Source organism: Myzus persicae, unplaced genomic scaffold (assembly GCF_001856785.1).
Source record: "Myzus persicae strain clone G006 unplaced genomic scaffold, MPER_G0061.0, whole genome shotgun sequence".
Classification (NCBI taxonomy): Eukaryota; Metazoa; Arthropoda; class Insecta; order Hemiptera; family Aphididae; genus Myzus; species Myzus persicae.
In genome coordinates, this window is record NW_019102415.1 from 299,154 (window position 1) to 366,444 (window position 67,291).

General features: G+C 27.7%; 7 protein-coding genes across 15 annotated transcripts in view; 4 read left to right on the forward strand and 3 right to left on the reverse strand.

The window, feature by feature from the left end:
• Positions 1-860, reverse strand: part of LOC111032110 (guanine nucleotide-binding protein G(i) subunit alpha) — a 6,163-nt gene extending 5,303 nt beyond the window's left edge. Inside the window, exon 1 of the mRNA XM_022312321.1 lies at positions 601-860. Coding sequence (XP_022168013.1) covers positions 601-718 — 118 coding nt within the window. The 5' untranslated portion in view covers positions 719-860. The remainder of the gene's footprint in view (positions 1-600) is intronic.
• Positions 861-1,225: 365 nt separating this feature from the next.
• LOC111032109 (protein maelstrom) lies at positions 1,226-10,947 on the forward strand. 4 transcript variants are annotated; one of them, XM_022312316.1, is made up of 9 exons: positions 1,226-1,789; positions 3,416-3,543; positions 3,822-3,996; positions 5,786-5,932; positions 6,866-6,996; positions 7,690-7,831; positions 8,886-9,055; positions 9,575-9,727; positions 9,806-10,947. In XM_022312316.1, the coding sequence occupies exons 1-9, from the start codon at positions 1,669-1,671 to the stop codon at positions 9,866-9,868; spliced, it is 1,230 nt and encodes a 409-aa protein (XP_022168008.1). In that variant the 5' UTR covers positions 1,226-1,668; the 3' UTR covers positions 9,869-10,947. The 4 variants fall into 4 exon arrangements, with proteins under 4 accessions (XP_022168008.1, XP_022168011.1, XP_022168012.1 ...); XM_022312319.1 differs by having other exon boundaries at positions 1,684-2,164; XM_022312320.1 differs by lacking the exon at positions 1,226-1,789 and adding an exon at positions 2,258-2,275.
• Positions 10,948-27,803: 16,856 nt separating this feature from the next.
• LOC111032120 lies at positions 27,804-34,044 on the forward strand. 5 transcript variants are annotated; one of them, XM_022312347.1, is made up of 7 exons: positions 28,847-29,022; positions 29,135-29,241; positions 31,361-31,487; positions 32,279-32,426; positions 32,639-32,702; positions 32,766-32,914; positions 33,607-33,987. In XM_022312347.1, the coding sequence occupies exons 3-7, from the start codon at positions 31,364-31,366 to the stop codon at positions 33,734-33,736; spliced, it is 615 nt and encodes a 204-aa protein (XP_022168039.1). In that variant the 5' UTR covers positions 28,847-29,022; positions 29,135-29,241; positions 31,361-31,363; the 3' UTR covers positions 33,737-33,987. The 5 variants fall into 5 exon arrangements, with proteins under 5 accessions (XP_022168035.1, XP_022168039.1, XP_022168036.1 ...); XM_022312344.1 differs by having other exon boundaries at positions 29,156-29,241; XM_022312345.1 differs by having other exon boundaries at positions 28,847-29,018; positions 29,156-29,241.
• Positions 34,045-41,841: 7,797 nt separating this feature from the next.
• Positions 41,842-47,373, reverse strand: LOC111032123 (NADH dehydrogenase (ubiquinone) complex I, assembly factor 6). 2 transcript variants are annotated; one of them, XM_022312351.1, is made up of 6 exons: positions 47,172-47,282; positions 44,742-44,808; positions 44,448-44,670; positions 44,225-44,384; positions 42,761-42,996; positions 41,842-42,696 (listed from the first exon to the last, which is right to left on the reverse strand). In XM_022312351.1, exons 2-6 carry the CDS (start codon positions 44,771-44,773, stop codon positions 42,517-42,519), a joined length of 831 nt encoding a protein of 276 aa, XP_022168043.1. In that variant the 5' UTR covers positions 44,774-44,808; positions 47,172-47,282; the 3' UTR covers positions 41,842-42,516. The 2 variants fall into 2 exon arrangements, with proteins under 2 accessions (XP_022168043.1, XP_022168042.1); XM_022312350.1 differs by lacking the exon at positions 44,742-44,808 and having other exon boundaries at positions 47,172-47,373.
• Positions 47,374-47,721: 348 nt separating this feature from the next.
• On the forward strand, positions 47,722-56,309 carry LOC111032113 (ataxin-2). Its single transcript, XM_022312326.1, has 8 exons — positions 47,722-48,473; positions 51,457-51,559; positions 51,632-51,957; positions 53,342-53,470; positions 53,536-54,145; positions 54,225-54,426; positions 55,183-55,640; positions 56,231-56,309. The coding sequence occupies exons 1-8, from the start codon at positions 47,922-47,924 to the stop codon at positions 56,284-56,286; spliced, it is 2,436 nt and encodes an 811-aa protein (XP_022168018.1). The 5' UTR covers positions 47,722-47,921; the 3' UTR covers positions 56,287-56,309.
• Positions 56,310-59,524: 3,215 nt separating this feature from the next.
• On the forward strand, positions 59,525-60,617 carry LOC111032127 (activating transcription factor 7-interacting protein 2-like). The gene has a single exon (XM_022312354.1). The coding sequence runs from the start codon at positions 59,900-59,902 to the stop codon at positions 60,539-60,541; it is 642 nt and encodes a 213-aa protein (XP_022168046.1). The 5' UTR covers positions 59,525-59,899; the 3' UTR covers positions 60,542-60,617.
• A 5,190-nt stretch (positions 60,618-65,807) lies between these two features.
• LOC111032107 (piggyBac transposable element-derived protein 3-like) overlaps positions 65,808-67,291 on the reverse strand; it is a 6,071-nt gene continuing 4,587 nt past the window's right edge. Inside the window, exons 4-6 of the mRNA XM_022312315.1 lie at positions 66,330-66,582; positions 66,060-66,260; positions 65,808-65,854 (exon numbers count right to left, since the gene is read on the reverse strand). Of these exons, the coding sequence (XP_022168007.1) occupies positions 65,808-65,854; positions 66,060-66,260; positions 66,330-66,582 (501 nt within the window). The remainder of the gene's footprint in view (positions 65,855-66,059; positions 66,261-66,329; positions 66,583-67,291) is intronic.

The window sequence follows — 67,291 nt, forward strand, 5'->3', positions numbered from 1 at the left end:
TTATCCCTGAAATTATTTAGCGTAGGTTGAAGTTAATAAATACAAATTTGAATAAAGGCAGTTGGCCATATCTTTCATAATATAGGTACCTCCTATATTCATTCAGACAACTTGTAACAAGCAAGACTCTTACTTGCAGTTTATTTTATTGTGTTAAGTACTTGAAACTTGAAAACAGCTAGCAGGTACTACGATTAGGTAGATACACATTTAAATTATACAAAAATTACTACCGATATTCCACAATACCGATGTTCACACAGCAGTGGATTTGTACAACAATCATCAAAATAATAATAAGTTGAAGTGTTCAAAAATCTATCTTATGTCTTTAATAATTTTATTTTGTAAAATATAAACCTTTAAATTTTAATTGGGTAATACAACAAAAATATAATTTTTCACCCCCCCCCCCCTCCCATCCAAAATAATTGTTATAATCCATAATATGATTAAGTAACTGTAGTAGCTGAATGAATTGATATTATGACAAATGTACAAAACCATTATACGATTACTACACGTCTACCGTGGAATATTTGGGTTAAACAAAAATATGTAGGTACCCATGGGTAGAGACAACGGCCGATTTCGACTCACCTAACAATAACAGTTTCACTTCTCTCGCCGCTTTCTCGCCATCGGCTCGGAGCGACTTGTCGATTTTCTTCGATCGCTCCACCGCCTCCTTCTCGCCCGAACTTATCGTGCACCCCATCGTAGACGAAAAACGGACGTAGCAAAAACAATGATTTCAAAAACCGCACCAGGAAAAAACAAAAAGTGCGCCGGACGGCAACGTAAAGCGGTTCGAAACTGGAAAATATACCGACCGTCGAATCCCGGATTCGCGAAGACGATGAACGGTTAAAATAAAAAGAACACAAACCAACGGTGACGGCGTGTGGGGAAGAAAAAAACAAAATATGCGAAAACGATATTATGCACTCCGTGATTACTGATTACGGTTTGTAACAGTCGCCGTGATGTAAACAGTCGTTATCGCAGTGCGTTTTCGGCCGATGCGTCACGGATCACGGTTGGGCCGACGCGAATGACGCCGTATTTCCCCGATTTTTTTTTATCTGCCGCTTAAATAGTTCAATTTATTTACTATTCGAATGTTATCCATTCGCACCGCGGTACCGGCGTATTGTCTCGGTCGAATCCGCGAAATATTCTGTGTTATTATTTTACTCCCTCCCTCCCCCCCCCCAAACATCCCAGCCACAGAGAATTGCGCTGTTCGTCCGAGACATGTTCGTTTTCCACGACAAATCCGTCTCCACTCTAGTTTTAAAAGTATCGGCATTGGTCAGCGCGGGGTATTGTTATTATTTTTTTTTGTCTTAGTCGTCGTCGACATTTCTCTCGTGTGACCGTGAAGTATTGAATACTTCGTAATTATTCATTGCCGTTCGGACGTCCGCTCAACGCTCAGACAGTCAGACCAAAATACCAAAACAAAAAAAAACATCATCCAAAATTCCAAGCGATTAACGAACTGTTATGTTCCGCCGTTTCGGTAAATCTGGCAACGTCGCCCGAGCGGTTTGCCCTTGCCCCTCCTACCGCCACGGCAACGTCGTTACCGAAACCGTAAACGTAACGGCGACGCTTACTGTCAAGTCGTAACGCCGAGCATCGCTGCCCCTCGTTACGAAAACGATGGATGGTTTGTCGAATGCGCGGGTGCGCTTTATCAGTCGTGTGGTGGATTGCCATCTCTCTTACACCGGCAATCCTCTTGTAGTTGACTGTGACGGCACTGACAACCACGACAGAATAGGTGAAAATCTGTTGATACAGCATTACAGCTCAAGTGATAGGAATTTTAAACCTCCGTTCCTGAATGGAAATCACCCGTTGATAGTCACTTATTTGTATCGTTGAATGATAATCGTGAGGTGGATTTTAAAAAATCCACTCCGCTTGTTACAAAATGTACCAACTATATCGTACTCATTCCCGATAAACACGAATAAATGTGACATTCATGCGAATTGTTAATTTTTTTGTCACTACACCTAAACTTTATTTGGTTCTTGTTTTTACTTGTTTATATGTTTATTTTTTTTATTTTCTGACTTATACTTGTTTTTTAACTTTTATTGTTTTTGCATAAGCACTACTCATATTTTTATATTATTGGAATTGATTTAAGGTAAAGTATTCAAATTGTGTAGTAAATATTTTATACTATTTAATCATAGAAACATTAATATTTCAATGCATGATGTAGGTACTGATAGTACGGAATTATAGGAAATCCGGGGTACGTACTTTTAATCTGGTATTATATAATAGATGCAAACAAAAACTTATATATCTGCTGTAGTTGAACTTCAGTTTTACTAAAATTTAGGTATTTCATTGTTATGTTGAATTTTTTTAAATGTGTGGACATTCGTACCTTTGTAGTAATTATTATCAGAGTTTTTTTTAACATTTAATATTTTCAAGTTTCCCACTTACATGGCGTCTTGTGAAAGGAGTTTTCATGCCTAGGTGCTTAAGCACCAAGAAATATTGATACCATCGCTCTGTTACAAATTGAAAAATTTATTTTGTCAACCGCCGAGTTCAATAACAGTGTCAGTATGTTACACTCTTGACCTAAGATATTAGTCTCTAATCAGATATTAAAAAGTGAAAGTACACACGAGCAAAGCAATCATCTAAATATAACTTGATTTGTCTATGGAATTACACTAATGCATACTGACCTACATAAGTACAACATTACAATTAAATTTAAACTCTTAAAAAAATTAATTTTATTTCTACGATTAAAGCACAGATATTAATGCACACTACTGAAATCTTAAAATGTGTAATAACAAAGAAAATATATGTTTATTTTTAATTACGCCAATTTACTATATTAATAAATAGGATGTCGGCTTAATATTTGTTTTTTCTTTCAGACTGTTTTTTTTCTATGATTTTTGAGTAATTCTGTAATTTTGAAGTAAAATCACCTATTACAACAATTAAAGAGATTATGATTTTTAAGAGTCTTAGTGTTCCAAACCTTCACCAAAAAAGGAACCCATTTAGTCAGTCCCTTTATTAAGGCACAAACAAGTCATGCGTTGCTTTAGGGCTGCATACAGTTTTAAAGAAATTGTAGGTGGCAGAATTATATAAATATTGATGAAGAAGAGTGACGTTAAAAATGATTGCTTTAGGGCGGAAAATATTATAACTATGGGCCTGCCTTTGGATTACTCCCACCTTAGACCCCTGTCTATATTATTATTTATTTTACAAGGATCATTAAATTTTAATTGTAATTGATATTACGTTATGTTAGGTAGGTTATGCACTTCATCACAGCTTCAGGTTTGCTTTAATTAGTTTATAATTAATTTTATCACTAGACATTGCAGCATACTAATTTTTTTCTTTTTAGAGGTAAATATGGCCAAGAAATCAGCATTTTTAGTTTTCTTAAATTGTCATAGGATTGACGAAATTAAGAAAGGAAATAAAAATCCATGCTTTAAAGAATTGTCTACTAAATTAACACCTGTATGGAATGTAAGTCATCTTTAAATTGACCCTATTATGCAAACCAGGAGTGTTCAAGCTTTTTATATATAAATCTATTATATATTTATATTTTATTTATTCACTCTATTAAAAAAAAATCATACATTTTTAATATACCTTATGGCTTACCACTTTAATAATAGTATCAAATTGCTTTAGTTATAAATTATGATTTACTATTTAATTAAAGTTTTGCTACTCCTAGTATGGTATGGCTCAGGTAATGGTTTTTATTAAAGCTAGTTTTGACAATTATTGTTTTTTAGGCTATGAATGATAATGACAAAAAAATGTACAAAGATCTTGCTCATGAATATAATTCTAGTCTAGTTGAAAACCAGCCGATAAAACAAATTAGTGATGTGCAGAATTATAGCAATGATTTTTGGAACATGCAGAAATATTTAACTAAGATGTTTGAATGTATACCTAACCATACAGGTAAGAACTATCATATTAATTTATATTTGTAGCTGAGTCCTATAAATTATATGTATATAGTAACAGTCTGTTCACCAAAAACACAATTTCTCAGTCAGATCACATTGAATCTAACTTTTTTTATGTACCGTAAATGATACTTAAAAACACAGCTATAGAAACATTTTATATGGTTAAGTCTAGAAACAAATGTAATTGTTTTTTAATTTGAGATGGTTCTCATTCGTTCAATTTTGGTTCCAATTATCAAGTTACTGAAGCGAAATGACTGAAAAATACAAAAATAGGTTACTTATCATAATTAGATGTTGTGATTTTAAAAACTTGTACTGGGTATGCGCTTACTGAGAAGGTTGATCATTTTAAATGTTACTAAAAATGCGAAATTGGTACCATCACTTTAAGCTTGTCAAAAAAGCCACAGTTAAATAAAAAGTAATCCAAACTAGAAGTTGAATGTTGTTTAAATCAGTAAACACTAGACATACAGCTTATAAATTATAATTAAGACTACCATTTATATGCATTAACAATATATTTAAATATACAACAAATTTACCAATTATTTCCAAACAATCATTATGTGAAAGAGAGGAATCTTATAATTTTAAAATGAGATGGAAGTTGCAGGGAAGTTGCTCTTAAAGATAATGATAATAATTAATTTAGTTTAAATTAGGAGCATAATATGAGTATTTGACACAGCATTTAACTTGTTACTTTCGTTGAAATATACCATAAAATCAGGCATGGATAAATTGAGGGAAAGGGGGGCACATAGAGCTCCTACTCCCCCCTCCAAAAAAAAAAATTCAATTATTATGCTATTAGTACCTTTATGTAAAAGAGCGATAAAAATTACTTATATTAAGTTGGTCCACCTATTTTTGCATTTTTAAGTCTTAATAATTCAAAAGTCTTAGTAATTCAAATTTTGTTCATAAGTCCCACCAACTTTGAATTATAAAGTGTGAACTGTTGTATGAAAATTGGAAATTTAGCTAATAAAAGTTCATCAGATGTCAACAGCAACACTCTTAGTTATTGCAGTGAGTGAATCCTATTCTTTTGTCAAGATTCAAAAATTTTAATTAATAAATAAATTTAAATTTATTACACTCTGATAGTCTGATGAATATATTGATTTTGCAATAATATTTTTGTGTGTGTACAATTAGTAGTCTATTAATACTTGGATTTTTAACCTCTGAATCTTTTCTGGTTGTAATGTAAATCTTGTTAGTGCATTTCAGAGGCATTATTTAAAATTCTTAGTAGTTTTCAAATGTGGAATTTTTATAGAAAATCATTTTTGTTTTTTTGTTCTGTTAATGGCTTATTATTGTTTGTACCCGGCTCATACAATTGATATGTAAAAATAAAAATCTAATAAAACATAAGATGAATATTCATTTGTTTTAGTATACAAATAGTGTATTTTTTAATATTTATTATATTTATGCTATGTTGCTAAAAAAATTGATTAAGTTAACAGTTCATAAAAACTACATAGACTTTTCAAAGACTAATAAATAGTGTTTGTAGTCATAAAATGGTTTTTTAAATATAACTTATGCATTTTTTGAAATAGCTTATCAAGGTTAAAGGAGAATGAGAAATAAAATGAACTGATTTATTATGGTGTGTATTACACTATAAATAGTATTCATTATATTTATGTGAATAGATATATATAATTAAGTTTCTTTCATATTTTCTACAATATATTGTATTTTATTATATGAACATAAGTTTAAGAATTATTAGTAAAATAATTTTAATTTTTCAGAATTATTAGATAAAAAGTTTTTTTTATTGCACATAAATTGTCATACTCTCGATGAAGAACAGTATTATTTTCCTGCTGAAATAGCAGCATTAGAATTTAGTTTAAAAAATGGTTTATCTCGCACATATCATCAAGTTATTGGTATTTGTAAGTATTTAAAATATTATAGTATTGTTCAGATAGGTCCTCTAGCATAGGATGTTACAACTAAATATTTCAGTATATGTGAGTATCAAAATGTTTCATTATACGTTTATTTAACAAATGTTTCAAATATATTAATTTTTTGTATTTTACATGTCATCTGTGTTATGGCTGTATGTAAATAATATGTAAATGATGGAAGTGACCATTGAGAATCATATGAAAATATTCCAAAATTATTGTGACATCCTTGAAATGTATGTCTTTATTTTAATTTTTTTTTTTTCCAAAGAACATACTACAAACAATTAGAATTGGTACATATTGTTTTTAAATATAATACAATTGTAAAAATTCACCTAATGATCAACAGATTTTAAAAAAAATCTTATTACCATAAAGTTATAAATAATGTTAATTTGTTTTTCTGTTTAAATTATTCTACTTGGCAACCCCCATACTAAATAGAAATGTCTATTTTACCATCTTTTTTCATTTTCGAGTAATACAATGCCAAATGCAATAACTTACAATCATAGAAATCATCAATTCTTTTCACATCAAATATTACTAAAAATAAACACTTACAGTTTTTTTTCTTAGTTGATAGTGTCTTTCCGGAGCTTCAACCTTCCACAATTATTCAATTATATGCCAGCTAACTATTAAAATGTCCAAGTTATTTGAAATGACATTGAATGGTTAAATAAATGAGAACCATTTTTATGAATTTATTAGGTATGTTTTCATAATATGATGCAGAGTAGTCACTTCCCTCTGGAACACGTTTTTTTGTTTTATTCTATTATTAAATTTAAACACCACAAAAACTAAGTTTTGCTTAAACATTTTTATAGTCAAATATTATTATTGTGTACTCTTATGTACAATCTATACTAGAGGGCCTATAAATTAGTAAAATTAAATTTTTTATAGCTAAAATTTACCCAAGAGGTTTTGCTGGAGGCATGAGAGAATTTTCTGACAAATTTCATCAAATTTCATGTTTCAATGAACATCCTGATGATTATCAAAAAATATTATTGGAATTTTCAACATTTTTAAAGGTAATATCAGTGCTTTAATTAGGGGTTTGAATGCTCAGTTATACGAGATCCCATACTATTATTATTTATTTTATTAACCCCAACTATTGTTTTTTACCAAAACAAGGGTGCCCAACCAACTTAGGCCTACAATTTTTTTTATTGAAATGTGGATTTAAATTGTAAATGATATTACCTTAAGTATTTACATTTTTTAACATAAAAAATATTGCCTTTTCTGTGGCTTTGACTGCCTAATACCTTGCTATTTTTAGTATGACTTGTTTATAAAATCAAGCTCGCTTTTTCCTAGTGAAATAGTGCAAAGATATGTACAATAAACTGTTGTGCAAGTTTGTTACATTGCTATCAAGAAAAAAATTATATTATAATATTTAAAAAATATCTCTTTTAAATGATTGGATGTACTAAAAGTAATTGAGAACATTTCGAAAAATTGGGTGAATTTAAATCCGCAGTCACATTGTTCACATATTATATTTTGAATACAATATTATCAAGTCTGTATATAACTAAACTGAAAATATGTAGTATTCAAAATTTACGAAGGGGTCTGTGTTAAATAATTTTGCACTTAGAACGCAGTTATTAAATCGTTCAATTGAGCTCCTCTAATTCATTTTTCCCAATTCAAGCACTGGATAATACAATATTTTTAAGTTTATTTGTCAACTTTTAATTGTATTATTTTAGGATGGAGTAATCAATCAGGCAGATTTACAAGAGGGCACATTGGACTTACCATATTTGTTCACTACAGAGACAGAAGTTGGTACAAATATAATGAATACTAAAAATAGCTTGGAAAGACTTTACTGTATGGCTTTTCCAAAAGGTAAATCAAGTGAATATAACACAATAAACAATAAACAAAAATGTAGTACCCTTCTTAAAACTATGCCACCACTCTGCACACAGTTTAGTCCGCTGCACAAACATTTGTTGTATACCTCTTACAATAGTTTAACATCTAATTTACATAATGGTAAGAACATTATCTGTGTTTGTTTGTGGGTTTTTGGTAATATTCAGTTTTGTCTGTGAGTCATGAGTGTTTTTAATTTACTCTGTATTAAATATGAGAAAAACTTGCTAAAAAAATAAGTTTCTTATAAAAATACTCATACAAACACAGGTAATGTCCCTACCATCAAGTTTCATTATACATAATATGTCGATTCACTCTGATTTTTAAATTAAGAGTTTAAAGAGCTGAACATAATCTGCTGAGCGTAAGTTTAGTGTGTTACACCCTAGTACAATGGAGACAACCAATATCTCTGTAGCATCCTCTTCATACAAGTGTTAAACCTGCAATAAATTAATTTGTTGTTAAAATTATTGATCTTAAGCGTAAATAAATAAATTCAGTTTGTTGAAATGGAGATATTTTTTAATTATTTTAAAATAATGTCCATAGTTGAAAATAATACTTAACCTTTTCACTGCTACACTAGTTATGCTCTGCGACCTGTGTATGATACGTATTTTCTTGGTTTTAAATTTTAAGATCTATATAATTTAATTATTTAATTTTAAAATAATGTGATCCTGGATTTCCAAAAAATGTATGGTTTCCAGCAAATGATAATATTATAAAAATATAAAATGCATGTAATAGATAATATTAATTGAAACATTGAATGGTGTAAATGTTTTGGGCGTAATAGTACGCCTGGGGCAGTGAAAAGGTCAAAAAATACATTAATGTAGTTAAGGTAGAATAAATTGGTATACATAACACTAGTTCATTTAATTGTATATTAAAGGTTTAATATATAAATAATGATTTGCTACAAATGTTTTACACATTAAAACAAATTATGTTTTACTTTTTTTTTATAACCTACCTACTTTTAAACTATTGACATGTTTATAATTTTTTATAGTTGGTGCTGAACGTGCTAAGTCAATATTCAAAATAGGAAGTACCGAGAAATTATTGTTTGAAATCCAAAGAAAATTTAATCTTCACTTGGATCCACAAAATTTAAGATCCGGAAACTCAGTTTATGACATTTTAGAATTGGATATGTATGGATGTGGTCTTGGTTGTCAGGTAATTTTAATTTGAGTAGGTACAATATGGGTTCTACAATATCTGAATAAGTAAGTGTGTTTTGGATTTAAACAGTATATTAATAAATATACATCTTTTAATGTGGTGCGGTATCCTAAAATAGTATCTTTCATTAAAAACCATGTACACACGGTCTGCAAAAACTTGGTACTCCATATAACTCAGTTACCTACATTAATCAGTGTCCTGTATATATTTTAAAATTCTATCTGCAGGAGATTGATGATCCAATAGTCTAGTTTCATGTCCCGAAACAGAATTCAAAAATATGTGTAGGGTACTGTAAATAATATTAAATTATTCAGGGTACCCTGTTTTTGTGGACACACTGTTTAATATGTTTTGGTTAATATACATTTCATTATTTATTATACATTGCAAATATTATTTAATGTCTTATCATTGAATTCATATTAAACACATCAGTGACCTGAATATACATACATTCAAAATCTACCATAGACCAGAGCGAATTCTCCAATTTTTTTTTATTTGTAGTACCACGAGATGAGAGATATTGCATATAGATGTTCCAAAGCTCGTATTTTGCAATGGATGTCAAATATTTGCAAGTACATAAGTTCAAATGTGTATTTAAGACTTATACCTGGCAAACACGTAGCAATTGAATTACAAAATGGTTCAAAATTGGTATTTATATAGTGCTTATTGTTTTTACTGTATTACCATATATTTACTATCCAATGTATTTTGTATTGTTTGTTTAAGATGCTTGAAAATTCGCTCTTACCTCTATCAACAACAGATTTAATACTGACTAACTATACATGATTATTTTCATTGATGATATATTGTACGACTCAAAAAAATCATTTACTCTTACACAAACACAACTAGTATTATAATTAGTACATACAGATGCCATATTTGATTTTATACACATACATTTTCAACCAAAGTTATATTTTAATATATCAAATAAATATATTTATTCACATAAATAATGTATTGACAATTCATAATATAGTTACCATTTACTATACGACCTTAAATGTATTAATATTTCAAGAATTAATAAAAAAACATGACATTTTATTTACAGCTATGCGTACTAAAAATGTGTCACCCTTATAATAAGTTAACAACTTATAATACTCACCCCAAAATACTCTAAATATTAATTTAATAAACATACCTAAATACATGTGAATTTTTATTTTTTAGACTATTTTATCTCGCCTTAAGTTATTTAGCTTACGTTTTAAAAATTTCACAATAATTTTTATGAATTATGAACCATTATTAATAAAAAAAAATTGTTTTTGAAGACTAAGTAAAATATTATAATTAACAACATTTTTTATAATACTTTCATTTAGAATAATAGGCATTCAAAACACATGTTATGATAAATATTTTTGTGAGTTAACGTCTTTCTTTAAAAATTTAGTAGGGCCCCTAGTACCTTTTGGTTGATTTGTAAAAAATACACACTGGACAAATGAAAAGTAATATATAATTATTGCCGACTCAAGTTTTTGATTATTGTTTTTGTTACCCTTTGATCAAGACAGGCGTTGGCTACACCGCGGAGCTCATCATGTTAAATTTAGTATTATCAAAAAATGTTTTCTATGCAATGCACATATTACATACTACTTTTGGATTAATTTTACGAATTAATCATGACTATAATTCATAATGAATGAAAATAGGTATACCATACACATAAAAACAATTTACAATAGAGTCTTTATATGCTACTCCGGACAATCTATATTTCGTACTTAAGTACTCATGTATAATGTATATATTTAGGAATATCTATGATTAAGGTATTATCTTAATAATAACAATAATAATTTGTAATGTAAAATTGTGAATCAATACATTTTGAATTTGTACAACTACTTTAGGTGTTTTTTGTTTATATTTATTACTAAGTTAAAAAAAAACGTCTTTCCATTTAATCCGGAGAGTCCAGTCCCATCTAGTCCGAATTAACAAGACTACTGTATATACAAAAATATAAACATTATTATTTATTGTACAATTATTTTTTGAGTTAATAATTTTCCAGTTTTTCTTTTGATACGTATTATGCATTTTAATTAGCATTACATAATTTGCCGCTCTAAGGAGCTGCTTACACTGCCTAACGAGAAATACGCCTGTGATTATCATAAAGCATATGATATTATATTAATATGAGGATGTGCCAGTAAACAGGAATGTCAATAGACCAAACAAAATACTATGAAAAAATTAGCAAAATTTTTTAAATGGAATATAAGTAGACCAAAAAAGAGTGGTCACATTAATAATTACTAATTAGTTTTATTAAACCATAACAATACTTAATATACCTTAATAATCCTAGTTTGAACAACTGTGACTTGTATTATTCTATGATACAATAGCTCCATGAGGCTACATGTGATATGGAAATGAAAATATAATACATGTTTACTGTACGTCACATGCTAATATTATGTTAGTAGACAATAAATTTAATTTTCAACTTTTATAAACAAATAATCACTGTTATTGAAATGTTTATAAACGATGGTTCATTTATAGATATTGATTTATCAATATTATAACAACAAGTAGTTTAAGAGTTACAGCTTCAAGTATAGATGGATCTACGGCATGTGATACATTACATTAATACACATTTGTTGAATTTCAATTTTTGGTTGGTAAAACTGCAATTGTTCAGAATAAGTCTCTCAAATATTGATTACATGTATTTTTACCAATTGTTACTTTACATTATTAGTGAAGTCTTCATTTATACTTTTTAAACTATTACTTCATACTTATTCATCATTATTATTAAACTATATTCAATGTTATGTTGTTGACATGCGTCTAATAGTGGTTGTAATTATTTTAACTAAAAAATATTTCCTCTTCTCAGAACCTACGCTGTGTTGATAATAAGAATTAAGTAGATTAACAATCAACAAATAATACTTATGGTATTTCATTTAAGTTATTGAAGAATTTAAAATACGATTGATATTATGAGTTAATACTACTATTATGATAAAATTCTACTATTATAATCAAAGTAAAATTATAACTAGTGTTATGTTAGTGTATTTATTACTAGACATAAAATATTTTATAAATATAATATATTAGAAAACTCAACAATAAATTGTTAGGTATAATTAATATTTACATATACAATAATATATAATTTATTGTATGTAGCCATTAGCCGTATAGGGGAATAATAAACCATAATATGTTATAAACTTATAGTATTGGTTAGTTAACACGTGTTGAATACTTAAAACATTTTAACTTTTGTGTATTGTATATACCGTCTTATGGAAAGAACTTATGAGTTAAAAAAATACAAACCAGGTGAATTTGGTTATAGCTTCCCCTCTATATTATACAATAATTATTACAAAAAAAGGCTGGGCATACTAATATATAACTCTAGGTCCACTTATGACCTTAAGCATTTTATTTATAACAATTAATAAATAAAGAAATGTTAAGAATAAATAATTGAATCAGTCGCTTGATTTAAATTAAATTAAAAGTTATAATAATGGTGATCATAAAAAAAAAATAATTATTATTAGTAAAAACCCCTTAAGGCTGGGATTTCTATGCATTTGTATGTTCTTTTCTTGAGTTCAAATTGATTGGTTGTCAGGTATGTCCATAATTTAGTTTATTCTCAATTAAATAGAACAACTTTTTTTGTATATTTTAAACATAATGCATGTAATTGGGTAAGTTAATTTTTAAAAATCTTATGAATTTTAAATGGCATTTATTTAATAAACGTCTATAATTTTTAAGTTGTTTGTATGAGTGTCATACATTTACTATCTAATCTTGGACAGACGACCAATAGGATTACCTGTACATCATTTTGGTTTTTCATTAGTATGACAAGTTTTACTCAATACAAATACATTCATTGTTCCAAACGCTGGTCATTGGTTTGTTAAAATATGAAAGAACACTTTATTACAGCAATAGTCAATGTAATAATAACTTTATTACTCTTCATAATAAATACTAATATTATAAAAATTATAATTTTTAGCAACTACTAAATAGAATATTAAATGTTATGTAGAAATAGTTTTTGCATATTTGGATAAATAAAATGTATATTTTTCAATTTTGTATTGCATTTAAATCCTAGCCTTATAAAAACTAACATGTTTTTACAAAATTTTAACCTTTTAATCTTTAGATAATATTTAGTATTAATCTATTTTTATTTATATCATCAAATATATGAAATTATCAAGTAATACTATAGGCTGATAAGTGATTGACCGTCTTTGCTCAAAATCGTTTTTCGTATAAATACAATGTTTTTATATCATTGAACTCAAATTTAACACCATCCATTACAGTGACCCATTTATAATCAACTGTGTAGTAGAGTGTCACCCACTTACCCGCTTTTTTCATTGAGTAAATAGTAAATATTAAAATTAAACTGACAGCCATTCAAACTGTTCCTTAAAAACTATTGCTTAGCAGTGAAAAATCCCCAAAATCATTGTCTCCGACTAATCTAAAATTACGACGACACTTAAGTATTCAGTAAAATATACATGTATAATTATTAGGTATCTTGATTAAAAAGTAACTATAACAAGTACCTATATCAATTTAAAACGTCATCACTGAGTAGACGATAAGGATACAAAAATGTATCTAAGGGATTTAAGCCCCCCCCCCCCCCGAAGTACTTTTAGCTAGTATGGCTTATATACTAAGATCTTCGAACTCGTTTAATATCAATTCAAAATGAATAAAGAATAATAGCTCACAATCCACAGTAAAATGCTGTAAGTACGTTGCACACACATATTAATATAATATAACAGTGCCAAGGATATCATCTCAATAGATATAACTTCATGAGACAAAACATTGTGTAATTTTTACTTGTTTAGTATTACCTAAGTAAAAAGTGATTATTTTTGTTGTAAATTGCCTATACCAAACCCCTTAAAAACGATTGTGTATCGTCCCCTTGGTAAATCATCAACTGAATTAAACTCTGTGATCAACAAATCAATTAGGTAGGTATTGATGATATAAAATTATTTTATTATACTTTAATTTAAATTTATATAGTTGAAGATAATCAAATTGTTGAATTGTTCACATCATTTAAGTAATGAGCTAAGTACTCATGTTAACCAAAATGCAAGCATTGCACCTGTAGATCCTATATTGTAAAGAACCTAATTTGATAATTTGGTATTCAGAATTTTAATTTACACATTATTCGTTTTACGTTTATCGTTATTAAATAGTTATTTAAAAAGTAAATAAAAAAAAATTAGTCATACATACCTATTATATATGATTGATCCTTTATAGTTTATACACTAATATAGGTATATCTTTAATGATTTACCTAATTCGCAAAATATGCATAATTATATTGATTATTTAAAAAGAAAAAATAGTTTTTCTAATGAACGATTGTAAAATTTTGAGTTATGATAAATATTGAAGAAGTTAAAGAAATTAAATTATTAACTATAATTGAATAGGTTAAGTACATTTGACGGACAAAAAAAACCAAATATTAATATTCTTATTTTGTGTGCGTGTTTTTCGTTCTTTTACATACCATTCACACGACACACCAATAATCTCTTACTATAAGCACACATTTACAAAACATGCACACAGAAAGAAAATTACAGATCTTCATTGAACTCTTTAAAAACGGTCAATATTGAATCCCATTCATAATTTTAGGAGTATTATAAGTAAAATATAAAATTCGTATGAACGCTGTTGTTTGAATAAATGAAATATAAGCACGATAGAGAATTTTAGTTAACGTCAAAATTTAGATAGCATCTAAAGCCGCGAATATAAAATATGTCTAAAGATATTTTCTATTATACCGTACCTATTCAATGTATAAAAACAATATTGGATAGACTATGTTTGAGCCAAAATGCCGTATTTACACAATTCGATTGCTCTCGATAAATAACGAATACTTTTTTCCACCCAGTAACATTATGAATCAATGAATTTTGAAACAGCTCAATAAAGCTTCTCCCCACACTTATTTCAGACTTCAAACTAACAATATAAAAATATATTAATTATAAGCCGGGTGTATGTAATTGTCCTCGGATTTATTAATATTTACTAAACTTTAGAAAACCAAATTTAAGAAGCTAATGAAAAAAAATATGATAATTTGAGTATCAACATTATCCGAAAACAAAACTTTACCAGAATCCATAAAAATATAGTTGTTAACATTTGAAAAATAAAGTTAATTTTACTATTAGTACAAATGCGTGTTCAAAAATTTTGAAATTGTCAAAAAAATTTTACTGTTGAAAATAAAGAAACACTTCTTTTTTGTTTTTTTTCGAAATCCGATATTATCGAACTATAACTATGCTAAAAAAACAGTGTAAAATGACATAAGAACACCCGGTATATTATTCTGGTATGGTTAACAATTAGGCTCCATTGTTCTATTGTGTCATTATTCTAGTAAAATTAAAAATTTGATACTTGGTCATAACAGTTTCACAGCTTTAATTATTACCTATTTTATCATTATAATTGTAATATTCTTTTTGTTATTTTTCATAATATTAATACAAACTATTTTGTAAAGTTAATTATTGATGTCTATGGGTCTTAATTTGTTAATGGCCTGGTGTTTTTTATCCCTGCTTTATGTTTTGTTTGTTTATTATTGCTCTAGCAAACTAGTTGGATTTTTTATTCAAGTTATGATATTATGACCTGATGTAGAGTTTTATAATTTAAAAATGCTCATATATATAATGTTCTTGACTTTATGTTTGATAATAATTTATAGGTTCTAAATCTAATCACACAATATAGGTTGGTTATGATTAAAGACCGGATTCCCTCGCAATTGCATATTTGTATGATATGTTCTGATCCTATAAAAACTAGCTACAAATCCAAATCAAGAAATGAAGATTAACTTAAAGAAAGATTTATTTTGCACAAAATTGCAAGTTTCCGGTTTTTTTCATAAAAATGCACTAATTAGTTCTCTTGTACTCATAGGCGTGCGCACGGTGATGGTGGCGGGTGAGCATGGGCATCCCCCGACATTTCGTAATATTATTGGGGTCCTAAAACTTAAGTTCCACAACACAGTATTTTAATTTATTTTATTTTAATGAAATTAAGTTTTTTGAGAGAACCCAAAAATATTGCAAACACCCCCCCCCCCCCAAAAAAAAAAAAAAAATTCAGGTCTACACACTTCTGTGTTTGTACTCCATAATCTATTATTAACAGATATAATTTCGTAATTTATGTTACCATATTATATTGAAAAAAACTTGATACCTAGGTACCTACATGATAATAAGTTTTAATCAAATATGTAAAGCAGTTTAAATTTTATATATTATTTAATACTTAGGTAATAGTTAATGCCTAAAAATAAATAATAATATTATACAAAATAAATAGCTATGAAAATAAAATTTGAAGTACCTATAATGAAAAATTTGCCATATAATTATTAATTACTAATATAGAAATTTTTTGCTAGATTTTGCACATTTCACCATTTTAATTGCACATTTTTTAGGTGTTAGCTGCACAAAAATCCGATCTTTAGTTATGACTTATGATGCACGCAAATTGTTTATGTCGTGGGTGAATCAGAGAGAGAGAAAACAATTAAAACGTTAACATCCTTTTAACACATATTAGTAGGTATTAACAAATAGTAGGAAGATTAAAAATTAAATTTAAAAAACTAGAAAAACTATTTTTTTAATTTTAATATTTTGATTAGCGGAAGAAAAAATATTTTCGTGTAGTCCCGAGTATTCCAATCTATTTAATACATTTTTATAAATTATAAAATTATTATAAAATAAAAATATTATTATAAAATTATATAAAATGATGTCAGAGTTATTCGTCTATTGTTTAAGGAGAGGGGCGCGCTAACATAGAAATGAGAGTCCAAAAATATATTTTGTGAGCAGCTAGTGAACACCTACATTAGAAATTCAAGTCTGCGCACGCCAATATAAAGATGCAAATATATGCGACACGCGCAGTTCAATAATCGTGTACACCTATAGGCATTATGTATACATAATACAATAAACAGGGTGTTTCACCAAGTATTGTGCACCCACCATTTTTGCCTTCAACTAATGATAAATTTATTCAAATTCGGTTTTTTTAAATTTATAAGTATTCTTAAGGACCATATTTTCAAATATTTTCATAGTTATACAATATATTATAAAGAGCACTGTATAACGAATAACGATAACTACTTATTTTTTCCAAATGAGAATCACATTTTATTTTTAAATCGTTGAGCAGATACCTTTTTTGAAAATAGAAAATGTTGGTACATCTATAAAGACTAAAATCGAAATTGAAATTCAAACAAGTAGTTTTTGAGTCATCGAATTATTTACCGTTGTGATGTCTTGTGTAACTCTGTGTTTAACTTCTTGTCTACGTCGATCTATGATAGTTTGAAAATTATAGTAAATATTAATTTAATGTAAACCTATCAGCATTTTATATTTTGTGTGTTTAATTAATACTAGATTCAATATTACGTATTCTTTATATTTTTATAAAACCACTTTAATAACTATTATAATATTATCCTTAGTAGTTATAGTCGTAGTTTTACGCATTTATACATTATTACAACTCTGAAAATACTTATATGAATTTTGATTTAGATATTATACCAACCTTTTGCAAAGTAATCACCCGCTTAACAATTTACAGGGAAAAAGAGTTTTACCGTCCCATGACATTCCTAAAAAATAGTACCCCAACAAAATCTGAATAATTGAATATTTGATCACTGGTCATTAATTGTTTACTTGATAATTTAAAAAATCATAATTTGAACAAATGCATTGTTAATTGGAAACATCGGGAAGAGCATGATTGGCGAATCGCTCTGTATATATAGTCAACGCTGCTATTAAACCTATATATATATATTATTATTTGTATGGCAGTTGTATAATATTATACTCGTATATATATACATACAATATATGTATACTGCATAGTCGTAGCCCGTAGGTATGTGTATGTAAGTATCAACAAGTAAACTGCGTAGTTACCTGTGTATATTAGGGAGGAGCGAACTCACGAGAGTAAAATTGACAGACGCAATAATATTGATTTATAGTAAGTATAGCGTTTTCGTAGAACTGTATAGGTTTATCTTACCTATACCACTCCCCTAACGACGAACACTGCTTAGCGACACATCTTGTCACAATATATATTATAATAAATTACTTAACCTATTGTTGATCTTAATTCGGAATTTAAAATATGTGAGATATATAAATTTAGCTTTAGTCACAGTATATCTGCAGCTGTTCGAAATACGAAATTGTATTTTTCATATTTTTGCTTATTATTGTAGAAGCTGTGGAAATTCATATATTTATATATTATAAATAGGTATTACGTATTATATACCTACCTTAGATAACTATTTTTTACTAATAATATATAGCTTTTTTTATTATTAAAAAATAATAATTACGATCTATACATTCGTTTTTGTACGATATGTAACTTTTTGAAAAGTTTAAAATAACGGGAAATTACAGGGAGGGAAGGTACATATTTAGCTGTATAGTACCACCCAACTATATAAAGTTAATATAGTTGGTTCTTCTTATTATGATGCTTATATTTTATCTATATTTTTTTCATAACATGTATTTTAAAAATGATGTTATACATACTATTATTTATAGGGGTACATTTCAGGTCATAATTATAATTTATTGTGAATTTATATTTTGCCGAGTTTACTTAGCATAACTTTGATAAGGGTATAGCATTTTTAGTGCACATTTCATGTGCAATTAGTACATTAAACGTTCACAGCCCGGTAAATAAAATACAATACGTATATATCTATGGGTGAAGGATGAAGGTACTTTTTTTTCCATCCCAGTCAAAATTCGTCGAAAATCCCACAGCGGTGTGACGTCTATACTCTATACATAAAAACTCACCCCGGGCCACGGTCTCCACACGAATAATGAAAGGTAGGTACTTCAATTTTATACACATACATATTTATGTGTGTGTATATATATGTATATAGTGCATCGTCGGAAGGTACACATTGTATAATAATACAACATCGTACAACGTCAAACGATGGATAGCGCGGGCGAGCGTGACTGCAGTGTAGGAGTGGTGTTGGCCTGGCGAGGGTGGTTCGCCTGAGTAAACCTTGTGTGGCGAAGGTTTTTCGGCACGCCGCCGTATTGTAATATTTTACACGATAATGATGTTGCCACGCGCGAGCTGTGAACTATATTAAATAAAATATACGATATACCCATGCAATGTGGCGGTGCTCGGCGAACAGCATTTGCAGCTCGACAACTGTATAAAACTATTATGCCACTTTTAAATTCCTATGCAGCTCGATCAGTATCATGGAAAATCACTGAAACTTGAAAATTATTTTGAGTTAGGAATTCATAACAAGTTTTCTATTTAAATATGAGATTTTAAAATATACTACAAAATTCCTCATCTTATCAACAAAAATCTAAACAAACACCACACACTGAGTAGACGATAAGGATGCAAAAGTGTATTAATAACAATACACCGGATTTTAAATTTGTAAAGGAAACCTTGAAGCAAGTCATGAACACTTTTATTTGTAATAATAAAAGAAAAAATGAATTAGAGTAAAAGTAATTATTTCGTTATTTATTAATTTTTACAATACAAATTTATAATCAATAGGAGGGTAAAGTTTCATTGGGTTACTTTTTAAGAAAATGTAAGGAGGGGCTTCAGGCATACAGAAAAAATTTGCTGTAGTGCTGGGCGTACACATTTTATGACGTCAATAACAAATATAATTCGTAAATAATATAATGAAAATAAGTATAATGCTCATATTATTATGCATTTATGGCCAATGTTGATTCTGAGAAAATTAACATGGGATATTATAAATATAATATATTATGTACAAATGTACAATTATAGGTAGGTTCTATAATTATAAATTTATAACTAAGCAATTACACTTATTAACTACTAACTGATTGATCGCACACGAGTGAAATAACCAATTTCTAGATAATAATAAAACCAAAAGCAGCTTCTGCTGCTACTAAGAAAAACAAACGCGATAAGATTGTGATATACCCACATACTATGTATGATATTTTTCAAGTTTAATGAGGTTTAGATCCTATTGTAGAATCAGTATGACAAGTATGTTCATCTTTTATACTTTTTCCTATTTTTTGTATTGTGGTATAATACTATAATTATAAAAGTTATCGATTAAAAATTAAAATCGTAAGAACAAGATAATTAAATTGACCTTATTAGCATGTCACCGACCGGTCATAATAATACAGGATAATTCCAGATGATGTTATCCATCAAATTGCCTTAAAAATAGAAAATTCGACTTTGTGTTGTAGTTATAAAATAAAATTGGAAATATCTATTGCTGTAAATAAATTTTAAAATAAAATAGTAATGTTTTAACGGCAGTATAATTTAAGATAATTTGGATGATGCCGGGGGACAGCTATAACCCTCGAGTTATAGCTTGTTCTGGGTAAATGCATACCAGGACCGTTCCGAGGGGGGGGGGGCAACTGGACCATTTTTCCCCAAGCCTCATTTAAGGACAATTTCTAGGGTTCCCTTAAAAAATTTCAGATAGACTCGTGTGTTAGTCAGATGATAATACTAGTGATTAATTTATTTTTAATTTATTAATTTGAGTGACAATGATTACTCGGCATAAATGGGCTTGCTAAAATCTTTTTTCCTTATCAAATGTCAATAAAACAATTTTAATGTGCAGGTTCTGTAGTTTGTAATATAATATTATTACCTGCATAAACAGGTTTTTAGTTATTATAATTTATTATTATTTATTTTTTTTTTTTTTTAATTGATCCTGAGCCCGGCAACTGAGGCCATTAGCTATTAGTAGGTACTGTAGGTTTTTTTGTATTGATGGTTTGTAGGTTTTTGGAACGGTAGGGGGAACACGTGTGTGTTTGTTTTGGCAGAATTTCGAATGGGGCACCCGTAGGTTTCTGCCATGCCCCGGGGGTGGGGGATGGCAGCACTTGTTCTCCGGTCACCGCGAATTGTCCGGAGAAAAATGCCGCCCGGTGGCCGAGGATCGAACCGCGACCGGCTGCGTCGCAGCGGAAGAGTCAGACCACTCGGTCACCTCGTCCCCCAATTTATTATTATCACAAAGCTGGAATGCGAATTCTTAAGATTATTCATGATAAATATATACAAATTTCTTCTTAAAAATTATTTATTCCAATTATCGAAGAGGCATAGCCAAGTCGGACAGTGACTATAGTTGTCATTTATTAGTGTTATTAACTTATTATTTTAATTCTAATTACTAAAAACTATTACTTAGATACCAATAACACGAGTTTGAATGATCTTGGTTGGTAAAATTTGCTAACATTTTGTAAATCTCCTTGACTTTTTTATCACATCGTGTTATGATGGTTTAGTGGCCCCAATAAATTAATTTACCTCTAGTCCAGGAAAACTTTAGAACAGCTATTTCTTCTCCCCACCCGCCCCCTCCTCACAATCAGAACAAAATCCTAAATACGACACTGATTCAACACTAAATACATTTTTAAGTCTTAAGAGGACGCCACACCCGTATGTATTGTCTCCGTCTTACAAATGTACAACATAGCAAATACTGTTTTGCGCGGGACAACTTTTATCTTTCGGTCTTTGTAGTAGTGGCTCCAAAACTTCTGAACATAAAGAGTAGAAAATTATCTATGCAACAGAGTGCCTATATTTTAGATAACATAAATACAATAAAAGTTATTTACTTCTAAACATTTTGTGTTCTTGTTTTTTTTCATTTGCAAGACATGATTGGATAGTGCAATAAAAAAAGCACAGATAAAGTTCTTCTTTACGTGTCGTGAAAATTTGGTAATTCTACAACAAATATGGTGCGAGAAAAGTTGTTCCGCGTAAAACAGTTTTTGCTATGTTGTACATTTGTAAGACGGAGACAACACATGCGGGCGTGACGTCCTCTTAATACATTACTATTTATAATTTTGTCCATTATAAGTAGTACCTATATTGTACATAATTCATAAATACCTATTACCTACCTGTACAAAAAATAAGACTAGAGACTAACTGGGAGATGTTGTTTATAGGCTATTTTTTCTTATCTTAAAGTAAATGTTTACATTTACATTGCCTATAAGCTGTAAGAGTGTTAGTTAACAATGCAAGTTGACAATTGTTAATAATAAATTCAAAAGAAAACAAAGCTTACATAAAGAAAAATGAATACATCAACTTTTTCAATCCTATATTAAGATCAATCATAATAATAATATTGACATTTCCAAACGTAACAATAACTATAGGTATACTAACTCGCTAACTATACTTAACTAACGATAGTACCTCCTATTATAAATAAACTTCACAGTATTCACAGATTTTAAAATATTGGTATAAACTATTAATGGTGTACACTTGTGCCAATATCCATAAATCATATAGGTACAACCAAGTTATACAAAAAGTCAAAAACCATATGGATAAATATAACGTATAATTAGGTATAAGTATACTGTATACATTTAAACTTACTAACTTAACTAGTGCCTACAACGTATAAAATAATTATAATTTATAAGTTATAACATCATAATTATATTATAACATTATGGTGGTATAGCTAGGTTACAATCTACATTATTTATATTATAAATGGGAATGTAAATTTTAGAGATCAAATTTTCGTCTGTTAAAATAATATGAAATGTATAATGTCAGAGCTAAACTGACGGCTATAATATATACTCTAGTAATAATTAATTAAGTAATAATGCAACTTCAAACACTGTACAAAATATTGTACGAAACCGAGTTTGTTGTGACGAGAGGGCGTCGCCTACCAGAGAATGGAAAAAGATTAAAGGAAACATACAGAGTGATTATTTAATAGTTAACAACTATTTCATCTCGAAAAAACCTTAACATTTTTGTTAACATAATTTTAATTTATTACAAATAAAAAAGATATTTTCACTATTTTTTATCTTTACAAGTGTACTTTTTGAATGACTGCATAATATTATAAATTTTTTATTCTAAAATATTTTTTTGACAACTTCGTTGTATACAAATCGTGTTTTTAATGTATGGTTAATTATACATAACTGCTCTTTCTCGGCACATATTATTATTGCGCAAGCAACGATAATATTATGTTAGACGATTTTATTATGACACTTGTACGCCATTATATTGTACGTCGTACGACACACAGACACAGGAATGTGCATTATTTTAATTAAATTATAGTGGATTAATAGTAAAAAATTCATCTTTATAGTGGTACCTATCTACTATAGGATTATTACCTACCTAAATTAGTAAAATATAAATAAACTATTTCAAATTACGGCTGTAGAAAGTATTTAATATATTCGTATCTGAGATACTCGAGAGTCAAAACCAATAATTGATTTTGTATTTTAAAAACGAAAGTATTTTCCTTTGAGTGTTTGAGTCAATACCGTTGGTATATTAATACCTACAAGGTCACACAGGGCATAGGTTTCAGGTACACGTTACTCTCGGTTCAGTGGCGTACTGGCGTACCCAAAGGTGGAGGAGATACAAGTCTGGAATTCTAATTAATCAATACTTATAAACATCTTCAATTAAACACCGTTGTTACCTACTAACTAAATATTACATTTTGCACCATGTATTATTATATGAACTTAATAATTGAAGAACAAAATATGCTGTAACGGCAATATTGAAATGTGTAATCTTTATATGCAACTTATACGTACTTTGTACCTATCTATACTAATTAGTAATTATAATTCTGGATACAAGTGTAACTATACACATATAGTATAAATAGTATTAATAAAAAATATTAGCATGCACAATGCTCGTATTTAAAATGCTGCTTGTCTCATTGAAAATGTATCTACACGTTATTTAGGTAACAACTTTGATTTCAGATAATATTAATATTATTATTAAACTATATTTATTAAAATATGTATGTTCATGATTCATACTATTGTTATTTTAGATTCTTAATGGAGCTATATTTATTGTATTGATTGTGTAATTATATGTGTTTTTGTTTGTATTTGGTGCCAACACTACCAACTAACTTGACTTCTTTTGAACTATTTTCAGCCATAAGACATTTTGGATTGTCTATGAATCATTTTTCACTTGATCAAAAGTATTAAAATGTAATGCATGGTTCTTCATAAGTTGTTATTAGTGTAATTGAAAAAAAAGTTGAATGTAAATCCACAATAATTGTTGATGAGCGTCTTAAGTTAAAATTTTGACGAAATTCACCAAAATCGTGAACATTTTCAAATTACTTTATACCCAGTTGGAAATTAATAAAAAATTTCTTTTCATGTCTAATAGTATTTGAAAATATAATCAGGATTCCTCACACGTTTTTCTACCTGTAATAAAAGTTCAGCGGAAGCCACATTCACTTTTTTTAAGAGTTTTAAGTTTTTACAACATTGGATAGACATTATAAAGATTTCTCATCGAATGAGTTTCTTATTTGGTTGTAATTCAAAAACCTTCCAACGTTTCCTCCAAATGTTTATTTTATAATTTTTTATATGTATATTATATAATTATATATTCAAAATATTTTGACTCTTTTTGAGATATTTATAAAAATTTAAAATTTGAAATTTTTTCTATAAATATCAATAAAAAATTGTCTTTAATTATTTATATATGAGATGTATTGCCGTGATAATATTCGTCTAAAATAAATTCAACCTATCATATTATTAATAGTAAAATAAATTACTTTAACAGTATTATAAATAAGTAGGAGTGTAGGACGTAGGTATATTATAAAACATACTTATTACTTATACATATAATAAGATAAACTGCAGTCTGACCGTCTTCGTAAAGAATCATTTTCTGTAGGTAAACAATGATTAATCGTTGAATTCAAACTTAACACATAGGTACATTACGGTGACTCGATGATGAAGTGACAGTGTGACACATACTGTATAACAGGTCAGTTACCCACTATTTCTCGTTTTAGTTTTACCCATATCTTAATAATATAATTAATCATTTAATTTCCAAGCTACATTTTTTACTAATGTTTAAGTTCGGTCACCGGTGTTGATAGTTTGATACCTATACAACAATTAGCATTGGTTCCCAATCAGCATTATGCCATGGATCGTCAGCTAAAACATAAACTGGATCGGGGACCCCGTTTTTTTATATGCTTATATAATAAACTATGTACAATATACCTAGTTGTTATAATATATAATTTGCATGAAATGAATGGCACATATAATAGTAATATGTGTTTATGGAATTTCCCTGGTTTCTGTGAAATGTTTACGTTTCAATTTGTTTGAATATGAGAATTAAAAAAAAATTCTAAAATCGTGTACCTACTTGTGTGTCATGAACGAGTGCCCGTTTAATCATGCAGTTAAGCACAACTTCCTAACATTAACCCGCAGACCACCTATTGAGAACCACTACTCAATAGAGAATAACAATAATATTATAAATTTATAATACAGACTAAAATTGTGTTTGAACTTTGTAAGCACAGCCAAATAAAAAACCCATGTTTGTGCCATAGAGTAAAAATTGTTATGTTAACAATTATTATTATTTGATGTATCCATTAACCTACTAACCCAAACATTTTAAAAAGCAACCATGACTTTTTTTTAAGAATTAGGTACTAAATGAATGAAAAAAATTAAATTTCGGTGGGCTAATTTTTATAAAGTCCTTTTGAGATAGACAACTCTATGTAAATTGTGTACATTTGTGAGGTTTAAAATGGTTTTTTTTGTGGCATAGCACCCCAGTACGGAAGACATTTTTAATAAAAAGGTGCCAGATAATGATTTAAGCCAAAATCCTAAAATGCACTTCTGGAAAAAAAGTGTTTTATTCTTTAAAACTGATGTCTACATTTTAATGAGCAAATGAAATAAAAAATTAAAAAATGAATGTACCATAGTTGTTAAAGCATTGTAAAAACAATGAAACTTCTATTGACTTTCCCGAATATTATCTGTAACTTGTGACTGTCTTCGAGTGTGTTGTAATGTAATAGCATATAATAAATAATAGTATTATGTCACATGTGTACACTGCATGCCTCACCAGGTCCACACAGTGTAAACTATAGTAACTAAACAAAAACAGAAAAATAACAAAGTTTTAATGTTTTTAAAATCCATTTAACCTGACCCACTGGCCAACTGCACGCTGCAGTGATGGGAAAGTTGAGTTTTCGTTTTGTTTTTGCATACCGTCGTGTGTAGTGGACGAACTCTGTATATATGTAATATGTAGTATGTATTAGTATTTAGTATGTATTATACAAGTGCTACAAGTCAACACTACAAATATCATTAGGTAATTATTTTTAAAAACGCAAACGCCGTTTGGTTTTAATTATGACGTCAATGTGTTGATATTATGTTTTTTCGGCACAGCCAAGGGTGAATATAATTATGTTATTATAATGTATAATACTATTATCCATAAGTAATTTGTGAAAACCGCTAAGGGGAGCTTAGTCCCCCTCACAAACGTTTTTCTAGCTCCCATAAAAATAATAGGAGGGATAGTTTCAATATTTTAGATTTACGTATTTTGTCCATAGAAAATAGTAGTAAGATAAGTAAGTAGATTTATAATACAAATAATATGACTGAATATTTAATTACCTAGTTAAATAACTATTTTGACTGAGACGAAAATTCTCCATTTTCCACGAACAGCTAATGAGAATACGTATTACAATTTACGACCTCTCGCTTTAGCATACATTAATACGTAATAATGTCTAAAAGACTAAAAATAAATAAAATAAATACGTAGAAAGTTCCAGCGCTAATCACCGTAGTGGTTGCGGATCTGACTACCTGTCGCGGTGTGTTTAAATGTATGGGGTTCTCGCTATCCAATGAATAAATTGTTTTTACCGAAACATAAATGCCTATGAAGTTTCAAATACAAAATAAAATCAAAATTCTTGTGATTTTTAAAAAGTTTCAAAAAATTGATCGATATAAAAAAAAGAAAAAAGATACAATAAAGCATTTTTTTTATATCTTTTAATAATCATGCAGTAAAGTTATAGTTATACCCCCCCCCCCCCCCAATAAATAATATATGCGTGGTACCTAAATAATATTATACTACATCATTACCTATGTAATATTATAATGATGTTATATTTTGTGTTGAGAGCGCTCGCGGTCCGTACAGCGCAGTACGCGCAACCGAAACGGCGGAGGGTGCTGTGCGCTCGAATATACCGAGAATCAACAAATATAATATTATTTCCAGATAAGTCCGCCCGCCACCGCCGCCGTGGCCGGCGACGAGTAGGTACGGTGAACAAATACGGCGTATTGATTATATTATTTCGCGAACTCGTCGCGTCGTCGCCGCGCGTTCTCCTGCGAGATCGCGAGCGTCCCTCCCGCCCGCCCGCCCGGCAAGGCCCACGCGCCCGTCCCCGCGGTACACCGCCTCCGCGGGCGGTTACGCGGGAAATGAGAGGAAAAAAGAGGCGGGAGAGCCGGTGGCAACGGCGGCAGGGACAGAGCACCAGCGTCGTAGTGTTGCCCAGAACACCGACGGACCCGAAGCTCGAGCGTTCACTCTCGACCACGTCCTCTTACAGATTATCTCTCCCATCCCTGAGCTCTGCATTGGGCACCACCGACAATAAAACATAATACATCATAAATATTAATTACCTAAAATTAACTATAATATATGTACACTGTTATTGTAATTAATTAATATTATCATATAATATTGTATTGTATTCGATTTTGGGCAATAACGGTGAAACTGACAAAACCGATCCCGCCATGGACATGAATCAAATTTTGAAAGACCTTCCCAAGGTACGTACTACATACCTGCAGTATACTCGAAAATGACGCGACGCCGACGGATGTATTATTAAGCTATAATATTATAATAACTGTTGCGCGTATTGTATAATAATATAATTGGTATGTATTATCATGATTATATGGGTAGGTACCACCTACCTGTTACCTAGAATGCCTCTACGGTAATACTATTACATAATGCGAGTGCATCTCGTGTTTTGCGCTCGAAATACGACACAATTTGACAGTTTACTCACAGCTGGTAAAGATCGATGATAGTACCTATTGATAAATTAATATATTGTTGTGTATATTATGTAGTAAATGTTTTTAATAATTTGATTAGGTGTAGGCAAATGTGTATGTTATAAGTACCTGATTATTGTTAAATAATCTGGTCGGCGGGACTAGACAGTGCAACGTGACTAGTGCCGTGTTGATGTACTATTATACTCTAAAAATGTATATTTTATTGTTTTTTATGTTTATTGAAATTTGAAATTTATATAATTATATAGATATGCTATTTATGCAATTGCGAATTGCAATGAGCAATATACGCAGTGTATATTGTATACATACATTATAAAATAGTAAAGTGGTTGAAATAAATAATACTAATCGACCACTTAAAATATGAATCAAATCAAGGCCGTTTTTCGTTACTTCCTATATAGTAGAAACGTTTTATTAAATTACAACAAAGACGTAAAAAAAATCATTGACAAAAGATAACAAACTCAATCAAATTCAATAGTTCATTATTTATGGTTGTGTGTAATTAATTATTATTATATTTTATATTGCACTAGAACGTTTTATTTTATGGCGTTAAAAAATGTTAGTTCAAATATAAACGAATAATATCAATAATACGATGTATGTGTAACCAATTATACAGCAATTAATATTTCAATTTAAAAGTTACTTCTCATTTATTCACCAATGTAGGTAAGCAATAAGAATATCCTTATAGTAGCTAACTTATTAATATAATATTAAAATTATATAATTTTTCAAAAGTGACCCTCTTTAAATGTTTATATAATCATTATTGTTTTAGTTTTTTTTTACATTTTTAAAGATATAGGTAGTCCACTAATTCAAATTTTAAGTTGTTGCTTAATATTTTCACTATACGGGAGGCTTGATGTAGGACGCTTATATCAAGTAAGTAAATACTTAATTTTATAATTCATGTTAGCAGTTTTGAAAATAAAATTAATTATAATCACAAAAATTATTAATAAATTATTTAAAACTTTGTTATTCTGATAAATGGTATAGGAATAGGTACAAATCGTATACGGTAAACGGTATGACTTATACAAACACGGTTACATACACACATGGAGTAGTTTATAGTATATGAGCTGAGGACTGCAATAACTGCAAATAATTGTGAATTTTTATCTTTTCCATATAAAATGTGTTATTATACCTGCTTAGATATAAAATATAATAATTTGTGTTTGTATTTCGATGTGCCTATTTGTGGGGAACTCCCGCGTCATTTTTATCAATATTGTATGAGATTTTAGTCATTCCCAGAGAAATGTATTCAAATATTTGTGCTATTAATTTTAAAGTATTCTGATGTGTTATCTCGTAGTTCGTACATGTCACATTGCCACTTGAATACCACGATGCAAGTTATAACTTAAAGGTCTACAGAAAGGGGCATCAATATCATTCTTGATCATAAAATATTTTTGGTATAAATACCTAACTTATTGTTGGTCGACCGCTATGACTTCTACATTCTGTACTTGATATAATTATTTTATTGTTTACATTCCCATATAATATGATCATTGATGAATAGGTATCTAATATTATTTCATATAAACGGTGTACCTAGTACCTACCTATACCTACACAGTATACACTTTACACATTGATTTTGGCTGGTTTAACTAATTTCTTAAATTATCATCTGTTGGTACATCGTATAATTATAATATATATACTATATGGTACACAATGGTATTTACTATTTTTACTTTAGTAATCCTAATTGTCCTAAGGCGATATCAACCATATTTACTTGACTTCCAATAAGATTATCTTTCTCCACACATCCCGAACTCTAGCTGTATTTCTCCAATTAGGTATACCCATATACTGGAGATCTTTATTTACGTCATCTTACCCTACTTGGGTGTCCCCGTCTTATGGTTTCTTCTATCTTGGCTTCTCGTTTACTTACATTTTACGCTTGGCTTAATCTTTTCTATTAGATAATCATCCTATTAGACATGTATAATATATATTGATAACTGTAAACTCTTTTAAATTGATATTTTATATTTACTATTAATTAATGTAACATTGATATAATATGGAACTCACATCTCCGTTACAGACTTGTGGCTTTGGAGATCATCCAAAATCCAACTATACCATTATAATTTCATTTATATTTTTATTGTCTCATAACTTTGTTGGAAAAATGCACATTATTATTAAAAACTTAATCAAAATTCAAAATTGCTGAGTATATGCTGTCTTGTATAGTTTCCATTTAATATTTGTTTACTCAAAAAGTTAAAAGACACTTTTAATTTTCTGTTTATTGAAGTATCTATTATGTGACAACGAGCAGATAGTTGGCTATTTTTAATCAAATGTAGCCAAATAGGTACAAATCAGTCAGTGAATACAACATAAAGGTTTAGTTTTTATTTTGTATTATAAATATTTATGTTACCTATAGGCCACGTAAACTTGTTTGACTTTAAATAATATAGGTGCAATATTCAAACTGTTAAATTTTTGGGGTAACTAGGTATAATCTAACCTAATCTAATAGTATTCATAGATTTTATAATATGGTACCTATATGTGTTAATTAGCAGATAAATATAATCAATGTCCAAAGGGTACCTTAAAAAAAATATTTGCAGAACATATACGAAATTATAAACATAACTATTGAATATTTTTTAAATATAGATTAATTATCTATGTTGAATGTTGATTCCCAAAAATTACACAATTTAAATGATCAGTGTGTACTTACTGTACCAACGTCTTTACCTATATTCTTCACACTGTCGTGAATAAGAAGCAATACCTATATGTATACATTGTACAAAGAAAAACCTTCCCTAAAGGGCACCTCCAAATAGCGGACAAAATATCAGCAACCAAGAGTGTCCAGTATTTAGAACTTTCACTGTATAAGTTCTAACGAATTGTCTTTATTGAATATTACAATATGATTAATTTTACTAAATATGTGAATATTGCAAAGAGCACATAGTTGAGCAATTAAAATGTTTTTCAGGAAATGCGAGCTATGCATATCAAAGGAGAAAGAGCAAAACGTGAATTGGCTGAATTGGAAAATAAGGAAAAGTATGCTGTAAGGAAGTTGATGGAGGCAACATTACAAAAGAAAAAGGAGAATGAGGGTAAATTTTTTAAATACTTTGATAGCCTGTTTTTTTGTTGAGATAATTTCAAGAACTACTTACAGGTAGACGTATTCTTTTTTGAACGATCAAAATTATTAACTAATAACTGATATATATATATAAGTAAATAAGTAAATGTATAAGATTAATATATTTCAATATACAATAAGACATATCTGTAAAATACATTTAGTTTTGTATAATAAATCGTTATGATTGTCTGTTTATGAATATATAAAAATATAATGAATTAGGCGCCAATACATTTGGCCCACGCTTCGGTACAGTTAAATTTGTTGAAGCTATTTGTAGACACTTTTTTTTTCAAGATATTCAATAATCAAGTTTACTTTTTTTGCTAAGATCCTCCACTGTATATAGCTATAAAATATTTAAGTATATTTGGACCTACATACCCACGGGTCACGGTATGTGTACTGGTATATTTTCTCATATTAAACAAATTTAAAACATAGATACCGAACACGCTTAACAGACTATCTTCACCAACGAACTTTTTACACTTTTAAACATAACTTTATTATAAACTGTATTTTTTAATTTGTTATTTATTCATTAAAAATGTTTAAAATAAGGATTAAAATTTTTTATCTTTGTGCTGCCCACACGTAACCTTTTTAATTTTTGAATGTGACCCGAGAGTCTAAAAAGGTTGCCAATCATACTAGCTGTGATAGTGTATTAAAGTATTTGTTAAATTTTATATTTATATACATTTATATAATTAAGAATAATTTAATAAAAGTGTATGCATGTTTATTATTAAGCGATGTTAAAAGCGGCTCAAGAAAGCTTGGATTGCTTGATACAAAAACTTAACGAGCGTAAGGCTAAAAGTGAAATTTTGATGAAGAAAATCAATCAAAAACGCAGTAACTCGCTCATGGTAGACATGCAGGATAGAGAAGCAGCTCAGTAAGTTAAAGATTAGTAATAAGTGATTATATTGATATGTCTAAATATATTATTATTTATTAAAATATACCATATACCTGCGCATCGTTTCTATCGTTTTATAGAAATATTATGTGATCAAAACTATAACTATTGTCTTAAGCTAAAATACTAATTATGTATTTATGGAAGTATGAAATTAAATTTTCTCAAAAGAGTATTTTTTTTATTAGAAATCATGCTGAGATCACCAAGCGAATGATGGAAAAGATACAAGAGCAAACTGAAATTGTAGAAGTAAAGACCTATAGAATTTATTGTTATAATATATTTTACTAAATTGTATACTTCCTGTTATAGAAGCAAACTATCATACTGAAACGTTCACATGGATCCAAAGAATCGTCCAAATACTATCGTTCTAAGATCAATAATTTGAAAGCAGAGATTGCGGATAAGCAAAATGAACTGGATTATGTGTTGAATGTATACACCGGATTAGGCAAAGCGTAAGAAACAATATTATTCATTCCAAAGATACAATTATTTAGTCATTTTAAATATATAAATACAGATTTGAAAATAAAATTCCAATAGGTATTCGATTTAGACTGCTATGATATAATATATATATATATATAATACGTATATGTAATAGTACTTAATATTATAACATAATAACCTACCTAATAGATACCCTAAAGTCTAACTTACATGCAACTATTAAATTGTGCATTCGAGATAAATATAAATAAAAAATAGACTTTCTAATAAAAACTTTTAGGTACTTTTAAATTTTAATATGTGCCAAACAGAAATTACAAATAATACATATGTATAATAAAATAATTTTTTTTTTTTTACATTTGCTTTCATACAAATAATTTAATATAGCCATAGGTATAGAAAATTATATTAATAACTACATTTTTTGAATGCACATTCATTTCACTTTTATTGAAACATCGTCTTTATTTGATTACCCACCTTAATCTCCTTAAGTACCTAAACAGTAAACACTATAAACATAACCTATCTATTAAGTTTTCTGTGAGTGTAATCTTGTCATTTTGAATAATTGAACAACTAAAACTAAATTCATATCAATTATTAAACTTCTTGAATTAACTTAACTATTTTTTTTTAAATTCTTTTATCTAATTTACAAAATGTCATATATTTTAATTATTTACATTATTAGTTGCCAAGAGATGCATCAGAAGAACGTCAATAAGTCATCGGAATGCAAGGAAATGGAAGAGAATGCTACTGCAATGCAGTCCAGCGTTGATTCATTGGGCGACGACATACAAAAGTTGACTTCTGAATGAATTTTTTTCATTAATGAAAGAAACAACCTTCTTTTTCAAATATGTTTATGTTTTTTTTTCATATAAACTTGTACGGTAGTTCCCCTTTTTTATTTAAAATTATTCTTTAGGTACTATTTAAAAACCATGTGTGTTTGAAAGTGTGCTCGTGTGTGATGTAATCGAATATCCCTTCATAATACTACCTATATAATACTTTCCTATACTTTTTCTCAATGGTGGATTTTAATCAAATCCCGGAACTACCTACCTACCTATCAAATACATCGTGTTACTTGAATATAAAAATAAACTGTCATTCACTAATGTGCTGTTTGTAACATGTTAATAATTATCTTTAAACATTTACCTATAAACCGTCAATGTTGTAAAATACCTATTTGAGTAAAAATATTTTAAATACTTTCTATCAACAAATATACCTATTTTAGTAGTGAGCACATTTAATATAAGGTTCATCGTTCATCCCAAACAGCTTCTTTCGAAAAAGATTTCACCTAAATTCACCCAATGCACGATTTTTATATTTATATTTTTTTTTCTACTTTAACACTAAAATTTAAAAAAACACTAACAAATTTTATAATATCATATATTTTTTAATTTTTAATTCACAATATCAAAGAGGTATATGAATTTGTATTTAATTTTTATAATTTGCATAGAATAGGTTTACATTATATCTATACCTATAAAATGTATACATATTAAAAATATACCAACACATTTTTAACCACACCTCTTATAAGAAAGTCCTAGATTTGCATTAAGTGGGAAGGAATTTGTGTTGTAAAAAACTGGAGCCGTTTGCCGTTTGAGAATTGATATTTTAGTAAAACTGGAGCTGTTTGCAAGTGCCCATGAATAATATTTTTAAATTGCAACAAAATAACTAAAATCATTATTCTTCGTTTAGATACCTAATTTTGTCAAAATTTGAACTTCAAATATCTCTAAAAAAATTGTGTTCATATATTTTTTAGATTTTTGGTTACAATATGAATTACTTGTGAGAAACTTAGTTTTAATTTTTCAAACTTTAGCTATAATAAATAATAATTGAATATTTTTAACTACAAAATAATTTGTGAATTTTCGAGATTTTCTAGATTTTGATGAATTTGTCAAAATTTGAACTTTAAATGTTTATAAAAAAACTGTGTCTATGAATCTTTAATATTTTTAACTGGAATTATTAAAAATATGATGAATTTCGCATTCAATTTTCAGATCTCAGATATAAATATACATTTTTTTATGAATTTTTGACTCAAAATAATTTACAAATGTTAGTAATTTGGGTGAGTTTTGTCGACTTCAAAAGCTCATAAAAAGTTATTGTGAATTAAAGCTCAATTTTTTTTATAATCCCATTAAAACAACTTATAAGGAATCTTGGGTTAAATTTTCAAGTTTTTTTGCTGCAAAAAATCTGTGTTAATATAATTTGATAAAAAAATAGTATTTAAAATGATTCTTAAATACTTTTTAATGTATTTTTTACTACACTGTAAATCAAATCAATTTACGTATTAAGTATTTATCATATATATGTACGAGTTTATTGTAGGACTGCCTTCTATAATATGCTAGCTGTATAAACCTATACCTATGCTATTGTATGCCATAGCCCATAGGTAATAGGTATAATTAACTATTAATTTTTAATTATTTTTTTTTCTTATCAACTTATACCTAAATGGCTAAATTCTTATTATGTTGTATTTAAAACAAAAACATTATTTGTATTCAAACAGATGAATTACATAGTAAATGTTTTATATTTTTTATAATAACCTTAAAGTAGTTATAACCAGGGGCCCTGAATTTAATTCATTAAAAAACCTTATAAATGCAATATATTATCATAATATGATATTATTCAATAAAAAAAGCACTGTAAGTAATACGTTTAATGTTTAGGAATTATTATTTGACAAATATAAAAATGTATAAAGTAAAAAGTATTTGAAATTAAAGGTATTATTAATTGAGTACGGCGTGTACTAAAAGTGTAAAATATATTTTAAAAGAGAAATTAAAAAATAATCCATAAAATGTATGTATTAATAGTTTAACTAACGGAAATCATTGACAATTGGCTAAAAGTAACCTAATAAATCAAAAATTATAAAATTAAATTCATTGGAACCGATGTTCAAAATGTGTGTTAAGAAACATGGGCGTCCCCAGACATTTTTCTAGGGGGGGGCAAAATTAATTAAAAAAATAAATGAAAATTTTTCTATACATTTTATTTATAGTAAATTATTATATTTCGTCATTATTAAAATTATGAATTAAAACATTACAATTAGGTAGGTATTATTATTACAATTAAAACATAAAAAAATATTATTACCTATACATCATTCTTTTTCATTAAATATAAATTTCAATCTCCGTGGACATTCTCTACCAAATTGTGTCAGTGCATTTTCAATAAATTTTTCTTTATTTGAATTTACTTTTTCTTTATGAACACTCAACATGCATATTCCATTCAGTCTATCATCGCCCATCGTTGATCGTAACCATGTTTTAACAAGCCTTAATGTACTAAAATAACGTTCTGCTGTACAGCTTGTAGCCGGAAAAGACAAAAATATTTTCAAAGCAACAGCTTTATTTGGAAAAAACGTACAGTTACGATTTAACAAATTGATAAAATCAATATCTTGGCAGTCCTTATTTTGCCAAAAACAGTACCTACCAACTTTCCACTTCAGCTTGGAGATTATCAATTTTATAGAAATCAGCAATTTTTTCAATGCTTTCAAAATACATTTTTTTCTCCAATTTCTTAAAAATGTTGGGGTGAAGATATTGTAGTAAAAATGCATTATCATTTTTTTTATCAAAACGTTCTTTTATAGATTGTAAAATTGAATCAATATATGGTATAAAAATTGAAACTCCGGTAATAATCTTCACAACTCTCAGTTTCATGGTTCGCTCTTAGTGACTGTTTATCATTTGGAATTTTACCAATTTCTGTGGAAATAACATTATTCCAGGGGGGGTAAGTGCCCCGTCTCGCCCCCCCTGGGGACGCCCATGTTAAGAAAGCTATGTATTACGTATAATAAACCAAAGGTAATGTATTTTTTTATATTTTTCTATCTTTCTATAACTTATAGGACGTAGTCACCGATTGAATTATTAATTGTAAAATATAAAATCTACACAAAATTACCTATATTGGCATATTGCAATTAAACATAATATATTTTATTAGTACCTATAGGTACCTAAACAAAAACTAATCAATAAATAATGCATAGGAATACATTCACATATAATATTGTAATATATAGTTATTATTTCCCTTTTATAACATGGGGAGGTGTGTTGTTGTATGTACCTAGAGGTTATAGTCTTATTTTAGTTTTAAACCTGCGGAATGCCTTCTGCGCTTGGAAACATTTCTTCTGCGCGATAAATGAGCGGAACGAATTCTGCTGGTCCATAGTACCTGCTTACAGAATAGTATTCATGAAACGGCGGCCGCACTAGCCGCGGCATGCCGAACACCGTTTCAGTCTTCTGCTTGAGTATTTTAGCGTCCAAAAATTTTTTCGTCCATTTCGCAACGTCGTCGCTCCGTGAATAGTTCTGTTCACGCGGCGGTTGATCAGTGTCCGTCACCTCGGTTTGTGTGTCACTGACGGTGTGCGAGTCGTCGACTTTTGTGTTTAGGTCCATAATAATTTTCATATTTTGTGGTTTCCATGGTACTTTAGTAAGTTTTCGACCATTTGTAGGCACCTACCTGGCTACCTATCTGCTGGCTACAAGCCTACAACTATCCACTATACTGCAGCATTAGACGACTGACAAGCGTCGAGCACATCTGCGCAATAATGAACATAAGTATCATGACTCATAGGCTCATTTTGGGTTAAATGTGGGTGATAAATTTATGTCGACTAAAATGGCCCCTGGCATTTTCATTCATAGGCCATTGCTAACTTTTTAAAGCCCATGCAAAACTATATCTATTTTTTTATTAAAACTATCTTATCGACTAACAAAAATAAAGGTGCCGACCATTTAAACTTCTTTGATTTGGTAAAAAAGTTTAGCTCGCATAGGTCAGGGCATAATATATTCAACATCTTTAATGCTCCCGTCATGAATTTGCTAAAATTGAAAAGTGCTCCGATCAGTCAATGCAAAGTAGGTAGGTACCTAATATACTAATATATTGTTTAGATATGCCTTCAAAGTTCAAACATTACATTACATTTTTTTATCGGATCATTGGAAGTACTAATAACTTTGTCAGGCGTATAGCTATTTCAAATCCATAAATTGATTTTGAATATTTTGATCTAATTACCACATGAAATGTGCATGAGATTGTGTAACATGTATGATACAGAGCAGGACTGGGCAGGCGGGTACCGGGAGTTTCCCGGTGGGCCGCTTGTACTCGTAGGAACGTAATTTTTTTAGGTTTAAGGCTCATCCTGTTGACCGACATAGACTCATTTTCTAATGAGATTATATTTGAAAACTGTCCAGTGGCGGCTCGTGACTGTTAGACATGGTCGGACAACCCAGTCCAGCCCTGGTATGATATGTGGATAATTGGTGGGAAGTATATAAACAATAATGATCATTTAGGTACTACATACACACAAAGACGAGCAGTGAGAGTGAGGAACAAAATAATAGCCTATACACAATTCCTTAAAAATAAACAATTACCTATAATAGAATAATATACTCATTACTGTTATTATTATTATGAAAATGATGTCTTAGTAATACATTTATCACAATGCTTATGTAATATTATAACCACGATTAAAGATAGTATGGTTGCTACTCTATCTTTAATCGTGATTATAACCAATAACAATTTAATGATGCTATTAAAAATTTGGGGCTACTAAGCACCTAAGTCTTAGGCTAGGCCAAGGCTGGGCATTAACGAGTTAAAAATTAAAATTTAGTTATAACGTTAAATTAATATTAACTAAGTTAAGTAACTCATTACTTTTTTTGAAACTAAACTTTAACTCAATAGTTAAATTTTTAACTTATTTAAAGTATTAACTTCAAGTTAATTTTATACAGATTTCTTAAAATTAAGTTACATTTCAAATTTAATATAACCCATTGATTTATAACTTTGTTGGCTTGAGAAATATTAGATATCATAGAAAATAAATGGGAAAATGTATAATTAATAAATTATTATTATTACCGGTTAAGTATGATATATATATACAAGTATTTTCAATTTTGTAGATAGTCTGTATTCAGTATAATACCCATTCGCATGTAATAATAATTAATTGTTATAAATTTGTGATTTTTGATGTACATATAATATACATTTTAGTGATAGGTACCTACACCAGTCATCTGGGCCGGTGTGAGAGTAATGCAACCCATGCGTTCCTCTAATAATAAGTATATTTTAAAATAAAATTGAAAATCTATTGAAAAATGTAATTTAAATTATGTTCAATTAGTAAGAACAATAAGAAACCACTGTTTTAATTATGACAGAATATATATAAAATAATTATCTTAATTTTGGCTTCTTATTCATCAATGACCTCATACTTCAGTTACCTAGGTATATTTTCAAAAATGTTTTACCTTTTTATTATTATACTAACATACCTATACCTACTACTTTTAATACTAATATATTTCATAACACATACTTAATAGAATAACTGATAAGTATAAAAAAAAACCAGCTCTGGATAAGCAAGTTATGGGCGTATGAAGTCAAGTCTTAGGATTTTAACCAGCTCTAAAAAAGTTAACAGCCCATTTTTCAATAAAACATATAAATATTATTAGTCATATATTTTACGAGCACCACCAAGTTCAACTTGGTAACTCACCGGCCATATCTGAGCCTGAAAGACATCAACTTAATGCTGGGCATAGAGGGGCAGAGTGCCATATACCCCATGCCAGCCCAGATAGATACACTGAGACGCTAAATATGTTGTGTACACTGTTCAATAATTATAGGTATTGGGGAAACTACATTATTCAAGTTTCAAGTAGGTAGTAGGTACATAATAAATAGGTCTCAGAAGTTGTAAGAGTTGCATATTATGTTTTATATGATTTATAGCAGACAAATCTAGAAAAAAATTTATTCTGGACAAAAATAAGTTGAAACACAAGTATCCATTATTTTAAATGCAAGTTTTTGATTATTTTGTCAATTTTAGAAAAATTGTGCATAATATAAGTACTTATTACTTAATGTCTTAATTTTTAATAATTTCTAAAAAGTAAAAATTCAAATTTTTCTTTTATTATCTATAAATATATATTATACATTTAGATACCCAATCATTTAACTAAGAGCTTTATTTTTATAAAGATTTATCCAAGCTAGCAAAAACTCATTTTGTTTGTTTTTATAATGCCATACTTATTTAGTAGAAGTAATTATTTTCATTTTTTTTTAATATTTAAAATTTTGATGTGAATATTTTATTGATTTTAACTTCTATAACATCTGAATCTTAGTAACATAGGTGTAAATAAGGGAGGTAAGCTGAGGGGTTAGCCTCCTACCATAAAAAAATGAATGACTTCGCTAAATTGCTACGTTGGAGTATCCAGGATCTTCAGCTCTCAAATATCGAACATTATTTGCGCCTATATTTAGAAATACAGTCACAATCATAACCGTAACTTTTAAGATTTTGAGATAAGTAGTGCTATCATTATAGTCAATGGATTATTAAGTTAACATGCTAATTATAACTATACAAATGTGAGTAGTGGGTAAGAAGAATTAAGTACCGAGTACCTAATGTTCCCAAAATAATATAGGTATTACATTTATATACACATATTAAAATGTATACAGTTTATACAATTATAGGTCCCTGTGTTTCAATAGATTTACCTTTTCTTTTTATATTTTTCATGCTACTGCAAACTTCTTAGGTAGCTAACAAACCACTTAGGTTAATAACAAATACTTATATGGGTCCTCATTATTTAGTTCAAAAATCTTTTTTTACATTTTTCTTCTCTTTAATTGTTGTATACACTTGAGTATATTTGTACTTATTTGTACTTATATAATTTACTATCAATACATAGTATTTTAAAAAATACCTAAGCTATTAAATAAATAAACAAAAAAGGATAGCAAATAACAAATACTTACATTATCAACATTACAAAATGCTCGACTAAAAAACTGTGGTGTTATTATTTAAAAATTGTATTGAGAATAAATGGAATAGGTTGATATTTTTTCTATTCTTATAAAAATCAATCACAATATTATATATTCAAGATTTCTAACTAAATGTGTTGTATTTTACAGATCTGTAACAGCCACTAGCGGAGCATGGCATTAATATTTCTGGTACAGAGTTTTATTTCTAGAATGCTGATGATTTCAAATACCTAGTCATTAACTTTAAGACTTTTATACACTATAATTCGTGAACTCAGGGCCCGGATTTTCATGCACTAATCAACAATAAAATATGTGCACGAATATGCAATTACTTTTTAAATGAGAACAAACTTAAAACAATCATAATCATTCAAAAAGTGTTAAAATATGCAAAAATACATTATATTATGTATTATCTGCAATTATTATAGAAATATCATATTTTTAATTTAACATTAAATATAAGTATAGATATTAAAAAAATAATTACTAAATCTATAGTATGATTTAAAATATAGAAGCATATTGGGGTGCTTGAAGGCTCTTTATTTTTAAGCTGGATTTCTTTAATACTATTTTTTAAATAACTAGTATATAATAGTAATTAGTAAATATTAACAAAATAATATGAATGAATATGTATAAAATATTTAATTATGCAGAATCATGAAATTTGATCAAATATGCAATTTATGTATACATTTTGGTACTTGGATATCTATATATCTTGTTTCTAAATCAGATGTTTATTTACAAATTGGATGATAAAAATATAAAATTATAATAAAAAAAAAAGGCTATAGTTTAATAGCCAATTAATAATATAATATTAATAATATTATATTTATAATCAATGAGAAAAGTAAATGTTATAAAACTAATTATTTACAAACAATAAGGGTAGAAAAAAATTTAACGATGGTTTAGAGATAAGAGTTTAAATGTTTTTTAAAATTCCTCTAGTAGCTTAGTAAGAAATCAGTAGAATATGATAGCCATAATATTATACAAAAAATAAATACGTACAACAATTTTTTTTTATTTCATAGCAAAAATTAATAGTAATAACTAATTTTTGAATGGTTAAAATTAATAAGATTCAACAATTAATAACTAAAATCATTATTGGTAATCATTTAATCGTAAGAGGATGTCACACCCATATGCGTTGTCTCAGTCTTACAAGATGACAACATAAACCATTTGCGTCCAACCAATTTTGTGTATTACTTTAATATAAAAGTGAATTGACATTTTAACAAACTTATAGGTAAAAACATAATTTGTGTTTGTACATATTACAATATTTCAATTTTTAAGTTAGTTTTTAGTATGTAAAATATTTCAATTCAAAATGATCCTAACTTGCTAAAAAAACTTATGAATTGAACAAAAACATTGAATTTTTTTACGTTTAAGTTTAATAATAAAAAATGTACTCTAGTACTTAAGTTAAAATTGGTTTTGATAGACACAATTTCGCTGTTGCACATTTTTAAGATGGAGACGACAGAAGTGGTATGAATTCCTCTTAATTGTAGTATACAAAAGTATACTTATAACAATTTCAACAAATCTATCTAACAACAAGGTCATTTTAGCCAACTATTTTATGCCATAATAATTTCATAGGTAATAAGTTATTTCGTTCTTGAAGTTTTTTATCAAATACATTGAAATCGGCTTTACGAAGCTTTTCCAAATATAAATGAAGTGGAACAAATGGTAAGCATATTGATTTAATGCGTTTATTTCCTTTCTTCTCCAAATTTTTGGCCTAAAATTTTTTTTTTATACAAATTATAACATGTTCATTGTTATTAAAACTTTTTTTAAGTTACCTTTATAAGATGACTATTAGCTCTCGAAGCCAATTCATAAATTGCATCGCGCACATTCTGTTCACTCGAATTTCTTATAATATTTTCATAGGAAACTTTATATTTTAGCAAAATGTCTTGAGGTATTGATACACGCCCAGATTTTGTATTATAAGGAATACCTCTGATAATGTTTATAATTCCTTGACATTTACCTAGATGACTTACAGCATGATCAACTTTCATATCCTTAATCCCTGTAATAATATCCAAGTATATTTCTGATTAAATGTGTACCTAATAATAAAATAATTTCATTGTATTAATTGTAATATACTAATTTAGTTTTGTATACTAAAATATAAGTATAATATTTTGCAAAAATTACAAATAATAAAATCAACACTTTAAAATTATAAATTATACATGTATTATTGTTATTTAATTTAATTTTTATTGGTTGTAACATTTTTCATAATGTTAGTTAGTTAATAATTTATATCACACAAATAGGAAACCACACCACCCATAATTTTGTACAGATTGTTGTATGTCGTAGTATTTTATTTTTTTGATAACTCTCAATCCTAATTATTCCTTCAAATAGATTTTATTCATTTGTTTATTGAAAATGATTATTATTTGTGTCATTATTATTGTTATCAAAAAAATAAAAACACTATCAAAAAAATAAAAACACTACGACAGAGTAAAGTTCTCTTTTATCTAGTGTGAAAATTTAGTAAATTTACTGTAAATAATGTACTCATAAGTTTTTTATTTTATAATCACATTATTATGCAAATAGAATTGGTACTGACATGGACCACTTTAAAAATATTTAGAATCAGTATTTAAATATATTTAAGATTAAAGATTTTAATTATTTATTTATGAAACATCATTAAAATTGACTATTTTAACACCTTAAATAGTGGGTGTAACTTATTAAGTTATTTTGTTATCTATTACCAGTGTCAATGTTACTTAAAAACACAGTATTCAATCATTCAAACACATTAACTCTGTACAGCTATATTAAAAAAGTATAACATAGCCATGAGCTGACTAAAAAATTGAAGTTAAGGCTCCAATTGGTTAACACTAAAAGATAATACAATAATAATTCATTCTTATTAGTTATATTAACTAGGTACCTATTAAGTAACATTGATTTAATAATATTATTTTTATTTTTAAGTTAGAATGTCACATTATTTTTTTATGATCGTTTATAATGTGATAAAATCAAAATTTAGTAGTATTATTGTATTGTAAATAAAAATATTATTATTTATTTAAATTTAAATACATTTTTGTTTTTTGCCTATTTGTTTATAATATATTATTTAATTCAAATGTTGTTACAGAAATGTGTTACTTTCTAAGTACTGCCCAACACTACTCATTAGGGAAAATCAAAAAAATCAAAATGTATAAAATATTTATTACACGTAGCATACAAAATACAAAAAAAATACGAACCCATTGCTTCTAGGAACAAATAATATACCGGTGAAACTGAGTTTTCAGCATAAGTCTCCAAATCTTCAATGGTTTTCAGAGATGAATTTAACATAAAATGTTCTCGAGATGAGATTAAACGTTTCAAATATATTATACTTAATTTTTGTGTTTTTGTTGCCTGTAACAATTAAATTAAATTAATTTTATTGTTATATAAATAAATAGTTCATTAAGCACTTACCGTATAAAGTTCAATGAGTACAGGATGTTTTGGAATTTTATTTTTATATATCTCAGTCAAAGATGACTCCCAAAATTTAAACCGCATTTCTCCGATTTTCATATCACTTATTTGATCTTGAAGAGTTGCTACTTCAATATTAAATGCTCTAACAGCAAAACCGGTTCTTCTAATATTTTTATGTAATAATAAAGTGCATAAATAATTTTCAAAATCATGTTTTCTGTAAAAACAGTTGAATATTTTTTTAATATAATGTTAACTTAATTAGTTTTTGCAATATTTCACACATACATCATAGGGAAACCACTTTTTGCATTTATCATTTAGAAGTCAAGTGTTCAAATCAGGATTGCATGACCTATTACAATATATACTGACTGATAATTTATTGACCTTTTATATATTTTTTTAAATAGTTATAAGTTGTGACACATTGAAATTAATAATATTTAAATAATATTTCAATTAATCAGATAGGACACCACATTAACGAGGTTTTTAACTAATATTCTAATATGTTATGGCTAACTAGTTATAGTAGTTTGGTTACAAAATAATGAATACAAAGAATAGTTTTGATAAAGTAGTCAAGACGATGTTGGCACAATATTTGTTTTCTCTCTTTTAGAGTTGGTCTGAGTTACGTTACAGATTTCCAAGAACATTAGCCGCATACCAACAGCCTTAAGAGGATGTTAGTCTAATATTTATTTTTGCTCTCAGACTTATTGAACATTAAATATGTTGTGCACATAGATAAAACGCTTTCACCTAAATTCGTTTTTATGATTATTTAGTAACCTTAGAACAAAACCACCCATTACAAAAATCATAGAGGTTTATATTTATGAAGGTATGGACATACCACTTTAATATTTTTTTATTATTTAACTTTGAATTCGATTTTCAAAATAAAAAATATTCTTTGTAAATTTAAATAATGTTTAAAATTGTTTTGAGGCAATTTTAAGACAAATCAATACGTCATACCCTCAAGAATATTATTCTCTATAATTTTTGTAATGAGTGATTTTTATCTAAGTTTGCTCAAAAACATACAATTAATGATTCTGCGTAAATATGTTTAGTCTATGATGCGAGTGGGTCAGAGTGAGAAAACCAACAGTACACTGACATTAACTTAAAGTTTGTATTTGTTCAACAGAGATAGTAATTGTTTAGCTAGCATCATCTAGGAAAGGTTATCAACATTTTGTAAATAATTATTTAAAATATAAATCATTTAATAACATATAGATAAAATGTTACCAAATAAATTGTATTAACAACTACACGTCTTCAAAGACTGTTCATGTAATCTTATAGTATTCAATTCATTATTGGTAATAAACATCTAACAGTAATTATATTTTTGTAAATACGATTAATATATTTTTAATTTAATTTATATTTTTCAGAGTACGAGAAAAGTTTATAAAGATTTAAAGTCAACATATCATTATGCTTTTTAGATTAAGAAATATTAATGTCATAACAATTTATAACTATTACCCAATAAAACAATAAGGATTTTAACATAATCAATTAAATTTAGCAACTTTAATCTTATTACTTATTTAATCTTTTAGAAAAGTTTTTTTTAACTATTAAATTATGTAATTGACTTTCATTATACCTAATATTCAAATAGGATGTTAATATAACATTTAATTCATCAGACTATTTCATAGATACATAATATTTCAATAACATGATTGTTATAGTGCCTATGAAATATATTTCTAACTCACATTTTTTAACAATGTTTTATCTGCATAATATAGAACTTTATACGATACAGCGTAATAAGTATTTTCATAATCCAGATTGCTTAAGAATTTACATAATAGTATAATTTTAGGTATGCCTTAGTTTATGCAAGCAATCATTTTTTATTGCATTTAAATTTAATGTTACAAACAGTTCATCTACAATACTCAACTTTTGTATGTAAGTTTGTACCTGTATGGTATTTATTAAATAATGAGAAGTAAAAGACATTAATTCCAAAAAACGAATGCTAACATGACATAGGTGATATACTCTGTGATATACATAACAGAATTAACAGAAAATTGTTATTTGTAGTAAAATATGCCAGAAAAAAATTCAAAATTGTACTTTAAAAACCAAGATATACAGAATAAACCCTGATAAATTCATTATAAATATGTGTACACATAAAAATATAAAAAATAAAAGTATTATGGAGTAATCTTAAATAGTTGTGTTAAATGGAGTTTGTTTATGAAAGTTACAAATTATAACCATTGATATTAAACATATAGATATGGCATTCTTATATTCACACTTTTTAGCCAACATAAAAGAGAGAAAAATGATGGTCCTCCCTCATGCAGAAGCTTTGGTACCAGTTGTGCTAACCAATATATTTTAATACATTGCATCAATTTATAGGTTTAATATCATTGATTATATTTATAACATAAAATAAAGCAATATTGATATGATACTATAATTTAGACTTGTCCGGTTATTAATTAATTTATGTTAAGCAATATAAATAAATTTAATTGTTTCTATTTAAAAACTTTTAAGTGTCAATACAATTGTATTCAGTTACGAATTAGCACCAAATAACATTTATATGAGTATCATTCAAATAATAACTTACACATTAAATTAATAATGATGTATGTCGATTTAATTTTTTTTAACTAAAAATAAAGTATTGAGCTTATGTTGAGTACAAATATTTACCTAACTAATTCCAAACAATATTTTGCAGTGGAGTTTTTTCGTACGCAACTTATCGTTTGTACAGAGCGGCAAGATAATTCTTTTATACAGTTTCTTACTATCATTTCGTAATTAAATTTATCAAAGTGATCATTGAATATTTGTAATGATTCAAAATTTCAAAATTTTAAAAATTAAAGTGTAATATTTTAAGGCAATTGGAAAAAAATAATGATAAAATCCAAAGAAAAATCATATCAAATTAATATTTCTTATCGTGCGATAAAAGAAGTGATATCAGCACGTGCCCATCAATAATACGCAGTGTAGGCATCCCGAACGCTTATATTAAATTACATATTTTATAAACTTAAAATTAATTAAAAATAAAGATTTTCTTTTGAATAAAATAAATTTTCCATTAAAATAGTGTTTGAACAGTTAATTTTTCACTATGAAATTGTTTTCGGGTAATTATGTATGAAATTTGAACAATGATCCATATGTTTAATGGGAAAAAAATTGTATAGTGGGAATTTTCCCGTTAATCTTTTGTCGTTGGTCAATCATCTTCCCATTGTGCATTCGACAAACGACGAGGGGTTCTGTGACTTGCGAACAAAATTTTTTTTTTCTTCGCACCCGTGTTATTTGAGTTTATCGATTATTTATAGTTTCTAGTTTCCTGTATTCTTGGTGAACGATCGATCACGTTAGTAATCTTATCATGTTGTGTTAGTTATTCAATCGCATTTGTGATGTTGCCCGAAAATGGTTTGTATAGACGAAGTAGTTGCTTACTTCAAAACACTTAAAAGCTACGAACGGCTTTGGATGATGTGTAGACTCCAAAGCCACTGTCTTCCAATTGAATTGAGGTACCTCGGCACTTGTTTAGATAACTTGTCTAAAAGAGATATTCACATATTGAAAAAATTGGAAATCGAAGCCAACGATCCAGCCAACGTTAGTGAAGTAGCTTGCAAGTGTATTTGCGATAAAACTGTTAGGGCAGCAGTTATCAAGTATTTATCTGTTTTAAACACTAATAGTACCAAGTGTTCGGAACTAATTTATAAAGCTCTAACAGACGACAAAGGGTTAGAACGCATATTTAAGTGTCCAAAAGCATTCTTTAACGATAAAAACGCATTTGAAGAGCTTATGGTATTGTACACATTAGCTGTAAATCATCCAGCATTTATATTTGAACAAAAAACTCAACTAGATAGCATATTCAACTGTATTAAGAAAGAAAAAGAGAGGCAATTGTCCAAAAAGAAAGGCGGCGATATAGACAAAGAATCTTCTGATATTTTAGAGGTATGTATGTTTTATTTATTATACACCTGAATAACTTGATAATTTAAGTGCACACACATAATATGCACTTAAACACATGGAAATTTAATAGTTAACTTATTTTATTAGATATTTGAATTTTGACTTGTAAGTGGTATACTTTTACTGTAGTACATAATTGTTGGATTATTGTTAAGATAAGTAGGTAGGTAATAAAAGTTTTATACATTCAAGTTAATGGCTGTAATATACATGTACATATTTTCAGTATAGCCTATATTGAAATAATGTGTATTCACGTATTAACGTGACATGAAAGATTGTATATTTCAATGGTACTCATGTATCGTGCAATCTATTTGTTTTAACATTATTACTTAATATGTATTAAATATAAGAACTGTTTCATTAATTCTAAACATTAATCACTAATTTAATTATTTTAATAACTGGAAAACAAATTAGATACTTATTTTATTTTCCTATTTAAGCTTATTATTTTTATCTTGATTATTTTGAATTTCATATTTACTAACTTGTGTACATTTTATCTAATAGATAATGATGTAGAATATATAATAGGTGCCTTCCTAATATAATTTTTAATAATTTCAAATTTTTTTTTTGTTTTAAATGTACATGTTAAAATTTAAACTAACCCAAAACGTCATAGATATGATGACTTAAAATGGCTTTTTAGAAAAATCATTGAAAATAAATTATCGAAAAATATATTTTTTTTGTTTTTTTTAGTATGTGATTTAATATGGTTTTTAAAAAACATTTTTGATGTAAATAGATAATAAACATGTACCTAATTTATTAATAAGAAATATATTTTATTTGTTACATACCTATTTAGATATCAATATTTTTTGATTGAATAAATCATTGTTTAGAAAAATATACCTTACTATCTTGTTTTTTAATTGTTGTGTTATCTTACACAACAATTAAAAAATTTAACTACCTATTTATTATAAAATTTAAATTATTATTGTTTCTACTTCTATATGTACCTGCTTATTGTTTATGAAGCAATCATACGACCTTGTCATGAAAATTGGACTATTTCTAACACCCTACGATTGGCTAACAATTAAAACTATAATATTGTGGTTATCTTCATTGTCAAAGATCATAATTTTTTTAAGATATTTGTATTTTAATCACGAATAGGTAGCTAAACATATTTATTTCATACAAAACCTTGCTTCAATTATAAACATTAGTTTTTATAATAACCTACTTTAAGTACAAAATCCAAACGTGTATCTATTTTTAATTTAAAAATAAGGTATCTGTGTTTAAATATTTTGAGTCTAGGTAATCTCAGTAATATTTTATTTTGTAATCAATGCTAAGTAAAAAAAAAAACTTCCTAAAAACTTTTAAGGTAATAAGATCATATAATCCTATATTATCCTATTTAGGTCATTAGGTATTTAATAGTTAATATAATTAAATGCCTAGGTAGGTAGGAGTACTTATTATTTTATATTGATTGATAATTATGAAATACCAAGATAATACATTTGTTTTTACTTGTGTATTTATACTTTTTTATAAAATACAAAAAAAAAACAAAATAGTTAACTAATGTATTGTATATTTGCTTGAAATAATTATTTTGTAAAGTCTTATCAACCAATCTTTACCTCTTCCAATAACATAATTATGATAAAACTTGTGATATAATTAATTGAAATTGAAATTGATTAAAATAAAAAAAATACAAAAATACAAATGTCAATTTTAAATTAGGGTTATTTATAGTATTAAGGTCATAAGTTTGGTTTTATTTATTGAGTATAAAGTGTTATTTAGCATTTTTTTCATTTAAGACTCATAATTAAAGTCCGGATTTATATTCTCTTAAAAAATAATATTAAAATTAATAACAAATAAATATTTTTTTTCTTCTCAATTTACAAAATATTCCAAAATATGTTAAATGGGTTAAACATTCCCTAATCCATGAAATATTTTCAAATATGCAATCAAAAATTTTTTCCTATGAACTCAGATTTCAACCTATCGTTTTATTAATTACTTTCATAAGACTGCAATAGATTCAGTGATGATATGTAAAAACATCAAAATCTGGTCTTTACTCATAATCGTAACATACCAGGGTGATAAAAGTTTTTAAATTTTAAAAAGCTCAAGAGATACAACTAAATGATTGTTTATGTTTTTTATTTATTTGAAAATCTTACATTTTTTTCCCATTTATTATTTAGGTATATTTTATTCTTATTACTAGAGCATAGGTTTGCATGCATAAATATATGCACTATAATATTCAAATATGCACTCTACAATTAGCAAAGAAAACATTTTTGAATACTTAATTATAACAATAAATTTAAAATTATGGTACCTATGCTACTAAAAGTACTTTTCTTTGAAATATTTGTGTTTTGTAAGTGGTTTTAATCTATATAAAAAAAAAAGTTCTCATATATATTTGGAAAAACTGTTAATAACTGCGAATGTACCCATTCATTTATTTCAATATTAATCGAGACTATAAAAATATAATATTAATAAAATATTTCAATAGCAACTATTTTAAAAGATGAAATATGCAATTTAAATCGTAAAATAAACCGTACAAAATGTATATATATATATATATATATGTTCATATTAAGTCATACACATATTGTAACTCGTTTTTAAATCGCTCCTTGCTTTAATATTGATGCAGTATTACCTTTTTATGTATAGATAATAGATATATTATGGAAATTATTGTAATTAAAATTTACATTATTTAATTATTTAACTGCTGCAGATTTCTATACATACCTACTGTTTAAATTAAAGTAACTGGAGTTTCTTATTGTACTAACATTTGTTTTTTTTATTATTAAGTTAATTTAAATATTTAAATAATATGATGAATGTTTTTGATTTAGTGTCTTATATACTATTTACAATTTTGTTAATACTGGAAATGAGCACCAGGGTAAGCTGATATTGTTTTCATATGTTTTAGAATATCAACACCATGATTCCACCACCCAACTATATGTATCAGCAAACTCAAGGAGGACCAAATTATCCTCTGAATAGAAATGGCTATTTATATCCACGTCATTGTAAAGACAATATTTATTAAATAATTTAATTTAATTAAAAAAATTTAAATTAAACATATATTTATATTTCAGATTATCCGTTTCCTCCTGTGAATGTTCCACCAATGCAAGTTTGCTATGACTATCCACCACCAGCAGCAGTTTCAGGAATAAGAGGACCCCATCAAGCTAATTTTTCAAAATCTCCAAGTCCAGTTTCATGGCCTCCGCGCACATTCCAAATAAATCCACGTAATCAACCACCAAACATAAACTCAAAGCAAAGGCATCCTACTCCACCAAGATATCGTAATCCTTCAGATCCTAGTTATCCATTTTCTCAAACATGGAACAACTGGAACATGTATCAAATGTCACCACATAATATGTATGCCAATTATAATTATACTCCAGGCATGGTAAGTAATATTATAAATTAAATTTACATAAAAACTTACATTGATAGTAGAATCTTAAAAGTTTCTCTAAACTTATAAAACTGAAATTTTATAAGAAAACTGATACTCAAAGATCAAGGTGGATCTAAGGTTATATGTTATGTTAACCTTACTTTTTTTATTTGTCTTAACATATGTAGATTGGAAATATTTTAATGAATTCATTCCAAACCTTTTTTTTTTTTTTGATACTTTATATCAATATATTATGATTAAAATTATTCTCAACAATTTGTTATCATACATTTTTTTTGGTATTCAGCGGTAATTAAATATTGATAAAATTATCGTTTAAATAAGGTGAATTAACTTATTTTAGGATTTTAATTTGAGTATGGATTTTGAAGCACTGAAACACAGAAAAAAGCATTTTAAATAAGGAAATTAGCTCTAAAAATCCTTTAAAAGAAAATTGTTTCATTGATATTATGTTTATACTAATCGATGTTGCTGCAATTTTTCTTACAATAGTTAATCTGTACATTTAATTAACTGATAATTTAGAAAAATAATAGCTATGAAATAATTTCTTAATATTATCCTCTGTATTGCATTGTTCAATAACAGTTTTCAAACAAAAATCTATATTAAAAATCATACAATATAGTATGTTTCTATTTTGAAAAACTATATTCTACTCATAGCCCCTATACACGCTTGACAAGCAGATTAATATAGATTATTGTATTTTGTCATCAAGACAAGCTACAACCCTGCAAGATGTTGTTTGTAATGCCGTTGTTGAACACAGTTCTTGTCTAGAAGTATGAAGTCTATCATTCTCCATCAACTGAAGAAGTTTTTACTTAAAATTGTATTTAAAAATTGAAAAACCAAATTACTAAAACTATGTTTTAAAAAGTATTTAGTATTATAAAATTGGTCACAGCTCTAAAAAAACCTCAAAATTCAAAATTAACCCTACAAAAATTAAAATTAAATTGTATAAATGTATTCTATGTTATATAGATCTAATTTAAAGCTAATGAAGCAATGATAGCAAAAAATCACATCTATAAAATCCATACTATATATACTCTGAATTCTTTAATAGCCATATTTGGTTATTCCATAACTCTGAAATGATTAATGAAGGTATTAAACACATATTTTTTCAGTGATACCCAAAAAAGAGTAGAAAATACGTACATTTTACTGTATTATTTTTCATTACATTTTACATTGATGTATGTCTTAGCTAATATTCATTTTTGATCAATCATAATTTTTTCAAAATAATACAATTTTTAAATATTAGTTTAACAACAGGCGATGCGTATTCATATTATTTAAAATGAATAAACAAAAGTAAATAAGTTAGTAATTTGTTGTATATTTAAATTAGGTTCCTTCCTTCTATCCTGAAAATGCTATGGGTCGTAACTACCAAGGACACGGGACAAAAAGTAAACATTCAAATGTTAATCGATATCAAGATCAATGTAAAAGTCAAATGCCGCCACCAGTGCCTGTGGTATTATGTTTAAATTTTGTGGCTACAATTATTATTAATATTGATATGTTTATTATTATTTGCAGTCTACTCCTCCGAATAAAGTTGACACTGTAGTCAAGAGTACCAAGCCTCTTTTAGCAAATGCTACAACAAACTCCACAAATGAAAACGAACCTATTCTTGAAACACATAATCAGATGCCATCATCATCAAAATCTTTAGAAGATTGCAGTCAAAGTAGCTCTTATAAATCTATTAACTCATCTATTTCGGATAAAATGTCAGGAGCTTCTCCTCAACATGCAGTTCAAGATAACTCAAATAATGCAAGTCCGAAATTAGTTCAATCTGAAAATCAATGTCAAAATACTAGTACAAAAGAGTATAACTCAAAGCTTACTCTTGAAAACAAAGTGAAAACAGACAATAGTGGAGAAACAAAATCTACATTTCAGCCAACATACTCACCGCCTATAAATTCACAACCAACGCTCTGTACTACAGATACAAACCAGCAAACAACTCCTACATTAGGGCTTCCTAAAAGTGAATCCACAAAAAATATTGATCTCTCTACTCTTTCAACTGTGTTGGATGATGGAACAAAAAAAGAGGAAAAGTCTACTGTCGAGTCAAATGATTTAATTGAAGAAAAATCCAAATCTAATTCTGATCACAGACCACAAAATACAAGTAATTTATATAATATTAGAATAAATTATTAAAATTATTATACATCATAAATTACTTTAAATATTTTTCATTTTTACAGAAATTCCAGTCCAACTTGAAACCATCACAACTAAAGTATATGAAGTTAAGGAACCAACAGTTGGTGCTACTGCAAAACCAATGAACACTTTCACAACAACTAGTTCATATAATGCGCAAGCCAGTAAATATTATAAGGGTCGTCCAATACAATCTCAGCCAAGGACTTCACGTGATGGAAATATAAATAATAGTTATAATAGGTGAAATTCAATTTTAATAAACACAATTATTTAATTATATAAAAGATTAATATGAACCCTATAAGAGTTAATGGACAATTAATAATAATTTTATAAGTGTAAACTGTATAGTTGTTAATAATTAATATTAAATATTTTGTTTTTTTTTGTCAATCAATTTGGTCTAATTCTTAATAGTATTAAGAGGATATTACACACTCACTTTTTGTCTCTGTCTTACAAATTTGTGAAATAACAAATGTACGCTCTTCAGTTCATGTTTAGCTTAGTTGGGTGAAAATACTAGACTGACCTATAAAAAATATCTGTGTTTATATGTGGTTTTTTTTGTGATAATTCAATTTGTAAGAGAGTTATGAGAATTTTTAATTTATTCTATATTATGCAAAACTTGCTAAACAATTTGATATCGAAAAAATAACCCACATTCAAACAAATAATATTCTTACCAATAAGTTTCATAAAGAGTCGATTCTCTCAAATTTGTAAACTAGTGAAACTGAACTTGATCTGCTGAGCGTCCATTTCTGATGTTAAGCTTAAGACAGACAATAAATGCGTGTGTAGAGTCCTCTTACATAAGACTAATTAAAATATTATAAGAACTATTATTACAAAACTATTGAGATATACCTAGCTAAAAATTAAATAATTTAATTTCTGGTTAACAGTTTTTCTTGTCATTTTTAATTAACCTTAACATTCTTTAAAATATTTGGTAAATAGTTAAATGTATATATTTTTTACTTATTTCAGAAAACCTATGGCAGGAGCACTTGCAATGTCGTCCTTTAATGAACCTGCGAGGGAAAATGTTCATAAAACGCATCCTAAAGTACCTAACAATGGTCAACAATACTATACTATGGCATATGATAATGGAGCAAGTGCTCGAGGTTATAATACTCAGGCGTATTATGTTCATCAGCCTCAAACTCCTCAACCGATGTCAGGGTTTTCTCCTATGCCACGACAATATATACCACAACAACATGTTGTTCAATCTCCCGAGTATCAGCAAGTTTATCAACAACCTACTGAATTTGTTTACTATCCATCTTCTTCACAAACATTTTATACTACAACGCCCGTTTTAATGCAACCTCAAGTGTTGGCTTATCATCCTCCAAAAGTATCATGCTATAATTGTGGAGGACAGAATCATACAGGAGCCGAATGTACTGAATTGACAATGGAAGAAATAACAAGTAAAGGTAGATTAATAGTATCAGATTAATATTACAACATGCACGTAATGACATTTTTAACTACATTCATAAATGTCATAAAATCATTTTAAATATAGTAACATTTTATAGATTTTCAAGTAACAATTAACAATTCTCAGGTTTGCTATTTTAAATCCTTTTAATTATTACTATTATATTTTAAGGATGTTACATATAATTCGAGTTAATTTGAAGTACATTTTACTTTCATAAATCAGTTATTAATAAAAGTTACAAAATAATTTACATAGTATTTAAACATTAATTCAAACTAGAAATTGGATAGAAATAATGCAAAGATCAACTCTCCATAGACGATTTTGGTCTCTCAGTGAGAACCAATAATCTGTAATAAGGTATCAATTATTAATAATAACAAATTAATATTTATATGTAATTAATTAAATAAGTACTTATAAATTCATTAAATTTTATGGTTCATAATGTTCTATATCATAGTTTAATAATAATGTGCTTTTATTTTGCAAATCATTTATGCATTATTACCGTAGACTTGTATTTCAATTAATACCTTGAATTAACCTAGTTTATATATACTTAAATACATTTTTCAGGTCTGTACGAACATCATTATGGACCATCAATGCCAGATGGCAGACCCCGGAATTGACAGTTTTACTGGAGCAATTGTTATTCATAATCACAGCAAACAGGATGACTTGAGGTAAACATTTATTAGTTTTGATATAACATTTAAATTTGTTACTGTAATATAATTAATATTTTTTTCAGACTTCAAGGATGGTGAACTACCAACACCCTCTCCTATAGTATTAATTTTAATTTAATTTAAATGATGATTCCTCGATTCGTTACCTGTTGTTTCCAAATAAATAAGACTGGGTAATGTTTTTCTTCCATATTAGTATTTTTTAAATTAATAACGTTAGCAGTATGATAAACAAAATTTAATCAAACACTTTAAATTTATAACGACTTTGTCGTTTCCCCTTATTTTAAATTATTTTCACCAGTCACACATTAATAATCCATTCTTGATATTATTTCTAACTTATTGAACCGTAGATCCTATAAGCGTTTCACATTATCTCTCCACCCTTAAATTATACCTTATCGCAAATAAAATGTTTTCAACAAAACAGTTGTGATAAAAATTTAAATTTAAATTTAATAAATATACTATGTGTAACATTCCCTTTTTTAATTTGACACCACTTGTATAAACTGGTACCATTTAAAATATTTTTTCTAAATTTACAGATTATAATAACAATATGTAGCTCTTAAAAAACGGAAAACATCATTACGTATTATTATCATGTTTTTATATTATAATTATAAATAAATATAAAAAATATTTTGTTTAAAGCGTTTAGTATCATAAAATTTTTGTTTACCAAATATATTTGTGTTTAATTTTTTTTTATTTTATTCATGTAATGTTTTGATGTATTTTAATAATTTTGGTAGTATAACTTGGACTGAATCTTAATTATTTTCTGTTGGGGTTTAAGTGACTTATTAGACCTGATTGATGCCAAAGTTACGTTATAATTCGAGGGATCTTTTTTCTAGGTTTCATAAAAAATCAGTAAAACTAATAACTTTATATTTTTAATAAGTCATTTTATATGAATATAATTTTCAAATAATTCCATTTGAAATGGGTCCCTAAATAAATCGTAATTTATGTGATAATGTTTTAAAGTAAGACATTTTATGTATAAACCTTAAGAAATAATTTGAGAAAAGAATTCTCTAAAATGTGTTGAACATTTAAAAGATTAGTTTGAAATAAATATTACTTCTAGTCATCAGAGAATTAAATTAAATATGACAAATCATTTTAATTGATTTAAATGTATATTGGTAAAATTGAATTGGTCACTTACTCACCATGTCTATACTGGTGTATTTAATCACATACTGTAAAATGAAAGATCATTAAAGTGAACCATAATAATGGTTTAATATACTATTATAATAGTAGATTTCTACCTATTTTCATAAAAGCAAATGTTAACAAATTGCATTGACTAATTTTTATCATGGTTTGATTTATAATATTTATTTTATTATGATATCCATTTGTATAAAACGGTTAATTTTATCATACAATGTCAGTTTGTATCAATATGAATAGAAATATGTATGTATAATTCAAATGTATTAAAAATAAAACATTTATGTTAAGTTTAAGTTTTATGAGTTTAACCCGATAATATTTATGTTATTTACAATTAAAAAAAAAAACATTTTGTTATTAGATACTCATAAAATAAATATGTACATAATTGCACTTTTTCTTATAATATTACGTATAATTTTTAATTTAATTTAATTTAAGTTTAGAAGTATTAAGAATTTTAGATGTAAGACATTTAGATTAGGCCGTATTTTATATTAAACCTTAAAAAGCATTCCCTTTCTAATTCATATTTTCGATACATTAATTATATAAAAATATTTATACAGTCTGATTTTTTATTATTTGACAAAATCAATTTCGGAATATTTGTTTTTCTTATTAAAGGTATTATAAATCTGTAAAGTTTTAAATTTGAAAAGTATAGAAAACTTGTATCTAAAATGTTAAAAGAATATATTGATTCTATTAAATATTCCGAGATACCTAATTATTGTCTTACTATAAAAAATCTGTCAGTATTTACACATACATTATTATTATTATTATTATTATTATTATTATTCATTATATAACATTTTTATTATCAATAAAAACAAACTACTTCCAATTGTGTTATGATTATTTAAAACAAATTAATTTTTGTTTTTTAAATTGTGTCTTGATAATAATATTTTATAAATAAAATAATATTATTATTATTTTATATGTACATTACATAATTTATTACTTCTACTTTTTATCAGTAGTGTAAGAATTAAAATTAAAATGTTTAGATTACAGTCTTGAATCTATTATTCTAAAATGTAACAAAGTAGTATTTAAAGTATTTATATAAAATTTGAATAAATTATTTAATCTAGATCAGTGGTTCTAACCCAGAGACAATTATTGAGTAATTAGAGAGACAGAAAATATAAGTGATATAGTAGTGATGAAATAAGTAAATAATTTATAGGTCTATTTTAGTGGAAAATTCACTTCGCAACGATTTTAAATATGTAAAAAAATAAATATAACTATTAATTACACTTAGACTGTATTTTTGGTGTACTGTAAATCAAAACTCTAATTATCTGTAACTATAGTGATTAGACTAATTTTTGCAACAATTTTCTTTAATTTTTTTATTTAAATTGTTACAAATTAAGTGAGAGAATTATAGTTTTACTAAGTTCTATTAATTTATTATAAGATGACTTTATTAATACCAGCATTACAGATTATGCTAAAAAGAAATATGTTAAGTTGTGAAAGTGCATGTTTTATGGTTTAGTGCTTATAAACCTAAACAATTCTGATGTTCACCACAATTTAACTACTCATTTTACCAAAATATATACCAACAATTTAAGGGGATGATTGTTAAAAGAAAAACCGAAGAACCCATTTATATTTTGAACTCTATATCAAAAAGGATGATTCGTGAAGACAACAATAGTCAGGAATAAACCTTAACGCCTCTACGTTTTAATAAAATTATTAATTAATTAAATAATAAAATTTCAAATTCTCTAAAGTCAAAATAAAATTTAGGTGATGTAAAATTGAATCTTGAATATGTTTTTCAGAAATGTGATGGCTTTATTAGTTATCGGTGTAGTGAACAATATGGGTTTGTTTTTTACAATATAATATACTAATAAGTTGTGTTGCTATAGTATATTTCATGAAGAAATAAAATAATAAAAATTGAAAATCTGTTCATTCAACTTTAGACTTGAATTTAAATTTAAGATTTATTGGCCGACATAGATACGTACAACCTCCACGGTGCCCGATTTCAGCGAATATCACGGTAATTTAATATTGTTGAAAGTGTTGACAACAAATGACTAATTTAATATCAACCATTGTATCTGTGTAGGTCTAATACTATCGTTGTTCCTATTTATTTTGTAGCAGATTTTCCTCGGCAACGTATTTCAAGTCCCTAGCAATGCGTTCTACCTTTATTTATCTACTCAGGAGTCACAACATATTATTGGCCCTGTAAAATGTGCATTTTCTTTTGTGCGATAGACCCATAATAATAACTATATTACATTACATTATTTATTCTCATCCGTTTACTTTAAGTCCAGTAGTTCGTCTAAACAAAACGTGTAGTTTTTCCATGTCCAGCTCAAACACGGTAAAAAAAATCACTGTGACGACCTCGGTCACTCACAAGCCATGTCCCAAGTCAAAGAGAAAACGGGATCGGAACGAAAGCGGCCCGTCGAAGATTCTAGTCCACCAGGGTGGACTGTTAAGGATGGCTAAGGCCGTTATGGGTGTTGCCGTGGCCGTTCTCGACACGGCGGAGGAATCCGTTCTCAACAACACAGCTTTCATCCCGATTAAGGTGGTGTACGAAAGCGGTAGCGGCGTATCGAAAAATACGTCGGCGTATCCACCAGTGCCTCGGCACGACTCGAACAGTTCATGGGGAAAGGTACCGTTAGCTCCCGTGCTGACGCTGAGCGTCGTCGACGACGTCGTCACCCTGGAGTGGGACGAGCGGTCGACGGCATCGATGCTTCCAAAATACGCGCGCGTCGCGGGCTACGAGCTATTCGGATACCGCGGCGAAACACCGTCGAGCGAGGGGTGGAAAAGGATACGATACTTCAAGGCCGGTCGGTTGCCCATGAAATGCAAGTTGCTGTACCGAAGGAGGGACGTCGTCCACAACTATGCGGTGCGCGCAGTAGACGTGCACAATAGATGCGCCCCCTGCTCCGTTGTGAAGACGCTACCGTCGGACAGTTATTGAACGTCGCCAAGTAGTGTACTTACCCACCACAGTTCTACTTAAAACCATAGCTTCACCTATCCGCCCGTGCATTACTTACGAGCCACAGCGTTTGTTAATCGAGTGTCAAAAAACCTTCCACGCTTATTCACTCCCCCCCCCCCATATAGAACTTTTTTAAATTTATTATTCTATGTATTATATTATTATTCGGATTAAACACCCGGTATTTGGCTATAACAATAAAAAAATAATGATTACTTACTTATTAGTTTTATTTTTGTCATAATCGGATCGTATCTCTAAAATACATTAGGTATAGGTACAACAAATTATAGATGTATTAAATATGTACTTTTACAACAAAAACTGAACATATAGGTACCTTACTACCTTAGTACCTATTTTAGAGTCTATATTGAAACCTGGAACCAAACAGTATAATATTATATACATAGAAATGCCTTTACGTAAATGTTATCTAAATTAAATATAATAATTCTGTAAATTTTTTTATTAATATCATAAAATCTGTAATTATTATAGACAACATAAATATAGAGCCTAAAACACGGATATTATATACGTATAAATTTACAGACTACAGGGTTCATGAAAACATATTCACGTCAAACGTCATTCATATAATCAGAATCAGTTTAATTGTTGTACAATTGGAATATTTTTTGGGAGTAGGTAATTAAATAAAAGATGGGCAGATGTATAATGCCTAAACAACTTTATTACTTACTAGCTGAATAGTTCCTTTATTTTTTATTTTTTACAGATGTTATTATATTAAGTTAAATTTTGTATTATAACATGGATACCTATTTATTCAAGAATAACAGTTTACCTATAATATACGTTATAATAAAAAACATAGTGCATACACTCCTACCTCATGAAATAGGTACTTTTTTTGATCTTGGTGAATTACAAATCTAATCGGTGGCTTAATGATTGGATAATAATGTCTAATCGGTTAAAATTGTAAATGTAATTTGCGGTCGGTAAAGGTTGAAATTAATTTTGTTCTTTGAAAGACCAATATTGCAATTAAATAGAGGATTGTAAGAATAATATTGTTGTAGCCTATTAGCCAAAAGTAGCAGGTACATAATATATTACCTACTAATTACTATTGAATACGTTTTTTAAAATAGTGAAGATTAATAATATTATATTCGTGCAAAGACAGTACAATGTCTTACAATTTACATACCTCCCCTTCTACAATTTGACCTATTAAATTTCTACAAAAAAATAACATTTTGAAACACCTATTATCTGTAAATATTTTTTATTACATTTATTATTATTATTTATTGTCATAATATGACGTGGCTGAAAGGAGTAAATGACAAATGTAACATGTAAAATATTTGATTTTAACATTATATAAACGTACCTACAATCTGTTTTTTTTGCTTAACGTATTTTCAGATCGTTAGGTTATATATTAGTACGGTTTTTTTTGTTAAAATAAGAAAAATTAAGCAAAACATGCACCAACGTCAGAATTTGCAAAAATATGCACTATTAAATGTTGATATTTAATCAATCAAGTAATGATTTGTGGACACGCATTGACGGCATGTATATTGTATATGATGTTGAAAATAGCAATATGTATTTTATGCAAAATTTGGTCTTTACTTATACGGCTAGGTATATGACAATAATATCATTAAATATAAGAACAAATTTCACGTAGGTATACCTAGTTCATTACGTAGATCATTACGATTGCTTTTATTATTATTAATTATTATTAGTTATTACATTATAGGTAGGGACAAGGGCAAGAATATTGCAAAAGAAGCGTATTAACTTATATTGGTATTGCCGCATTGGACATTTGGACGGACCAGGAACATAAATATCATTGACATAATAATATAAATTTAAATAATACGTATACCAATATATGAACATATGTACAGTATTCTGCATAGGGTATTATTGTATCAGGTTACAATATTATGATAAATATTTTAGCATGAAAGTCACTGTCAAAGTTGTATTGCCCAAAAAGCAAATTGTGATAGGCAACATAATATTTTGATATTTAACGCCGCTGCTGTGCGTGCTAGGAGAGTTCAAGCTGCTTTCGTATATAGATATAATATGTTTTGTATTGATGTATAATGAAAGTGTTTTTGACAACAATAATTGTGTTCTACTTTTTCTTGCAATCGTTAGACGTTCAACCTTTAAAGACTAAATTGAGCTACCTTTAGGTTATAATATAACCTAGTACATATTAATATAATAATATATTATGTACTATATTGTCTATATTATCAATTATCTGAGCCCATGACTTTTTTTTATAGGACTGAAAAGTGAATTGCAATTTGTGATGCAAATATGTGATGTTAGGGTCTGGAGACTTAAACTACCATACAAAATACATAATATGTGACCCGTCGAGGTCTTAGTAGAAACAAAAACAAACATACTACGATAAACGTATTTCATCGTACTTATCACCGTTACGAGTTCACGGACATAGTTCACGTACGTATCATTATCATAGCAAATTTTACTCCAGTAGAGCACCTCCGTTAGTTTAAGAATTAGAGTGAATTGACCTTTTATAAATTGAAAGTTAAAATTATTATCTAGAACATCTCTTAGGCTTTTTATCATATTGTAATTTCAAAGCGAGTTATGAGTATTTTAAGATGTACCCAAACAATTTAAAATTTTTAAATACTCATAACTAGCTTTAAAATTTAAAAATCTTATGTTATATCCTAGATAATAATCTTAACTTTAAATTGCATAAGTGGTCAAATTTACTAAATTTTTTTTACTAACGGATGTAAACGTGCTCTGCTGAGCTTAAAATGTATTATTGTTACGCATTTGTAAGACGCAATCACGGAGACAACAAATGTCAGTGTAACGTCCCGGGTCAATTAATAATCATTGAAGGTTTAAGTGGATGTCATTCAATGTGAGTGATACGACAATATCATTTTTTAAATAACTAATCTTGAGCTATTTACAAGGATAAGACATTTTCAATTTTTATTAGTTTTTTAAATTAATGTTGATGAAAATTTTTTCTTTAAATATTGAATACAATAGGTTCATCATAAGTAGCTGCAATTAAAGAAAATTAAAAAAAAATATTGACCTTAAATATTCATTAAATAAATACATTTTTTATGAACGTCTTAAGTTTAAAATTCGTCAAAATCACAAAAGTTTGCAAATTATTTTGAGTTAGAAAATCATAAAAATGTTTCTATTTATATATAATATTTAATGCGAGATTCCTTATAAGTTTAATAAAAATAAGATGTCTTCTGGATATTCAAATTACATTTTTATGAGCGTTTAAAATTCAAATTTATAAGGCATCATATGTTCAATCGAATTCTCACGAAACGATTTACTTATTTTATTGAAATTTATTCAAAATCAACTGACATATACTTGAAATGTACACAAAATATAAATATAAATCATTTTGCGCTGCTTACAGACATTTTCAATTTTATCTTTTTTTTAAATTCTGTAAATGTTAATGGCATTTTATTTGTTGAGTCAAAAAGCTAGAAAAATTAGTATAAAGCTTCACACATCTTTACAATAGCAATTTAAAAATATTAAAAATACATAGGCACTATATTTTTAAAAAACATTTAAACCTAAGATTTTGACAGCATTTATCAAAATGAAAGTTATTTAATGTTAACAATTTATAAAATGTTCAATTTTATAGCTAAGTATTGAAAATTTAAAATAATGTTATACGTAAGTAGTTCATACTGTAACCAAATTATTTCAAAAATATATAAATCGTTTTGTTTATAAACATTTTAAGTTCAATTTTGAATGAATTTAGATAATTAAACAAAGAATTTCGGTTTTGGTTAATTTGTTGTATTCAAAAATATTATTATAGGATATTTGAAAATTAGAAAACAGATTATTTTATTTTGTATACACGATGACATTTTCAAATGCAATTTTTTAGCAAAAATGTATTAACCTGCAAAGCTGCAACTGTAGTAGGAAGTAGTAGGTGCTAATGTCTAATAGTAAAATAAATACATTTTATCATAATAATATCATTAAATATATTTAGTAATATTATGATAGACGACCTGTCGCAACCTTCGCTCAGAATCGTTTTTCGTATACAATGAAATTATAGGTATCATTGAATTCAAATTTAACACATTCATTATAGCGACATGAATACTGTACCACCTGTACATACGATACGACATCACTACCACGGCGATCTCAATATTATACCTTCTGACGGACCCGACAACTTACTGTGTGTAGTGCGGAGTCCTTTCACGAGTCTTGTGTTAATCGTTTTTCTTCCATGAACGTATACACTACACGTCCTTCGATCTCATTCAAAACGTGTAAACGTGTTTGGTAGTTTGGTACACGTCATCATATTATTATGTATTAAACGTCGCCGTGGCTAACTACTTCTGGCGCCGATGTTCCCTGCACCCCGACCGTCCCGCGCACCACCGACGGCGTATGCGTGTACACAACATCGCTTTCGCCGTCACGCAGTCGGTCCTCTGCGTTATCGTTGTTACCGCCGAGTAAACGCAAACGCATTGCCCTAATTTTTTTTTATCGTTTCATGAAATAATTAATTAATTCAATATACAATTAATAAAATGGTGTACTCAATGACAACAAGAAAGAAGAACAACGAATCCAGTGTGTACAATGGCTTCGCATTTCACCACATTCCAAGTTGTGTTCTCTCAAGTTTCTACAACAACGTAACCAATATTAATCAAGGCAGGTATGTCAAAAGATCATTATTACGTAGTGTAATTACTCCCAAAGTTTACTCTTAACCCTTTGTTGACCAGTGTAGTACTCTCGCACTACACTTGTACACTTAATTATTTAATGACGTGCTTTGACGTCTCGTTGTTGATAGTAGATCANTTTATTTTCAACACCATCAACCGAGCGTAGTCAGATTGTTACATGGCAATATAATAAGATCCGTATTCATTATTAGACTTATTCAATAAAATGCTATTTTAGTAAAACAATATATTTCAATAAAATAATATATAAAAACAATATATTTCAAGAAGGTTATACAAATATAAAGTAAATTTTCTTCAAAATATATTAACAAACAAAATAAAAACTCTTTATACTGATAATTAACAATGCTAATTAATATTCCTACTATATATAATAATATATTAGAAATATGAATATTATACTACCTAACTTTGGCAGTTGAAAAAAATAAAAATAATACAAACAAAAAAAATTACCCTTTTTTATGCATAAATCTCATATCTTTGGGCAGCCTGGCGACTGTATTAAGACACAAAATACAACTCTAAAACTAATTACTATCACTATCATATATTAATCTTTTTTTTCAATGTTTCAATTACCATTTGGTGACTTTCTTGCTGAAAATTTAATTCGTTTTCTGAGATATCTGTTTCTATTTTTCTTTTTTTTAAAAGTTCCCTTTCATTTTCAATTTTTAAAAGTATTTCTTGTTTTAATAAACCATGCATTTCTTCATATTTTTTTTTTTGATTTTCAAGTCTTTCCATTCTAGATGATATCTCAGAAGTAAAATTCAAATTATTGATTTTATGATGTTGCTTTTCCTTCTTAGTTCTAGTCACATTCTCATTACTAAACTGTTTAAAAGTTACTTCATTTTCAATATTTTTAGTGAAAGTTTGAACATCATTATCATTTGAATCTATTATAACAACAATACAAGTAATAAAATAAATTTTTATTCACACACAAAATATTTCTTAACAATTACCAGATAGATTCTCATCATCAAAACAAGTAAATTCCAAAGTTTCATCAGGTGTAACGGTACATTGTATATCACTATCAATGGAACCTGGTATTTCAAGTGCGATGTTTGCAAATTGGTCAATTGCTGGGTTTTCTAATAGTTTAGGTACTTCTGGACCACCCCCTGTTCTTAATCTTTGTTTATGGGCAGTTATTTCTGATTTTCTTTTAGTTTTAATATTGTTCCAGCATTTTTTGACTTGAACTAATGTTCTCTATAACATACAAAAAATAAAATACATATATATATATAACACCAAATATTGAAAAAAATCTTAACTTTGGTCTTAGATTAATTTGAACAGATATTTTTTATAAAATCGGGACATTGATAGCAAACTAGTACATAGTAATATGTACCATTAATACACTCATGTATATAAATGTTATTTTGAATACAAATATAGATTTACCATTGTACATTATGATCAAGTGCTTCTTAAGAATGAACCACTTATTTTAACTCCTTCAATTAGATGAAACAAAACATAAGACAGTAAGAACAATTGCAAATGATGTATGTATCTAATCAAATTAATTCAAATTCAGGTTTAAACCAGACTTAAATTATTAATCTGGTTCCAATGTAGTATCCTCTTTTATTGAGTATCCATCAAATATAATTTGAGCTCAGGTGCATAAAAATAAAATAGGTAGTTAAAATATGGCAGTGAATTATTCCATAAAAAGCAAAAAAGATATTTATTTAACTAACTGTGTAAGGACCAGAGTACTTAAAATATAATTGGCTTTAATTTCTAAATGATTTACATTATTTATTTATTTTAGAATTTAGATTATAAAATGCATAATATATTATTTATAATTAATATAAACATTAATTTAAATAGATTAATATATATTGTACACACTTGAATTTATGGAGTCTGCGCCTATGTCTATGATAGTAAAATAGTTAAATAA

Coding starts and splice junctions, on each gene's coding strand:
- LOC111032127 (XM_022312354.1), top strand. CDS start 59,900: ATGTCCAGCTCAAACACGGTAAAAAAAATCACTGTGACGACCTCGGTC.
- LOC111032113 (XM_022312326.1), top strand. CDS start 47,922: ATGGTTTGTATAGACGAAGTAGTTGCTTACTTCAAAACACTTAAAAGC. Junction 48,474..51,456: donor AATCTTCTGATATTTTAGAG/GTATGTATGTTT, acceptor CATATGTTTTAG/AATATCAACACCATGATTCC. Junction 55,641..56,230: donor GGAAGAAATAACAAGTAAAG/GTAGATTAATAG, acceptor TACATTTTTCAG/GTCTGTACGAACATCATTAT.
- LOC111032123 (XM_022312350.1), bottom strand. CDS start 47,275: ATGATAGTAAGAAACTGTATAAAAGAATTATCTTGCCGCTCTGTACAA. Junction 42,997..44,224: donor TTTGTTCCTAGAAGCAATGG/GTTCGTATTTTT, acceptor ATATTATTACAG/GGATTAAGGATATGAAAGTT. Junction 42,697..42,760: donor CTAATAGTCATCTTATAAAG/GTAACTTAAAAA, acceptor AAAAAATTTTAG/GCCAAAAATTTGGAGAAGAA.
- LOC111032120 (XM_022312343.1), top strand. CDS start 28,045: ATGGACATGAATCAAATTTTGAAAGACCTTCCCAAG. Junction 31,488..32,278: donor AAAGAAAAAGGAGAATGAGG/GTAAATTTTTTA, acceptor TTTATTATTAAG/CGATGTTAAAAGCGGCTCAA. Junction 32,427..32,638: donor CAGGATAGAGAAGCAGCTCA/GTAAGTTAAAGA, acceptor TTTTTTTATTAG/AAATCATGCTGAGATCACCA.
- LOC111032109 (XM_022312316.1), top strand. CDS start 1,669: ATGGATGGTTTGTCGAATGCGCGGGTGCGCTTTATCAGTCGTGTGGTG. Junction 1,790..3,415: donor TGACAACCACGACAGAATAG/GTGAAAATCTGT, acceptor TTTTCTTTTTAG/AGGTAAATATGGCCAAGAAA. Junction 5,933..6,865: donor TCATCAAGTTATTGGTATTT/GTAAGTATTTAA, acceptor AATTTTTTATAG/CTAAAATTTACCCAAGAGGT.